The following is a 59,576-nucleotide window of genomic DNA, read 5'->3' on the forward strand; positions in this document are numbered from 1 at the left end:
AGTTGGGAACATATACAGGAGAAGAGTTTAACTTGATATAGTGGAGTTGCTGCCAATCAAGAAGGAAATCTTGCCCTTCACTGATTTCAGGTCAGTCAGAAAGTAAAACTATGTTGGGAGTTATTAGAAAAGGAATAAAGAATAAGGGAGACAGTATTGTTATATCTCACTATAAATCCACACCGCTGCTCTAGACCGTATCTTCCATTTCCAAAATGTTACTCTCGCGTACAAAAAGGTACCAGAAGGGGAAGACAACCATGATCAATTATTCTAGATGAAGAAATTAAATACATTTTGAGTGTTTGGCTTGTGAAAGAGACTTTTCATGAGGGTAGTAGAGTTCTATAAGCTCTTGAATGGCCTGAGGAAGGTGACCAGGGAATACACTTTTCTTATAGAATCATCAGATTGTTTATGTTTGAAGAGTCCTTAAAGGTGATTGAGTCCAACCGTTCACCTAATACTGCCACCACTAAATCATGTCTCCAAGCACTACATCTACATGCCCTTCACATACCTCCAGGGATGGTGATCCAATCAATTCCCTGGGCAGCCTGTTAACGTTATGTTAGATTAGAACAAGATCTATCAGAGAGAAACTTTAAAATAGAGACAAGCAGATAACAACATGAGTAGTGGGGTTCATTGCCATGAGATGTAGGGGAGGACCAAAACACAAAAAAGAGATATTTTTCATTTTAAAAATTGACAAATTCACACAAATAACAGTTTATCCAAAAGAAATGAGTGAGAAATAACTTGTTCCTAGTTCCAATGCCACTCTATAGTCTTTACTAAGACTAATTTTTAAAAGTATTAAGTTTTGATAAATCAGAGTACTAGAAGAGAAAAAAAAGAGTTCTGGAGAGTGCACTAAGGAATAGTGAACAGCAGAGAAAGTCAGGCTTTAAGCTTCAGGTACAGTGCCTGAATGGTGAAATAATAAAATAAGCTTATTCATACAGCCAGATGGGTCCCATCCCTTTTCATGTGGTTTTTATACTGACATCAAGAACAGAATTTATCTGAATGAGAAGAAATGAGCTATCAGAATTTGCTCTTTTGACATAGATGAGGATGGGATTAAGCCCTCATGTTATAGAATTGAGATCATAATTCTAGCAGAACTGGCACATCATTACCATCTAGAAAGAGTTTTTAAAGTTTGAATCATACATTTGCATGCTGAAGATTTATTTACCTGCAGGTCAGAAGCAAAACCCTTGAGTCGTTTCTGAATTGGAGAACAGGTAGAAATGCTGTGAGTCTGGCACTGAAGATTTTTATTCGGGTTCTAATTTGCCCTTGGATAAATGGGACACAACCAAAGGGATTTTATTCGGTGACAAAGGGTTGGTAGGGAGTACTGTACTAAAACTTGTAAGCTGCAAGGCTGAGGTTATGGTCTGTTAGTGAGCTATGCAAATATGGGCAGCTGAACCCCACAGGCCCAAGGAGTCACCTTCTGCTGGAACAGCCTGCGGAGGTCACTCTGAGCAGCCTTGACCCTCCTGGGAGACCGACTAGGTAAGAGTCCTTACATCAGGCTCCTCCTCATCTCTCCCCTATAGTTGTGTAAAGCATAAGAAACTTTCCCCAGGCAGCCCTCTGTATCTTTCTTCTTGACTTGCCATCTGTTCAGCTCTCTCACAACACTCTCCATCAAGAATGTTACGATCAAGATTTTAAATGGCCTGCCTAACTGTTTATGACTTGAGACCATTTATGAGGTCCTGAACCAAAACTGCCTTGAGAAACAGGAACTTACACTTTCTAACAGTCCTTTGGAAACACTTTTTAACACTAAATATACATTCTTTAAAAAACCCACAAAATTATTTCCTACCCTTGTCCAATTCCCTGGCTCATCCACGGAAGAATAAGTCTCTGTTTTCTCAGACCTCTCAGAAAGGGAAGCGGAAAGGACTGGGCATTGTTCTGAAATGAGAACCCCTAGTCAGAATGACTCAGTGTGCAGAAATGAACTATAATTATATCTGTGGGTTTTCACTCACTGATTTAGCTATTCCATGTTTATAAAGTTTGCCCAGAAAGCTTCTTTTCTGTCAAGCCTGCTAAGGATATTTACAACACCCATATTCTGACATTCTTCTACTGTGCTGAAGGAGAAATAACAAAAAATATCTTTGTGTTGTCCAGGACTGACATTTTTCCTGCCTTTCATTGTGTATGCTCTACAAGTTTAGTTTCTAGTGTCCTGTCAAACTATGTGGCGATCATACCCCCTACAAAACATTAGGGTTTTTTTAGCATTTCCACCAAAACTTGAAAGTTTCAGGTTATTTTGATGGAAAGGGGGTGCCTTATACAAAGCTCATGATGGAGCCTTGCTCCCTCTCCACATGCCATGGGTAATTGGGATTGATCCGCTGGAGAGCAGCTCTTCGGAGAGAGACCTGGGAGTCTTGGTTGACAATAAACTAAACATGAGCCAGCAATGTGCCCTCGTGGCCAAGAAGGCCAATGGCAATTTCACAGAATCAGAGAATCTTAAGAGTTGGAAGGGACTTCAAAAGATCATCTAGTCCAACCCCCCTGCCAGAGCAGGACCACCTAGAGTAGGTCACACAGGAACTCATCCAAATGGGTTTTGAATGTCTTCAGAGAAGGAGACTCCACAACCCATCTGGGCAGCCTGTTCCAGTGCTATGTCACCCTCACAGTGGAGAACTTCTTCCTTGTGTTTCTTTGGAACCTCTTGTGTTCCAGCTTATACCCATTGCCTCTTGTCCTATCATTGGCCATCATTGAGAAGAGCCTGGCTCCATCCTCCTGACACCCACCTTTCACATATTTGTCAACATTAATGAGGTCAGCCCTCAGTCTCCTCTTCTCCAAGCTGAAGAGCCCCAGCTCCCTCAGTCTTTCATCATAGGGGAGATGTTCCACTCCATCATCTTGGTGGCCCTGCGCTGAACTCTCTCCAGCAGGTCCCTGTCCTTCTTGAACTGAGGGGCCCATAACTGGACACAATATCCCATTTTGGAATGCATCAAGAAGAATGTGGCCAGCAGGTTGAGGGAAGTTCTCCTCCCCCTCTGCCCTGTTGAGGCCTCATCTGGAGTACTGTGTCCAGTTCTGGGCTCTCCAGCTCAAGAGGGACAGGGAAGTGCTGGAGAGAGTCCAGCACAGGGCCACCCAGATGATCAGGGGCCTGGAATATCTTTCATAGGAGGAAAGGCTGTGGGAACTGGGGCTGTTTAGTCTAGAAAAGGGAAGACTGAGGGGTGACCTCATTAATATTTATAAATATCTAAATGATGGGTATCAGGAGGTTGGGGCATCCTTTTTTTCTATTGTATCTATCAACAGGACAAGGGGCAATGGGATGAAGCTGGAACACAAAAAGTTCCATTTAAACAGAAGACAAAACTATTTCACTGTTCAGGTGAGGAAGCCCTGGCACAGGCTGCCCAGGGAGAGTGTGGAGTCTCCTTCCTTGGAGGTCTTCAAGACCCACCTGGACATGTTCCTGTGTGACCTGATCTAGGTGAACCTGCTTCTGCAGTGGGGTTGGACTAGATGATCTCTGGGGGTCCCTTCCAACCCTACCATTCTATGATCCTGTGAACCCTGCAGCCATATATTTATTGCAGCAGAGGAAGCTTACGTAGTTCCAAAATAACACAGATTGCCTTCTACAGCTGTCTAGCTGTGCACCTAAGATCAGGTTCGACAAGCCACCTTTTCAGAAAATTATTTTGCCTGTTACTGAAGCAGAGTTTGAAGTTCAAACTATGACGTTCTACTTTAGGTGTCGTGAATGCTGATGGGGGAGAAAATAGCTGTTAAATTTTGTTTCCTACACAAAAAACAGTACTTTGCTATGTTTGTATAAAACATGCTGTTCTAAATGCATTTCAGTGCTTGCAGTGATGTACTTCCCATTGGTCATAGAAAACTCGGTGTTTTTAAGATTCTTATTAATAGGAGAAAATTCACTTTCTCATAGTGAATTCACTTTTCCCATCATAATGGCTAAGCCTGGATGAGGCAGGAAATGGAAGAAATGTCTTGAGCGTGGTATGCTCTTTATTAATAATGAGCAGAATAAAAGTGCCTGAAAGTATTTTAGTATTCTAGGCAATTAAAATTAGATGGGAACCTAGAGCTCATTAAGAAACATCAGATTGATTATACTGCTCTGTACCTCTGCCCCCAAAGAGCATCATTTCATTAAATCTTGCTTTTTATAAACCTTTCTCTCAGCCCCTTGTCACATAAACCAAACATATATGAACAGAAGAAAACATACTTTCTCCTTCTTCTTCTCATATTTCACATTTTATAATGGAGACATCAGCTCAAATTAATGTCTATGTACACAGCAGACCAGCAAAATCTCTAGACTAAATGGATCCATTAAGGATGACCCTGTAAGGATGAGATGTTCTGTGTCCCCAGACAGTCCATGTCATCATAGATGTAAAATATCTGCTTGCAGGCTACAGTTGTACCAGAACAAAAAGTTGCATTATATCCCATGGATAGCTGATGAGTAGTGGCCTTACAATCAACTGCACTATTTCACTGTTTTAATTCAAGAATTATCACATTACCTTTCATTAATCTCACCATGTACCAGAAGCTACCTGTAAAATCTTATGTTGGCAGAAGCGTATTGCATTCATCTATTGGACATAAAAGTTTCAGTTGTCAATCTAGGATGTCGGTAACAAATGACAACCATTGCAATGTGATGATGTGAAGGTCCAGCTTCACGTTGCACTTAATCCAATTTCACTGCGGTCTGCTGCCAAAGTGCTGATCCTGCTCTTCCTTTCTCCCAAGCTCTGGCTCCTGTACTTGCATTAACAGTCACATGCCTGCATGGTGATTTGGATCAGTTTGCTGATCCCATGGGAAATGCATCCATATCCTGCTGGATTAGTCTCCTGTGGCAGCAGTGCCTGCGTGTCACACAGCAGGGACTCTGTGTGTGTGTGTGTGTGTGTGTGTGTGAGGAAGGAAGGCCAGCACATCCCATTCACTGGTAGCCCGCAGTTAGCTCAGATGAGGTAGAAGGTGAAACTCAATCCAGAATGTTCTGCATGGCTTGAGATGGTGGCTTCAGTACTTTCATATCACAAAATCCACCTTCTCACCTTGCAGCAATGAACACTCCTGCTCATGGGTTAAGCCCAGAGCTGTGGGTCCAGAGTGGTTGGTCTTTGCAGAGCATAAACAGAAACAGTGGAGGAATGATTTTTATCTCACTAAACCTCTTTGCTAGGTAATCAGAGACCCTCAGTACTTAGGAACACCTTCCTGCAGCCTTCCCAAACACCAAAATTTAACTCTCAAGAGTGAAAAGCCTGACATCACACATAGTCCCAAAACTGTGGGTTTGTTATTTCAGGAGGGTTTCTAATAGGGAAATAAATGACAGGTTAGAAGCTGTTTTCTAACATTTGAACCTACCATCATCCTCACTAAGTATGTGTGTGGGACAGTCACAGCCTGTAATAACTGTGCCCCCACAAAACTGCTGATCTTGTGCATGTGCCTTCCCACCCTCTCCATATTCCCATCCCACAGCCTTCTAAAAGTAGTTACCCAGTAAGTTCTTGTAGTGCTTATGGTGCTCTAACATGTTCCAGGCATCTTCCACCTCCTCCTGCAGACCTCTTTTCATTCACAAAAAATTGCTGCAAGCTCCCACTTGCACCAGGCCTTTGGCAAGATCCCAAAGCCTCGCACTCTTTTGGCATCTATAGTTGCCGGCTCAGTTTTCTTTCCGCCTTTCTCATGAGAGCAGCCTTGCTGAGGATTTTGGACTGACCATATCTCGTCCAGCTGATATAGTGTGTACCTGATGCTTTACTTGCAAAGGAGAACAGGTTTTGCTGCTCCATGTTAGCACTGGTGTTCTTCCTTGCTCAGAAGTAAATTTTCAGGGGAAGTTATGGGTGATGGGCTCATATTAACATGCAATGGAGTTAGCAGAGCTGTATGGACTCCCCATCCTTCTGTCTCCTGTTCGTAGAGGGATTTGCCTCAGCAATGTAGCTGCTTGTAGAAGTGATCAGAGAGAATTGCAGAAGGCCACAAATCTACATTTATATTTTTGAGAGGCTTAAACGAGAAACACACAGGTAAGCCCCCAAATCTGCTACCAAGAATTATCTCTAGTGACTTTGTCTTCTGAAAACAGCAAGAAATACAGACACAACCCTGCTAGACACGTTGTATACAGACTTACTTGGGCCAAATGCAGATTTCTGCTACACTCAGTGTGCAAAATTCATCTAGACAGTCTGTCCTTCCTGGATCAGGGTCTAGTTTCATATCTTAATGTGTCTTATCTTGCACATTTACTCTCAGTTCTGTTCATTCTGCTTCTTGCACCTAGAGTATATCCTGTTCCCTAACTGCACCTTCCTCTCAAACTCACTTGGTGCAAACCATGACCTTACCTGCCCTTCCCTGGAGGAGCTTCCTGGTGCCAACACGTCACTCGCCTGGATTAAAGCGTTTCAATTCACCTTTAAAATTAAATTCCAGGCTTCCAAGAAGTTCATGTGAGCATGAGGGTGCAGCACCCTTAGGGCTTTTAACTACTCAAAGACTGCCCCTCCCAGTGACCACCTTCTTCTTCAGCACTGGTATTGTTTCATATTAACTTGACCTGAGCTGGAAACCACACCTCTACCCTAGAGCAATCCTGAGCTGAAGTTTCCTCTGGTTTCTATAGGGCAAGCACAGAGGAGGACAGAGCAGGGAGGAGCAGCTCTAGGGAGAGGGATCAGAGTGCAGCAGTCCTTGCACACAGGTCCTTGGCCTCAACCTGAAGACTTAGTCGGAAGTGCCTTCAGAGTTGCCATCCAGTGACTCTCCTGACTCCTCCCAGTCCAAAGCTTTGTTACCTGGCATCTCAAACTCCTCCTCGTCAGCCCATCCCAAACTATTTCACCATGCAATGCCAAGATAATCCAAATCATTCCTCCTAGCAGTCTTGGCAGCCAAAGCCCATCCCAGTCAAAACTCACTGCAAATCTTTTCTGCTTTGAAGACTTTTTCAAGACCATTTGCCAAAAGGGTCATCCAGACCCTGCTTACAATCCTCTCAGCCCCTGCAGCAGCAGCATCCATAGCCCCACAGGCTGTGGAGGTTCCTCATTGCTTTCTCAAGGACTGTAACAATCCTATATCCATAGCTCTTTCCTAAGCATTTCTCAGTTTGACAATAAAGTTTCCAGGATAGCTCAAAAATCTGCATCCTCATACCCTTGAAAAGATGCCAGTATGAAAAGAGCAGTGTTTTGGAGAGGTCTAATCCTGAATGTCATTCAGGAATGAGATGCTCTTCCAGCAAGCTTACTTAATGGACTGGCATGGCCTCACCAAGTGCCATCTTAGAGAGCTAGGGTCCCCACCAAAATGTGATTGTGGCTTTTGTTTTTTTTTTAAAGACAGGGGCTGGGCAGAGTGGTTACACGACAGATCATTGGTTTGGAAAGTCACCCAGGAGGCAGGAGCCTGAGATCAGTGCACTCCTAGAGTGTCAGGCCCAACTGTAGATTCAGTTCAGATTCTGTATCTACTTAAAAATAACCTTTTTATGGAGCATCTATACATGCCTGTATTTAACGTGGTGCTGTTTTCTCTAGGTATGAGTCTGCTATGCCCAGAGGAGCCAATTTTGCTTGGTCTAAATGACGTTTTGCTGAGTTACAAAAACTCCCCCAAGCCTGCTTGTGGCTTTGCTTCTTAGGGCAGGCTTTCATGCCCGGGGTTTATATCCTGCAGTTAAGTTGTACTGAGCAAAACATGAAGCTGTACCCAGCGATTTTATCATCTTTTTTATGTAGTATCTTTTAGCTTTATTCCTATTCTTTACTATTCTTCAGTATCAAAGGCTATTTTTATAATGCTAAGTAGGATTTTGTCGGCTTTAACAAGTTTTTCAACGTTTTAAGGAGAAACGTCTTCCACCGGCCCCGCCAGCGACCACCTCTTGCTTAAATCAACCCAAGATGTTTCCATTTTCCTAAGCACACTGCGGCCCCACGGTCTTCAGACAAAAACGGTACTGATCTACTCACGAAGCGTTTTCGTAGGATAACCTGAAGCTTGTGATAACCCCAAGTGAAAAATCACTCAGGCGAGGACTGCAGAGGGTTTTCTCGGAGCCTTCCCACCCCTCCCCCGCTCACCTCAACCGTCCCCCCGCTCCGCCTCAGGTCGCCTCATGTTTTCCCGCGTCTGTGATGTGTTTTTCTGCCACCTGGCGGTGGGAAACAACCCCCCGGTGACGGGGACGGCGCGGGATTAGCTGAGGGCCGCGGGCTGAGCCTGAGGGAGGCTTTGCCTGAGCGGCCATCCTGGAGATGAAGAAAAAAGGTTAAAGAAAGATAGGAGGAGAGCATCGTATAATTTTATCCCTGTTAATATTACCTAGAATCTGTAGTCACAGGCTGGCGCTTCATTGTGAAAAAGATGGACCTGGGCAAAGCAAATAAATCCCTCACGTTCTGCAAGTTGCTTCAACTCACGTCGGAGGTGGCTTATTTGGCTCCTCCTGGTTCTGCCAGGCTCCCTGAGCTGGAAACAAGTGACACAGAGCAGCACCTTGGATCTGCCTCTCACAACTGGGGTGGCAGCAAGTTAGGAGAGGAAGCAAGTTCAACAGCTGTGTGCTACATTACTCAGGCAGCCGTCTGCTCTGACGCTGATGTAGTGGAGAAATGATGAGTCACACTTGCAATGAATGCATGAAATAAAAAGCCAAAACAACAAAAAAAAGAAACCCAAACAAACAGAAAAAAACCAAACCTCAGCATGAGTTTACCTAGCTCAGTCGGTAATGTGATGGTGAATGACCGCAGCCTGGTACCAGAGGGAAGAGGTGGTCGGTGACAGCAACTTCTTGCACCACTGTGACAGAGAATAGCATGAGCCTTGTATTCCTGCAGAGCAACAGAACTTCGGTGTTTAAATACAGAGGTCCCTTTAGCCCCTCTCGTTTTCACGCTTAGTTTCTCAAGTGCAGTCCACCCCTTTCCCACATTCCCTCGGGTTCAGCACTCAGTCAAGCCATGCCAGTATGGGACATCCATATCTCTAACTTTAGTAAACTCATGCAGTTGTGTTACCTCCCTGCGTTCCTGTGTTTGGGATCAGATATCAGTAAAAATGCATTCAATATCATTAATTCAGTTAAGCGGTTACAGAACTGATCTTAGCCACTCTGTTGAAGTAAAGTATCGGCCTGAAGGAGCAAAACCAATTGAATTAACCTTTACTTGAAACACTTTTTTGTAAAATAAGACCTTTAGGAAATAGAACTCCCATCTAAGTAGAAGACATTTCCAATTTTTATTACTAAGGAGGCATGACATGGCTCCAGGAACATTGATTTTTTTATTTAAAGAAAAAAAAAAGTTTATCAGATTTGAATGAAGTATTTTTCCCAGCTTTAAGGACTGGATGTTTGATTTGGAGTAAAAGCAGCCCTATATGGTCTTTGATAGAAAGAAGCTCTGACAGGGACATACATTGCAGTCAGCTGAACCTCACAGGAGGAGTTCAAACACAATTTCATGTAAACTGACAGCTGAGATTTCATCTTAATTTCATGATGGTTTTATTTGCCGCAAGCAGCAGAAGCAGGTCAAATGAGGGTCTGCAGTATCAGCTTGAGAGCAAGTGCAGTGAAATTGCCTTGCTGTATTACATGCCTAGCTCTTTTTCATTTCTATTCATTTTTATTTAGCTATAGAGCTTCTACAGCTTCACTTTTTATTTCACCCTCACTCCCAAACATACAGCAACAGTGTTAGGGAGACAGACCCACTTTCACCACAGATAGATAATCTCCTTATGAGTGTTTCAGAAGGTCTTACAGCCATTTTGGCTTTGCAAGGAAAGTCAGCTTTTTCTTTCATCTACTGGCAAAGGCAAACCTATCTGAGCAGCCTCTGCAATAATTAAGATCCCTTTAGTATGCTGTCAGTGGCAGTTGCAACACTGCTTAAGATCATCAAATCCATGTTTGGTATATTAGCATAAAGAAAATAGCAACATATGTAGTTTCTATGGGTTCTTCCATTGCCAAAAGGCTTTGGGCTCTGCTTCTCATTCAGAAATGGCCTTTTACAAAAGCACAAAAGGCTTGGCTATGTCCAGCCCAGCTGCTACCCAAGAAAGCAGTTGTGGAGGCTAGACAAGGAAGAACTGTGCCTACTGCAGCATGAGCTTTACCCATGCTGTGCACTGCCTGTGCCCCACCTTTTGTCCAGCTTAGGCCCTGCTACAAGAGACCTTCTCCCGTCTCTCCGTTGAACTCTCTACACTTATCAAGCACATGCCCCAGCCTATCCTGTCCAAAAACACGACAAACTCATTCTCACACCTTGCCCCTTTTTTCCCTAACTGCTCTCCTTCACCCTCCCATAGAGTCATTGCACCAGGATGCTGCTGAGAGCTTCCAAGCAATGGGGTAGGTGCCAGCAACAAATGGGCCACTGATCTTCACATAAGCCCGTTGTGATTTGAATGAATGCAGGTAGCTACTCTCTGGAAAACACAGGTCCTGTTTTGCTCATCTTCTTCTCCTTTCCCCCATAGGCAGTCAGATCAGCTGTTAAAATACCTGGGACATAGAGTTGTTATCCACCTCCTGGGTGTTAGATGTCTTACGCATTAGGTTAAGAATGAGCATGAGAAAGTGATAAAATTTAACAGCAATAATGGAGAGTCTATTGAATTATGGGCTCTTATGTTACCTTTGTACTGTGCTAAACTCCACAAAATCCTGTCCTCCAGTGGTGTCTTGAGGAGGACCATCAGTGATTGAATTAGGCAGGAAATGGGGCATCCTTGATTTGTCCTCAACAACCACTTGGTAGAATAAGGTGATTTCAGGAGTTGTTACTTCCCCTTTGATAATTTGTACCTCTTTCACTCTTTAAGGCATGATCCAGTTGTGTTATTATCAATATTCTAACCTCTGCAAGACAGTCAGTGAGATCCTAAAGCAAGGTATGAACAAAAAATGTAAAAGTAATTTTTTTAGAGTAACATTACCTAGAAGTGGCTTGCAATTATCTCCAGGAATCTAGTTCCAGGAATTTCATAAAACCCAACAACTTTGTATAGACATTAGCCTAGACTGTGCTGGTTCTAGGTCCATTTTCAAGAACAGGAAAAAGCAGGGACTGGATTTGTGTAGTTCAGAGTCTGATTTTGAAGAGTTTTAAGACAAGTGTCATTAGATTGAGCTAAAAAGGAAAAGTATGAAATCTGTACATTATAGCTGTAATATTAGTAGACATAGGGGCATACACTTTCCTTTATCTACCTGGCCGGATAGATTTGATTGCTCAAACAGGCTTTCATAACTCACCACTCTTGCATTTTTTTAAAGCTTTTTGGTTTTTTTAAACATAATCCAGAGTTAGAATGATCAACTGTTAGTTCAATTGATACCACTCAACAGTCTGGTAGTCTAGACAGCAGCATCCAAAACTAAACACTGTCCAGTTTAGAGGTTAACTTTACGGGCTGGGTTTGTGTGGAGCCATTTCTGGTAACAGGGAAGGGACTGTAATAGTGGCTTCTTTAAGAAGCTGCTCAAAACTTTCCCCAGCTCTGAGTCAGACCCATCTTTGTGATCACTTTTTAAAAAGAGGACGGTTGTTCTTCTCTGGGAGGCAGTGGAAGGAGTGGGATGAGAGAGATGTGACCATGTAGGCGCCAAGGTCAGTGAGGGAAGAGACAAGGAGGTGTGCTAGAGCAAAGACCCTCCCCATGCACTCCTTTGTGAGACAGCAGCTGTTCCCTTGACACCCATGGAGGGCGATGGTGAAGCTGAGATCTGCTGGCAGCTTGTGGAGGACCCCAGGGCAGAGGGAGTGGCTGTGCCTGGAGGACCTGGGACTCTGTGTTGGAGCAGAACGTGCCTGGAGTTGTGCTGCCGTGGAGGAGACCTGCGCTGGAGGAGTCTGTGAGGAGCTGCAGCCCCAGGGAAGGACTCACACCAGAGAGGTTCGTTAGGGACTGTATCTCGTCGGAGGGACCTGCATTGGAGCAGGGGGGAGAATGGGAGGAATCTTCCTCTGAGGAGGAGGAAGTGGTCAAAACCATCTGTGAGTGACCACATCCTCCATTCTCTGTCCCCTACACTGCAGAGAAGGGGGAGGTAGAGATATCAGGAACAGCGAGCTGAACCTGGGAAGAGGGGAGGCAGGAGGGAAAGAGGCGTTAAAGGCCTGGTTATATATTTTTCCTCACCTTACTACTTTTTTGCTTTCTAGTTGGTAGTGGATTAAACTGTTCTTGTTTTCTTCCCTAAGTCAAGCCTGTTTTGTCTGGAATCACAATTGGCAGTGAGCTCCCCCATCCTTGTCTCAAACCTCAAGGCTCTTGGTTATCTTTTCTCCTCCCATCTCCCTGGGGCCTCCACCATCATATAGAAATTGGAGGATTGTGTGGGGGAATGAGCAAGTGGGTGTATGGTGCTTCATTCCCAGCTGGACTGGAACCATGACACCATACCTCTTTTAATTTTGAAGACTAGAAACTAAAGACTCGCAACCAAATACCAATTCCCTGCACAGAGCTTCTAGACACAGTCACAGCAATGCTGCCAAGAGCTGCCTAGATGTCTGTATAAAGTTCCCTGATTTCCCCCTCCTCCCCCCCCCAAAAAAGAGAAAGCACACAAATATTTTAATTTCAATTACTTCAATCCCTCTCGAAAAGATGATAAAATCTTGTCACCTGCAACTGTTTCCATACCACCTTGCAGGGCTGAAGGGATGGAGGAAGTTTTCTTATCCCTGTTAGAAAGCTTTCCTGTCTAATTTTACAGTGTTTGTGGCTTTCTACCCATAAAACACATCCATCCATGTGGTAGACAAGTTAGTGGGTTTGCTAAAGGACTATCTTCCACCAGCTTATGGTATAAAAAGTATGCACGTGAGCTGCATTTCAAAGGAAAAATAAAAAGAAGTTAAATGCTAAACAACTATTTTACCTGGTGGGGACAAAAGAGCAGTCAGAAGATTCCATTCTATAGGGATGGAGTTGAGAGACAATTTCTTTTGTTTAACTTGCCTGGCGAAGGAAGACTTGTGCTGACTAGTATGCCACAGGTAAAGCTGATGCAAAACCCTCTTAGTTGTTCTGAGGATAGCAGGGAGCCAGCTCCTCTTGGGGCTGTCCCAGGAGACCCTCAGGCCCATGAGCTGGGGAGACTTTAATGGGATACAGGGGAAAGTGCCCTTGGACTTATCAAACTCCTTTTCTAACTGCTTTCAAGGGTGGAGGACTGTTCTCTGTACACACATTGAGGCCTAAGTGGCAGCAGCCAGGGGTCAGAGAGGCCTGTTTATCTACAGTGCCAGCAACATGCCTGTGCCTTGAATATATATGTCTGATCACTTATCCTCTTTTACAGCACATCCAGATTGATAAGAGTATTGAGAGACTGGTACCTAAGCAGCTATAAGTCTGGCCAGGCTACTAGAGAGACCTAAGCCTAAGCCAACTGCTGGAGAAAACATAGGATGTGGATCTAAATCCACGAGTTCTCCAAAAAACATGCAGACCACTAGCACTCTGTAGCCTGCTCCACGAGGCTACAAAATCCTGTCAAGCAGCAAAATTTAGCCTTCTATACTAGAAATTTTATAGATGTTGCAAATATATTAAGGTAGAAAAGACTGACACAGGTCTATTAACTTAGAGATGGAGCACATAAGAAGAGGCGAGAGAGAGGTAGTGTGAAGTTTTGTTTACACGCAACCCTAAGTCGTACCTCTTACACCACTACTGTTTTGTTACAACACAAGTTTTATTGCTGTTGCTTATTCCAAATGTCATTTGCCATTGTCTGTTTACCTGAGTGGACACCTCATCAATATATTAATTAAAAACATAACAGGAGTTAAATGGGTAGTTAAGAGACAGAGAAGGCATTATACTGCAGCGCATGTCTAAGTTATTGCCATGTGGAACACAGACAGCATTTTAATCTGAGCAATGGCAGAGCTTTGCTCCCATTATCTGTAAGGAAGTACAAAAGAATTTAAGGCACATGTGACCTGCTGATTTCAAGTAACAGTGAGGCTAGAGGGGACACGCAGACAGCTTGGCTTCAATTAGAATTCCTTGGCAATACTTGTTTCTTTCACAACATAAAATTGAAATGCAGTATAAAAATACATCTTTGCACAAGGCCTAATAGTGCTGAGTGCAACTTCAATATTTTAAGGCTGTGGTATTTAAAGTTGAGGTACATTAAGAGTGCAAATTCTGCTGGAGTTTCTTCAGGATACCATGTTCAGAAGAAGAGAGACTAATCTTTCCCTCTTGCTTCCCAAGAGAAGCTGCATTTTAGGTTATAACAGTTTTTTTTAACCTCTTCCACGAGACACATTATCCAGAGGTGTTACTGATACCCTAATTGCTCTTACTGCAGGGATAGTTACTGGGATACCATAATTTACAAACACTCCTTGAACACATCTTCTACATCCGAGAGACAACTTCGCCTTGCTTTTCATAGTTATCTTGATCCTTTTTGACTTTTTCCTTTTCTTCCTTATCCATTTGGGCTTCAATCTCACTTGGATCAACATAGGTGTAAAAATAAGCCATGACAGCAAAAATGATGCAAACTGCCAACAGCAAGCCAGCAAACAGCACGTATTCTGCCCACTGTAAAGAAAAAAAGTATCATTTATCTATCAATATTTGTCCCTCAAAAGAATTAAATCATGTTTGCACAAAATGAAGTTACTTCAGGGTGTGAAACTGGGTTTACATTACAAATATCACATGACTTGAAGGACTAAGATATTAGATGTATATAATACATATTAAAGCAGCTCCACTTGAGGCCATTTCATCAGTTCTGTCTTCAGAAGACAAATGGTCTGTGAATGATGAAAAGTTCTACAATACGCTTTTCCCGGAGGCATGGAAATGGACCAAAAGACTGAAAAATGAAACTGAGTCCCTCCTTTTGCTCAAGTAACCTCATTTTAAATCAAACTGGCATTGATCCCGCTTTTATTGATGGCAAATCTGAGTGAACTCTGGTTTCCAAGTGCTACATCTACCTGAAAAGCCTCAACAGTTCAGTTTAAAGCTCTTTCAAGCTAACTTAAGCTGAAATCTGGACTGTCAGACCTGTTTCATAAAGCCTGGCTCTTCCCATTCCGATCTCTTTTTTGAGTCATTAGAGATTGCCACTAGTTGCCTGAGAAAGTCCTGTCTAAACACTCTTCTGCATGTGCCCCAAAGACTGACGTTCAAAACCAATGGAGCCAGAAGAAGGTATTTGGAAAAGCTGAGGTATGCAGGTGAAGGTTCATTAGCATTGAACAGAACTTTGGTAGGTTTTAAATCTCATCAGTCTAGAATTTCAGCCCAAAAGTTCACAACCTTCCCACACCAGGAGAAATAATTTATTGTAGCGATGTTAGAAACTGCCACTTCCCAAGCAAATGAGCCTGACAGAGCACTAGTTACAACAGGTAACAGTAAGAACAGATAAAAGAAGTAGAAACCTTTCTTGATGAAGTATTTGTTAAAGTTGTTTCAAGTCTTTTGTGTGTGTACATGTATATACACATGCTGGGGGAAAAGCCCAACAGAAACTTTAGAAGATACCCCAGGAAACTAGTTACGACCCTGTCTTCACAGCCTTCAACAGTAGTTCTAATACAAATAGGTTATAAAGGTTCATAACTCTATTCCTTATACACTCTGATAAGATTATTCAGTCAAGCACTAGATCTATGACTCATACACTAAATTCCAATTATAGATGCAAATCCACTATAGAGCCACAGAACGGCAGGGGTTGGAAAGGACCTCTAGAGATCATCTAGTCCACTCCTCTGCTAAAGCAGGTCCACCTAGATCAGGTTACACAGAGATGTGTCCAGGCAGGTTTTGAAGACCTCCAGGGCAAGGAGACTTCACACCCTCCCTGGGAAACCTGTGCTAGAGCTCCCTCACAGGAAAGTTTTCTTTGTGTTTAAATGGAACTTTTTTCCATTACCCCTTGTCCTGTCACTGGAGACAACAGAAAAACGTGCCACCCCATCCTCTTGATGTGCGCTTTTAGATACTTGTAATGCTGATGTTCCAAAATTATGTTTGAGGATTATCAACCGCAAGTCTCCCCTGGATTAAAACCTCTCTCATTAGTGCAACGGAATGGCACACTGATGGCTTATGTACTTACCTGCTCACTCAGTTTGGATGCTCCAGCCACAATAAGGACAATTATGTTACCGACAGCCACTGTCAGCAACCATCCTGCTTGCAGTACTGACTTCATATTAGATGGGGCCTACAGAAGGAAGACAGTTAAGTTTTAGTCAAACACTGCTATCACGGCTTTCTGATATTTACTGCATACTTGCCATGGTAACAAACATCAGTTCTCTAGAGGAGGAAAGAGAGTTTCTTGGGTTTCGCGTTGTGCTTTGTTTTGTGAGAGAACTAAGCAGCACCGGAGAAGGTTCTGAGATGCAAGATGCTACTATTACTAACTGAAACACCTTTTACTTGGTGCATACAAAGTAACTAACAGGCATCTTTTACATGTTAGTCATACGTGGCACGTATTAAACAAAGAAATTGAGGGCACCATAGTCTAGTAAGCCACATCTTACATTCCCATCACTGTAGTTTATAGACTCAGAATTAAGGGAAGAAATGCACACAACTAATAACAAACTGGAGTTGGAAGATGAAGGAACTGAGAGTGTATAAATTGCTGCTAAAGACTGTATGGAAGAAATTGGCGTGGAGTTAAGGTGTCAGTACTTGTTCATGTTCTATTTGAGGGCTCTCCAGTTTGGCTTTAATCAGCAGTACAGTTTGACTTCTTTTCAATGGAAAGCCACAAGTGAGAAGGAGATTTGAGGACTAGTGCTCAACACTTTAAATTATATAATTCAGCATAGTTTCATGGAAAACACTGAATGCTGGTGAAAGGGCCAGCTTGCACCAGCTTATAGTCCTGCTAGGGAGCTCTGAAGGACATAATTGTTCAAACAAAGCAGCAATATAGAGCCACTACTTAAAAGCAATAGATCACAGAAGACCTGCGTTTGTACTAGGATTCTTAACACAAAGAGAGCTCTGAAGAGCAAAGCCTACCTGTGAGTATGAAAACTCCAGCCCAGTGACAGAGAAGACTACTTCTGCACATGTGAGAATAAAATACTGAGGGATCTGCCAAGCCATGTGGACTGTATTTGGTGGGATATCTTCAGAATATGTTACATTAAGAGTACCTCCAGTACACTGGAAATTAAAATAGCACGTTAGGTACAGTGATAAAGAGTCTGTATGCTAAAGGAAGCTCTATATCATCTCTATAATCATATATACACAAAGTCCTGGGTTAATAAAAAATATTTTATGTGAAGCACTCCATGCCTTGTTATAAAGTAGCAGGTACTTTACAGCAGTAGATATTTTACTTGATGCAAATCCTTAGTGTCTAACAGGGATAGAGATTTAAGACCATTAGTGATGACTATGAATTCTTATGTCATTACCATACTAATTTCTTTTTAGTTAACAGTAGCTTTATGTTCTCTTTAACGTACCAGAATTCTATCATATGTACAATTAAGGGCAAGAGGTACAATTCTACAATTGCTTTTTTAATGAAAAGAAATATTGACGTGGAAAGTAATTCTGTCTTGTCCATCCAACAACACTGGCAACTCACCTGGTTAATTAGAATTGTATAGGCACTGCCAAATCCAAGTGACTCTGACTTAACTGAACAAGAGGTTGAATTTCCAATAACCGTAATACTATCTGTTCTGAAAAAAAACCCAAACCACACAGTTCAGACTATAGATATATACAAAATAAAAGAGTTCTACGTCCTTTTCCCAAGGACAAGTAGGCCTTTATCTGGTTAGATTAAGTGAAAGGAATATCAGAGAATCACAGAATGGTAGGGTTGGAAGGGACCTTTAGAGGTTATCTAGTCCAACCCCCCTGCAGCAGGTTCACCTAGATCAGGATCACACAGGAACGTGTCCAGACAGGTTTTGAAGACCTCTAGAGAAGGAGACTCCACATCCTCCCTGGGCAGCCTGTGCCAGGGCTCCCTCACCTGAACAGTGAAATAGGTTTTTTTTATGTTTAACTGGAAGTTTTTGTGTTCCAGCTTCATCCCATTACTCCTTGTCCTGTTGCTAGATACCATAGAAAAAAGGGATGTCCCAACCTCCTGACACCCATCATTTATATACTTATAAATACGAATGAGATCCCCCCTCAGTCAGAAGGCCTACCTTCCTCCTGTAAAGAGTGTGTAATTACTGGCAGCAAGAGATGACAGCCTTCCAAAGGAAGTTTCACCCATAGTGACATTGATATCCTCACCGAAATTGTTTATGAACCTTTAAAAAGCAAGAGTGATGAAATACAAAACAAAATACGCATAAGTCAAAGAAGATAAGTTTGCTTTTAATTACATACTGGCAGCCCAACAAGCACAAAGTCTTCCCCTTTCATTCTTGGAAAATTTCTGGAAAATCTTTAAATCTCTGAAAGTGTGGCAAACACAAAAAGCAAGCTAGACCCACAACAGCTCACTCCCTGCTTAGGAGAATGTTAAAGGCAAGCCTTTACTACAAGCAATAACTAATGCATCTGCAAACCGATGACGGAGAAGAAAAGCAGAGACATAGCAGGATACTTCTTACCCAAGATTAAGGAGGAGGTATAAACATGCAATCTGTGCTGGTTGTTATAAAAAAAAAAGTCTAGACAATGGAGCAAGACAAACAGATCTGATTTTAGCTGAATTGTACCCAAAGTAGATGCGTAAGACAGTTTAGATGAATGGTGCCCCAGGAGTTCCTATACCCTCTACACATCGACTGATGTGTTCAGCAAGGGGACAGTTCTTGCAGAACAGAAAACTATGTTAAGTGAGAAGAGTCCAGCCAAGAAGAAGATTGAAGAGACAGACACACAACTGCCAAAATTTAGGAGCAAAACAAACTCTACCTGATGAGATTATTTCCTTCTTCTGGTTTTGATGTGACATTGTCTGAGAGCTGGTGGAAGACACCGTTAGCGAGTTACTTTGTTGGCTTCAGTGAACAGCTTAAACATGCACTATTGCATAGCAGTGAGAATTAACAGAGGCTTCAGAGCAACCTTCCCTTTTAGGACCCTACTAGGACACATATCTATGAGAAAATGCTGTATGACCCCACATTTATGTTTGGGTGAAAGAGTAATCGCCCAGTTAAATATTAAGTTGGCCATTTTTAACCTGCATCTATTTATTTTTAAAGCAGCATCCCACCCCGCTCTCTACAGTTCACCAGTCTCTAAAGTACAGAAAAGTGGGACAGAAAACAAGACAAATGGAAAAACTACCCAGAGCTCATCTCCTCAGCTTCACACATTCCATGTAGAGAGCTGTTAAGACATTGATGTACACCTTGTGAATGAAACAGGCTTACCCATTCAGCAATGACGCCTGTTCCGTTATTTTTAACTTCAAGAGTGTGACGGTTTCCATGTGGGAACCCAAAATCTTTAGTTGTAGAGTAGCCTCCAGAAATCACGTTTACTTGCAACTGAGAAGTCTCAAAAGTCATGTAGCCCGTCTACAAAGAAATGGTAATTACTATGAATTTCCACGCAAATGCATGTTTGCCTGCAACTTTAAGGGATTGTTACAGACTCTGGGAGGCCAGAAATTTACACGTGTTCATTTTGAAGTGCCAGAGATCATGAGCATCTCCTAATTTTCATTTTTGTTAAATTTTCTACATCAAGCACTAATTTAATTTGATTAATATTTTTTATTCCTTTCTTTCATTACACAAGCTTCAAAGTAACATGAGCTTCCCACAAGCATTATGGCATAGCTACATTTTTCTGTGTATTTCTCACTCCAGATAAATCAGGCTTACCACCACCACCACCAAATAAAAGTCTGTTTAGTTACAAAGACAGCACTGGCATAAGTTAAGATGCAGCATTTCCCAAATAGCAACACCTCCTAAGAGATGCAAATGCAAGCTGCATCTTCATGGTTGTAGCGTAACAGGAGTGAGGAATACCAGGACATGTTTTAAATAATCTAAATACTTTTCATCAGGATAAAATACTTCAAACACTAACAAATATGTTTATGTAGTTGAAGTGGGTTTGTGTGGCCAGGTTTTGGCAGCAAAGGGGCTATAGGGCAGCTTTTGTACAGTTTACCAGTATCTAAAGTACAGAAGCTAGAAGCTTCTCCTTTAACTGATAGGGCCAGTGCCAGTCAGCTCTGAGATGGCCCTGCCACTGACCAAGGCTGAGCCAATTAGCAATGAACGTAATGCCTCTGTGAGTAACACAGTGGAGAAGAGAAAGAAGTTGCTGCACTGAGTCAAAACTGTAGCAGAAGTATGTGAGAACAGTATCCCCACAGGCACTAAGGTCAGTGAAGGAGGAGGAGGAGGAGGTGCGCAGGCACTAGAAATTCCCCTGTGGCCTGTCATGAGGACCATGGTGAGGCAGGCCCTGCCCCTGCAGCCATGGAGACCACAGGGGAGCAGAGCTCCACCTGCAGTCTGAGAGGACCCCACGCTGGAGCAGGTGGATGCCTGAGGGAGGCTGAGACCCTGTGGGAAGCCCATACTGGTGCAAGTTCCTGGCAAGACTGGGGAATCCATGGCGAGAGGAGCCCACATTAGATCGGTGTTGCTGTAAGGATTTGTGAACTTGTAGGGGACCCATGCTGGGGCAGTTAATTCCTGAGAGACTGTTTCCCCCATGGATAAGACATTCACTGGGGCCGTTTGTGAAGAACTCACATTGGAGTAGTTCATGAAGGACTGTTTCCTGCAGGAGGGACCTCACACTGTAGCAGAGGGAAGTGTGATGAGGCCTCCCCTTAAGAAGCAACAGTGGCAAGGTCTATCTGTGATGAACTGACCGCAACCCCCATCCCCCATCACCTGCATCACTTGCAGGGAGGAGGTAGACACCCGGGAAGGAGGGGTGTGGGAAGGTGTTACAAGATTTGGGTTTTGTTTCTCATCTCCCTATTCTGTTTTGACTGTTAATTGAAAAAAAAAAAAAAATCAAACCAGTTCTCCTCAAGCTAAGTCTGTTTTGTCTGTGAAGGTAATTGCTGAGTGATCTCCCTGTTCTTATCTCTAACCATGAACCTTTCATTAAGTTTCTCTTTCCCCTGTCCGACTGAGGAGAAGGAGTGATAGAATGGGCACCTGGCACCCAGCCACAGTTAAACCACCACAGTACTACTAAAATAACCCTTTTGTTTTATATGATTATGAAAAGCAATTTGTAATTGGATTATAAGATACCTATAGAAGGGAGTGGAGCATTTTACATCCTTCATTTTCAGGTATGGGCCATAAGGACACCATTTTCATATCAGTATACAAATTGACTGCCCTTATCTTCTCCTCACAGCCCAGCTTCCATGGGAGGTGAATTTGGAGAAGGAAAGAATAGAGTTTGTCCTCTTACATAGAAACAGGTCTGAAGGCTATTAGAGAACACACTTCCTAACATCCATTGTTAAAGACATCTGTCACCTTCACCACATTTTGCTGTCAATAGGGCCATCAAGATTGTACTGTAATAGAACAAGAAAAGGTTCTTTGACAGCAAAATATGAGGCTTCATGTATGTGATTCAGCCACAGAAAAAGCTCCCTGTTCAAGTAAGTGATCACTCACAGTAAGGAGCAGTGTCTTACTTTTATTGAAGGAAGAAATGTTCTTGCAGTTAAGAAATGGCATCTTTTCAGCATGAGAGAAATTTTCAGTTAGGCTAAAAATTACTATTTGGTTTCTTAAAGTTTCTTGAAAAAAAAACCACTCTTATCAGAAAAAAATAGTACTATTTGTAATTCTGAAATAGCTACCATTTCTTCATTCCCAGTGTTTTCAGTAACAATTCAGTCCACAAAACAGAGACAAATCTTTGAAATGAATAGACAAAAAAACTAGAGAACCAATTTTGAACTGTTAGTTAAGAACCACTCAGATTTACTCCATTACATTTCTTTTTCAACTTGCTATTCCTCATCTCCCTTTACTTACCGACCCCAGAGGTCCAACAGTCACATCCTGAAGTTGAGGTTCAAAGTGAACTGTTGCACTCGCATTACCTAGATTTATTATTTTGATTTGGGATTGCCCAGCTGTAGGGAAAACTGGAAGCGTTTTCTGTAGGCCAGAAAAAAAATACAGTCAGTGCCCTGTCCCAAGTTATATAGAAAAAGTACTAGAATTACTGTGATTTTCATTATCTCCTGAGGAAGATTAGCGCTTGCCTGGTGATCTGTGATAGTCAGAGGGGTGCAGCTTCAGTAATGGGGTTTGTTACTAGTCTCACAAGCTGCCTTGCTGCTGCCACAGAGCAGAAGTCTCTCATCCACAACAGTGCACCCATCGCCAGATGCGATTCCTCTGTGCTCACATCCTGCAGCATGCTACCACCACCAAGGCCACCCTGCAGTTCAAGGAATGGCCTTTGCCCACATCCTGTGGCTGCCTGGCTTCCTGAGTGTCTTTTTACCACGTTCTTACTCATTTTCCCCCAGCACTGGTGCTGCTGAACTGGACAGAAGCATGGAGGGATATTACCTAGTGTGACAGCCCAGAGACACTGAATACCTGGAGACTCTACTTCCCACCAGAACTAATAGTAAACAGCTCTGCTCTTGCAGAGCATCAAGAGCTGCAAGAGTTTTGTCTACTTCAGTTCTACCCCAGTTTTTATTCCTTCCCATTCTTTTGTCCATTTCAGTTACTCAGGAATATCACACAACAAAAACAGGCTCTTTGTTATCTTTCTTGAGGATATTCTTCTGCAACAGTTTGAGAAGTGATCGGCTTTGGTGACACTTCTACCCAATGCCAGTATGTGTGTGTGCACAGCTCTGGCCTTCTGAACAGGGCATTCAGGAAGACAACCTGTCTGAAGGCCAGGCTTTCCAACTTCAAGACTCAGTAGAATATAAAACTTGTTTCACTGCTGGACCCAGGTGTTAAGGAGAGAATTCCTCATTCTTAACTAAAGCTACTTAAGAGCTGAGCATGGTACCCTGAAGTACATGAGGACAGGCAAGAACCCTCAGAGGTGTTACCAACACAACAGGAGAAACGATTTTGTTCAGGCATGATACCTGCATTTGGTGCAAGGAAAGCTAGGTATAACAAATCCTGCCTTAAACAAGTATCATCTTTGCCCATGCTGCAATGATGCTTCTCAGATTATCATGCTTCACCTCCAGTCTAAACATCAGAAGACACTGGAGAAAAAAAAAGCAGTCCCCTGGTAGGTCAAACAAATCTCTTGTTTTATAGTCTGTTTAAAGACTCGAGGTAGCCTTAATGCATGACTTAGGTTAATGGCAGAAGATATTTTGAAGGATGTTGTTCATAGCTAGTTAATTTTATCATGCTAATCACACCACTGTGATATACTTACATATTTTCCCTCCTTCTACTTCTGTGCCCAAATGCTTGGTCCCAAATTTAAGAGTCTTTGCTCATTTTTCCCCTTAAAAACACACTTTGTATTAACATCTAAATGGCAAATACTTGCACGTGGCTGAACTTACGTCTATTTGCACTTGCACAAGAGCAGCAGCAACAAAAGCCAAAGATGCAAGGAACATGCCAACAGTGATCTTCCTCAGGGGCCTAGTACAACGACAAAGCACATATGTGACTTAAGATGAGTGTCAATTCCAAGGTTTGCCTGTTAGTTGTTTTCTTTCTGTGGTGGGAAACTCGAGTGTCAATAAGTAGCATGTTATCATCATTTGAAGGGCCAATGTTGCTACAGAAATTATTCTGCCAAGCTGGGTACCTCCCAGTTCATAGTTACACTATCAGGGAGTGTATATTTCCTGCAGCATCTTAATAACCTGTTACTCTGCATCTGCTGGGCTCAAACCTTGGCTGAACATAATTGTTAGGTTTCTGGAAATGTCTGATCTGCAGGAAGAAAAAAAATCCCACCCAATTCAGTACAGTTTCTTGCTACAAGATAATAAAAAGCCAAAAAGTTTTGCCTTTTCTAAAAGGGTAACAACTTGTGCCTACATTGCTACGTTTAAATTGATATAATACTCAACAAAATAGTTCAGGGAAATATGTTGAGTTAGGAGACATCTACCGACATTCAGGTAAGCTGTAAGGGTAAATTTAAGGTACATATTTTATTTATGGCATCATTTATGAGATGCAGAGTGTCCACACATGAATGACAGTGCCTCCAGCAGAGTGCATGCCCTCAATTTTCCATAACTAGACAGAAAACCAACAATGCATCTTAGCCCTATAAAAGTTGTTTTAGGAACTATATTCTCTTCTACCAGCCACTTCATTACCAACACTCAAAATCGTGTGCAGTGCTCTCTGAAGCTACACCCAGCAGTATCCAGTGAGCCAGGCCCCTCACTGGGACTGAAGAACCACATCTTGTCTCAGGTAGTTTTAAGCCCCTAAAAATAACACATTATTCTAAGGATATATGTTGTATCTCTACTTCTTGTTCTTTGGGAGGAAAGGGTGGTAGACATGAGGGAAGTGAAAAAAACCAAACAGTATCCCTCCTGCAATCAAAAGATTCTGCCCCTAAATGGAAGATATAGTTACTTTAGTATTAGATTCTCTTCCTCTAGTCTGTGATGCCCGCACTTGCAGTGTTCTAGATTTCTTTAAGTTTCCATTTCTTTAAAACATTTACCTAATTTAAAATACACAGCTATTTCCTCCTCAGATGAATGTTTGCTTTTATATCTTTGAGGTGGGAAAAGCAGTTTGAAGAAATCAGTAAAATAAGCCTCTGATGGAGTCAGGTGAGTACATCAACTTACGTAAAGTTGATCCCGCATTTCTTGATTAAAGGATAGATCACAACATCTACAACTGGGACCATTATAATAATCAGGATTGGATTCACAGTCTGTTGAACATAAGGGGGGAAAAATGTTAAGTATTCTTCAAAGCCTTTGTTAAAGAAGGGCAATCAAAAGAAAAAAAAATAGATATAATCTTTGGAAAGCACTTAGCTGGAGCAGACAGAGGATTACTGTACCTGCATTTGGTCTGGCTGAATCTGAACAGATCCCTGGTGAAGAAAAGATAAATAGGTTTTGATATGATGTCAAAACTGATCTGAAATTAAATGTTAGTTGGGAAGGGGGGAAAAAAAAAAGCAATAAAAAGTAACCTACAAAATCGCCATCCATTGTTGTGGCTTGCAGTGTCCATCTTGACCCCTTAACAAAAGAGAAGAAACTTAAATAAAGCTCCCCTTGAATTGTTTTCATAGGTAAAGCGTTGCCACCTACCCGAGCCATGGGGCAGCCTCCCTCACATGGCCCTGCAGCCATATCAAGGCTGGGCCTACCTCTCTGCCCTTCAGCCCAGGGTGAGACAGGAAGGTGCATCTCACCACATACCAGTGTCTCGGTTAGGAGTTACTCATGTAATGAGTCTTTAGTTCTGAAATTCATGGTAGGGTTGCCTGTTCGTAACAGGTCACACCATTATAGCTCACTGGCACTTAGACTAAAGCAGCAAGATCTAGGTAGTCTAGACAGAACTTCTTACAGTCTGCCTTGGATAAAGCTTTCAGTCCCAGGTTATCTCAGACACCCTCCTCCTAAATTCATACTTCAATACTTAGGTCTACCAAGATCACAAGGGGACTGGAACATCTCTGAGGAACAGCTGTAAGATTTGGGGCTGTTTAGCCTGGAAAAGACTGAGAGGGGATCTTATCAACATTTATAGGTACCTAAATGGTGGTGTCAAGAGGATGAGGCTGATCTTTTTTCTGTGGTGCCCAGTGACAGGACAAGGGGTAATGAGCACAAGCTATAACACAGTAAATTCCACTTGAACATGAGGAGAAACATTCCTGTGAGGGTGAGGGAGCCCTGGCACAGGCTGCTCCCAGAAAGAGTGGGGAGTCTCCTTCTCTGGAAGCTTTCAAAACTTGCCTGGATGCGTTCCTGTGTGACCTGATCGAGGGGAATCTGCTTTAGCAGGGGGTTAGACTAGATGATCTCTAGAGGTCCTTTCCAACCCCTACCATTTTATGAGCCTGTGATACTTAACTACAAAAGCAGGCTTGAGCACTCAGCTCAACACATGAATGGGAATTATAGGCTTATGCTTCTGCTTGAAGGTGTGAAAGGTTTATAACAAGTCTGAGTGATTAAACAAACCGGCATCCAGGTATTTCAGCCCTAATTCTGCCCAGTGTTTACACTAGAAGCCTACATTTCTTCTCAAAACTGACAGTGGAAGAAGTGTTAGAACTAAGCAAGCTTTAAATTGCTGTTTTATTCTCTGAGTCCTGGCTGATACAAGGTTTGGAGAGTCACTGAATCAGTCCCAGGCATGTCCAGATTTACTGAGTTTCTGCTGGCTGCAGAACATTCTGTACTAACACCACATCAGTAATTACTCCTTTGTATTAGAACCAGGTTGAAGAATTTGCAAAGAACTATTTTCCACCCTTCCAAAGGCACTTTTAATGTCTGGTGACCCCAGAGTACATAGAGTGACATGGTACAGCTCTGATTGAAAAGCTAAACAATTTCTACTTTACCTGTTGGTCAAAAAGTGCCCAGAACATGGGCAGAGGGATGTAAAGGAAAAGCACCTTCAACACCATCTTAGCCTGAGTAATCAGTCGTTTCTGCAGCAAACAAGAATTACACGAGAGGATTTGATTAAAAACACAAACAAACAGCCAAGTGCAGGCTTCTATTTGCAGCAGAGCAGCAGGCAAAGACACACTGTGTAAAGTTTACCCACATCCTAAACTTTGCATGTTGTGGACACTTTTGCTCATTTCTGTTAAAATGCACAAGGTCAGCTTGTGGGTGTGGGGAGGGCTGCTGGTTAAAGGTGACGCTAAGACCAGAGAGATCTGTGCCTCTTGATTGTCCTAGGAAGGAGGCATTTGAGCAACAGGTGACTGAGGAATGACTTCACACGTGAAAAATGCACACAGGCAAAAAGGAAAATAAAGAGAATGGGTCAAGGTTTGTGCTGCTTACAACATAGCAGGGTGGAGAGGAAGCTAAAGGTCTATGGGACACAAAGCTTTGAGAGTCATAGTAAGGAGTTTGTACTGATGCAGTATTTATCTACTTAGGCTGAGATTCCTCAACATAATTCTGCAGTATGATCTCAAGACAAGATTTATGGCCCTGCTCATTAACTATGACAATCAATACCATGTCCATTTTTTCCCTTCTGCAGGCATCAAACCAGTACAAGTTTGTTCAAAGTCAGTTTACTGAGAGAAAGAAAAAATAGACAAGGATAACACTTGCTATTTTACCAACTCAGAAACTAACAGGTGCTTGTATCAGTTCAGCAAAGGAACTAATCTTTTCTCCATCTCTCTTGAATTTCTCTGGGCACTCTATGATTAAACAGAGCACCAACTAACACAGCTCTGCTTTTTCCCAGAGGACTTTGGGACCTTCAGTCCCAGGGGAGTGCTGAGTTTTGGCCATATCATTAGCTTCTAAGTGATTGGGTGGCCCAAAACTCTTTGCCCAGCACTTGAGGCAAAGGATCAGAGCAGACAGAAGGGAGGCTGAGTGTCAGGGGATGTCACAATGTAGGAGTGCTGGCACAGTACTTACATCATACTTCTCACTCGCCCAGTCCAACCAGTGCTCTCTCTTGGGGAACTGCTTGCTACGATGCCGAAACCTGTTTTTGAGGGCAAACTGAGGAGAGAGAATTTTGCTTAATGGCATTACAAATATTCATGAATGCTCTAAGCTGTTTTGTGATTAGAGATGACACTGCTTAATATTCAGATGGTTCTGTTGACTGCTCTAAGCCTCTGCGGGAATATTGCATTTCAGGCCTCACACTGCATATCCAGTGGAGTGTGCACCCAGGATTAGGTGAACCAAACAGCTCAGAGTAGTCTCTCTTGGTATGGAATGCTGTTAGAAACTTGAAGGAGACCTGCCTACTGAAATACACCAATAAATAGACTAATGTCCTATGCATAAGTTTTCAGAGACAAATGGCTGTAAGAGTTCATTTCACTATGAGAAATCTTGTAGATACTCCATCTTGTTGATAATCCTCATACCTTGGACACTGAATATACACAAATGTAGTCCTGAGAAACTGGTAAGACTTTCTAGCATGAAATAGCACACAAGGCTGAGCTGGGCCTTAGAGGCAGCAAGGGCCAAAGACATCTATAGAGATATGGTTTTGATGGTGCTTACAAGTCAAGCAATGGTCTGGGCTATAACAAGCTGGTAGATATGCACAGAGAATCAAGAAACTCAGAAATTAAAAAATCCCCTGATCTCAAAGTGGAGGCACTGCAAAATTGGGATGTTCAAATCAATATACCTCTGCATTGGAAATAACATGTTTTTAATAAGCAATACATTCTTGGTGATAAGATAGACTAGTAGCTCTTCTCTTGGCTTGGGTTGAGGCAAGTTTTGTCTCTTACTACGTGGCTGCATAAAGAGGTGCATGAATGAGAATGGAATGATTTCCAGAAGTTGGGAAAAACTTTAGACATTGCTGACATCTTTCTTTGTTTCCTTCATGTATAAATTCACATATTAACCAAAATATAGGTAAATAAAAAGGCAGTCTAAATGTGGAGATGTCAGTAAGAAGCCTTGCGTAAGGAAAAACAAAAAGGGTAAAAAACCCTTCAGAACCTTTCCTGATGACAGATCTAGGCAAGTTTACCAAACAGTTTTTGAAACTGCTGCCAAGGTTTTGGGGAAATACAAGTAGTACTTACTCCAATGCATTTGGAAACTTCAATCATTATATTTCCTTGAGGTTTAACTTTCTTGTACATTCTGCTTCCAACTAGAAACACAACTACAATACACAAACAGAAACCAAAAGCAACTCAAGGTTAATTGAAAATAGTGGCAGTTTGATCTGGAAACAGTAACAGTCAAGAAGTTGCATCAGAGTGGGAATAAGCCTTCTAAGGAGCAATGTAATTGCTTATTGGCATGTTAAACTGTAAAAGAAGTCAAATGAATACCAGAAGATTGCTTCTATTTAAGATAAATGACTAAGTCTGGAAACTCTTAGGGCAGGTCCTCAGTGGGACATTAACTTAAATGAGGGTTGGGCAAAACAAGGATCACTTAAGGACCTTGGCTCTCGCCTTGCTGCACTCATTGAAGACAGCTTTATGGGCTTCTTTTCAGGATTGCAGGACACTGCAGGTTGTGTCATGTGGGGACACGTGAGGCTCTGCTTGAGCCACAGGACTGGCCGAGGTGTCCCCAGCTCCCACACCCAGGCACATTCCATAGCTTCACTCTCCATGTGCGGGGCAGGACACAGGCAAACTCCCACAGACACCCTGTGCCCTGGGGCAAGATGGGAGCACTCGTAGCTGGAGATTCACCCTATGTGGTCTCAGTCAGGGCCATGAAGAACCAGGATCAGGCCCATGAGGGATTCTGTGGTACTTGCTGATACTCCCACCCTGCTCTAGTATCTTGGTCTTTGTGCTGCTTGTGAAAGGCTTAGGGAGTGACCTGTAGCACAGCTAGTAAAAATGCAGGTGTTTGAGAAATAGCGACATATTAGATGTCATTTCTCCAGCACAGAACTAGCTTTAACAGTTTGCTAGCCCAGATTACACATTGTTTCCAAAGCCCACATTTTCCCCCCTCAGAATTCCCACACTATGTTTAGAAGATCTTAATTATACACCCCAGTAGTGCAAGAAATATAGACAGTAAATTATATAATGTACAGAAGTCAGTGGTATATTCATGTCTCTCCCCAGCACCATCAGTCTCTTCTGTTAGAGTGAGTGTTTCAGATTAATCCCCCTCCCTCAAGAAAAAAAGTTAAGTAAAAAATTGCAGAAACAATCAGGCATTTCTAGAGGTTGACACCTGGAGGAGTTCTACCATTTGCTTGTTGTTATGAGATCATTGCCATTTAATCATGTCTAGAACTGAAGCGGCAAGATGGAAGCAGCTTCACTTACCCAAGGAAGTAGCCATGAGCACAGCAGGAACTCCAAAAGCTAGTGGGTAGCATCGCTGTTTGCTATGAATGCCACATTCTTGAGCTGAAGTACAAAGTAACATTAGATAAAAGTCTCAGTGAGCACTGTCAGTGTTTTATATAGGGTTTCTTATTCTTTGCATTCACTGTCTACTCAAGGAAAACAAAACAATTAAAATCTCTGCTGAGGTTATTGACAGAGTGGATAATCAGTATCCAACTTACGTTTCATTATTGAGAAGGGGAATTACGTATCACTGTCATGGATTTGTGTAGAGCTGCTTCTTGCTCGGTAAAGAGGGAGGGAGCTGCAGTGCTGTCTCAGTAAGGAGTTCTCAAAACACCCCCCAGCTCTGAGGTGGACCTGCCTTTGACCTGGCCTGATCAATCTGGCACCTCTACGAGAGGGAAATCTGCCATGGAAGAGGAGGTGAAGGAGTGGTACAAGATGGAGGTGACCACGCGAACCCCACAGTCAGAGAAGGAGGAAGGAAGAAGTGACAGACTGGACACCCCTCTGCAACCTGTGGTGAGAATGCAGGTTGTACCCCCGCAACCCATGGAGGGCAATGGCAGGACTGAGAGCCACCAGCAGCTCCATGTGAGTGCATCCAGACTGGTGAGAGGCTGTGTGAGGAGGCGGCCATGGCGCAGGCCGTGTTGGAGAGCCTGCAGGCCCCGAGAGACACACACAGGAGGCAGAGAGGAGCTGCAGCCCTTGGGATGAGCATGTGGAGAGGCCCTTGCAGGGCTGCCCAGCCTGTGAGGGATCCTGTGCTGGAGCAGGAAGGACAGGGGAGGACTTCACCTGCCCTGAGGAAAAGGACTGACTGAATCCTCCCTTCGGCTGGCAGGGTGGAGGGGAAGGAAGTAAAGACACTGGGATCAGGGCTCTGAGCCTGGTAATAGGGTAGGGGTGGGGGAAAGGTGGTCTTAAAGGACTAATTGTGCTCTTCTTCATTGTACCATGCTGTTTTCTGTTTGTTATGGTTTTTAGTTTTTCTGGGTTTGTTTGTTGGTGGATTAAATTAATCTGTTTTCTTCCCAGCAGTAGTCACAGATGTGACTTTATAAACTTCATGTATGCATCCTGAAATGATACTCAACGTGTGGACATAGCTATTAACAAGGAAAAGTAAAAGACTAAATAAAATTGGTACCTTTTTCATCATAATTCTAACAGGAGAATTACAGTTTGATTTTTTTTTAATCTAATTAATGTTTTGATTTAGTTGTTTTGGCCTTTTGATTAAACCTTTACTGGACATAAAGGTGTCACTTTCTCAGCTGAATTTGTCTATTTTACCAAGGTATTTTTCACCCTGTATCAGCATAAAAACAAACTACATGTTGTGCCTTATGCATATCTTCTTCTATGTTGTGAAAGGATAGAACTTGCATTAAGCAAACATCCAAAATGCTTCTACATAATCTGTTGCAAAGAAATCCAAAGGCCAGGATTTCAGTCTAGTGTTTTACAGTTATTCCAGAGCTCACATGTTTTTTTCCTCTCTTTTGAGAAAAATAGCTTTCCTCAAACTCCTGCCAAGCACATCCATACTGCACCATCTGTGTAAGCTTGCAGATCCATACATATATGGGTAAGTGAATTGTTTACTTTTTTTCTCCTTTAGCTGTATGACAAACATGACTTACTTTGTCACATGGATAAATGTAGCTATGCACATGGAAACACTTCCACACTTTGCATGGGCATACTTTAGCACAGTTTCCACTTGCAGACTGGAAGGCTCTCTCTCTCTCATCTTCCCTTCTTAGCAAACACTACAACTCTTACTCGTGTGATGGTTTCAAAGGCACTGGAAGAGGTGCCACATTTGCACTTCTGTGGAATTAAAACATACATTGGGCTTCTGCGTGTCTCTTTAGATCTAGTACTGCTGATCCTAATGGCAATTCAGATCTCAAACTGGCTTGTTTTTGACAGTACCTTACCTGTAAGAAGTTGGATGATGTACACAAAAACTCAAAGACTATTTGCCAAATAACTCCACAATGTGTCAAGAGCAAATCTCTTATTTAAACACGACTGGACTGCAATTCAACACTCATCCTTTACTGTTTAAGTATCTTATAAACAAATGCGTGGCCTTACCTCTGAGAATTGGGGTGATTATAGTAGATATGAGACTTCCAGCATTAATGGACAAGTAAAAGATAGAGAAGAACCTAGTTCTTTGTTTTTCCTGCAGTAAAAAACAAAAAGATGTTTGGAAAGGCTTGGCCACCATGTTGATCAGTCTAGATTGAGCAAGCAGCGGTTTTGTTCACACAATTCAAGACAAATAGTTATCTGTCTCCTCCTCCAGCTACTCAGGAAACACTGCAGTAATAGCCATGCCTAAATGTGTGTATAATAGTAAAATATTGGTAAGTATATCTACAATTGAAAATCTGAAAGGCATTCATAGAATCATTATGGTTGGAAAAGTGCCTTGAGATGGAGTCCAACATTAACCTCACATGACTAGACCCATCACTAAACTGTATCCTTCAGCACTTCATTTATGTATCTTTTGATTATCTCTAGGGATAGTGACCCCACCACCTCTCTGGGCAGCCTGTTCCAATGCTTAATAACCCTCTCAGTGAAAAAGTTCTTCCTAATCTTCAATCATGCAACCTCCCCGCACACAGCTTTGGCCCATGTCCTCTTGTCCTTGTCCTCGTTGTTACCTGATGATCTTCAAACTGATCTCCACCAAATGCTGACACACAAGGTTTGATTCCACCAGTACCAAGTGCAATGAGGATCAAGCCAATCATGGCTAAAGCACTGGAACAAAGGAGAAAAGAGAAAGAAGAAAAGACAAAAAAAAGACATTTGAAATTCAAGCAGCATAAATTTACAGTGTAAGTTGTCCCACTTTTCATCAACCTACAAAAAACCCACCTACAAGGCAACTCACATGTGTACTGATATGCTATCGGGAGAGCCATCCCTGTTGTGATCTGTCAGGTCGTTGATGGAGCTCACAGATATGACTGCCTGCCCAATCGTATAGACAATAGACAGGGAGATAATGGTCCTGATGTAAAGAAAGGAGACACATTTTTAGGTATGTTAACATAGTTATATACACTCAAGCAGGGATGATACAGCTTTTTTGCTCATTTCGAAGATGCTTAATAAAGAGGTGTAGTTAACAGATACAGACTCAACTTACCACAAGCTACTGCAAAAATCTGTCCACCATACCTCTGTCACAGGTCTTCTGGGTTATTATTACCATTGTTATTGTTATAGATAGCCTTGTTTTGTTAGGCAAGGGAAGATGATAAACGGATTCTGTAGATATCACCAGGTTAGAAGACATATTTAAATATCTTCAGTGGTTGCCCTCTTAATAACCAACTTGAGAATGCCATTATCATATTTCATGTCTGGTGTAGTTCAAGTGATCTACTCTGCAATATTGGAAAACGCAATTCACATTGATTTTAACATTGTTTGAATACTCTCTATGTTCTTTCATCTTTTAGCTGCCAGGAGTACCAAAAAAACCAAAAAAAGAAATCTACTTTAAACATGGAAACTGCCCCAAAAAAGACTGTAGTGAACCTCTACTATCCCACTCTCAGTTCTAAGTGTACCAACATCATAGAATTGTTTTGGTTGGAAAAGACCTTGAAAATGACCAAGTCCAACCACTAGCCTCACACTGCCATGTTCACCACTAAACCATGTCCCTCAATGCCTCATCTACATGGCTTTTAAATATCTCCAGGGAAGGGGACTCCAGAGTTTCCTGGGCAGCCCATTCTGATGCTCGACAACCCTTTTGGTGAAGATTTTTTTCCTAATACTCAATCCAAACTGCTCCTGGCACAACTTGAGGCCATTTCCTAGCCAAGTGAGAGCAGCACTGAAGAGTACAGACTGACTCTTCTCTGTCAGGAGATGCTTAGGAAAATAATGCTACAGAATCATCAGTCTCCACCCCCATGCATTTAGCATTCATTCCTCTTTTGTGCACATTAAAAGCTTGCTCCATTTTAACTTTGCTGGAGTGTAAGTATGTGATAAGTTTAATCCACATTCATCCACTTCCTTGGTTGGGGCTCCATTCAATAGACTCAGACCCAGGTCTCCAGTTTTGAGGAAAACCAGGAAAATAGGATGCAATAATCCAAACTTTTAAACGTATAGTTTGCAGAAGAAGTCTCAAGCCCAGTGCAGCCTATGACATTGAAGGGCAAAGCTCAAAGACCCAGGGCAATCCAAATCTATTTGACAAAGGCAAGGTATCCTTGCAGCAAGCTTGGAGCACCCCAGTACCAGACGCTTGGAGGAGGAAACACACCATTGACCGAGTTCTTCTCAGAACAAGGTTTCTGTGACTTAAAAGTACTCTTCCCTGTAATAGGGTGGAAAAACAAAACAAAACAAACCCTATACAAAGTGGGGCAAGAGTAAATCTGCTATTTAGCAATATTCAGTGGATAAATTAGAACTTTTTTTTTTTAATAGCACTTTCATATAGTTACTTTAGCTTCTTAACAACTTGGAAGAAAGTTTCCAATTGAAGTTAAATGTGAGCTGACCAAGACAGAAACATTTTTACTTCAATTGTGAGGTTCATAAGCATCCTGGGAAAGACACTCCATAACATTTACATCATTGGCACTTCATAGATGATATCCAGTTAAAAATATCATCATGATTTCTGTACTATTCTCCTCCAGAACTTCACATCTAACAGTATGTGAGCACATCCCAGCATGCTCCTTGGCAGATATTGCACAAAGTGGACTGTGGAAGATTTGAATCTCTCCTATAACAATGCTTAACAGTGCTTGGGTAATACCTCTTCCTCTTGTCATTATAGATTTTAAAATGAATTCTTGTTTAAGTGTTCCTCATGGCACCTTGCTGTATTTTAGAGCATCTATGCATTAAATCAATGATTTTTCCAAAACCTTGGTTTTTCAGTTGCCAAGCTTATAGTCCACTTTTAAGCCCTGAATCATGGTATTGAGCTTCTGTTAAGGGTCTGGTGGTCAGGACCTTGCAGTTGTGGCACTAGTACACACAAGTACCAGAGGACAAGTTCTGCAAAGCTTCATCTTACTAAACAGGTAAAAGCCAAAATAGACTTTAAAAAGCCTCACAACTGAATAATTCCATCTAAACAAGTGAGTGCACAATATTTGTAGGCTGCAAGCTCCCAGAGTCTTCCAATATGGTGGCAGAAGATGGTGCAGCCCTGACTGCACAGCCAGCTTCATCGCTAATCTCTAGCAGACCTTTGACAAGTCAACTAACATTGCTGACTCATATTCCTCCATAAAATCTTTATTGTGCTTTTTTTCAGGCAAAGCAAACACTATTAGGTTCATGACATTGGTAAAGGACAGCGAGATTAGGCTGCTGGAAATAATTTGGTTATGTCTCCAAGCACTTGATTCAGCAGTACTTTGCTGAGCAACTAGAACACAGGTAAAAACCCAGAATTCACCATTGAAAGGTGAATTGTAACTCAATAAAATCCAGTAAAACCTCTCACTGAGCTGTCAAGCAATACAGAAACAACAGAATAGTTCAGAACATGTTGTAAGTCCCACTTCATACCAGATAACACCGTATTTGACTAATTAGTTGGCCACCTGCAACAGGTAAAGAGGCAGTTCAAAGTAATTATAACCTCCAATATCTATTTTCAGAGCTTGGTGAATACTTTCCTTAGTTTAGCTTACATTTTGTCCAAATGACAAAAAAACCCCCATGCAGTGTGTTTAGAAAGCAAGTTACTATCCTTAACTGTTAGCAGAATTGTAACATTTGTTAACTTTTAGTGCAGTTTCAGGTCTCAGATAAACCAACTAAAACATAAAACTCTGAAGAATAAAACAACCCCACAACCCTGGAACAGCCAACAGCAGCTCGGAAACCATTGTTCTGAGCTGCTGCTGCTTTAGGTGATGGTTTAAGTAACACCAATCTCCAGTGAGAATTCTTGATTGTTTTCTAAGGAAGCACTCACATAAACTTGCCCAGCCAAGAGTCTGCAATGATGGCTCCAAGGATGGGTGTCAAGTAGCACAGAGCAACAAAGGTGTGGTAGATGGCTGTAGACAAGTTATCATCCCATTGCAAGAAATATTTGAAATACAAAACGAGCACCGCTGTAGGAAGAACAACAAAACAATGGGTTACCAACAAAAGCCAGGGTTGGGTGAGTAATGGTCAACATGAGGAGACACAGTACCTACCTCGCATGCCATAGTAGGAGAACCGCTCGCAGAACTCATTGACAACGATGAAGAAGATGCTCAAGGGGTAGCCAAAGCAGCCTGGCTGGAGGCAAGAGAGACAGCATTGAGCCCAGGACTGTGCAACACTGACTAGCATCTCTGCCTGTGACCCACAACCTGGGCAGGCTCAGCACAGGGTCAGTGGGAGTGGGTAGGTATTCTGGGGTTAGGAGGCTGCATGGGCTCCTGTGGGATAACACTGGTTTACCTGAACCAAAGCTCACTTCCCACTTTCCCTCTTGGTCCCCAGAGCTCTACAGACTTCTCATCTGCTCTTTGCAAGAGACCTTTAGCCATTCTATATTTGACCTTCAAGCGCTGTTCTATGCACATATGAAGTCTTTGGCATCTAACCCTTAGAATACCTTGATTGGTATCCAAAAATATGCAAAAAGACAAAGTTTTTGTTAAAAATCAAAACCCAAACCCAACAAAAAGCCCACAGCACACCACAGTTAGAAGTCTGGAGCCATCTTTAAATATCTCTAGTTGAGACAAATAAAGATTTAAACATTTTATTCAAACAAATCTCTCAGGAATGCTCCTTATCCTTAGAAATATTCTGCTTGATGAAGAATCCTTCATTTCTTCAGCCTTGCTAATAGAACTGACTTCACTCCTAATGTAAAGTAGCATGACATTAACTGACAGATTTACTGAGCCTTCACCAGTGGTTACAGGCATCTCCACAGTCATCATCATCCAGCTCGTGACATGGCTCTTGCCATTGAGACAATGGAAAAAAAACCAACCCATACACCAGGAACAAATCTGACATAATCAGTAGAACTGGAAGTTTAACTTCTGATCTCCTACTTTTCTTAGTAGATAAATGCCTGATAACATTTCTATTAGAATTACTAGGAATGGAGGTCAAACATAATCATTCCCTTTAACCCTTTTTTATGGATTTAATTCTGCAAGTTGCAAAAATCAGGTTTTCACTAAGCCTTATAGAATCTCAGAGGTAAAAGCATTATTAAACTTAAGAAACATGGACAGGAGAGCAGTGGCACTGTTTGTCTTCATGTTGTGAAGGTTTAGGAATCAAATCAGCCTGCATTTCATGTGAAAAATGGCTTTGTAGACCAAAAGGAACAAAGCCTTACTAGGAAAATCCTGCCTGATTTGAGTAAATAGGGGAGCTTGAGTCTCTAGCAAAGGCTCTGGACAGAGCCTTAACAAACACCACAACACTCTGTGAGACCCAAGCGCTACAACAAGCTTTTTGTGAATACTGAAAGAGAAATGAGAATGGTGAGAATATTGCTGACTCTGACCCAGTTGTGAAGATGTCCAAACAGCCTGAACAGCACTGAACTTTGTTATCAGCTGAACCAAGTGTACAGTGCACATCTCACCCATGGTTTGATAAGCAGGTTTCACTGAAAGAATCTGGCTTTGGCTGTGATGAGTGACAGGTGGGACTCACCCAGCTTTAAACCAATGAAAATTAGAGGCCTAAATAAAAGCTTGTCACTCGTGATTTATCTCCACGGGCAGAAAGAGGTGGATCCAAAGGAAGACCATTCACCTATACCCCAAAATTAGGCATGAAGGTTCACATGAGGGTGCCTGTTTCCCTCAGTTGAAGAGGCCAAGAGGTCTAGATGACTAGCCCCGACTTGGACACAGCCTTTGGTAGACTGGAGTTAATACAGAATAATGCTATCCAGCACTGTCCATGTACCATCTCCTCAAGCCATGCAAGAGTTCATGCTCCTGAGGAGATGGATGGAGAACCACACCTTGAAGGTTTACTCTGTACCTAACAGATGTAACTAAAAAGGTTTGATTTCTGCAGCTGCTGGGTTAGGCCCTAAAACAGTAATCCACCTGGCATGACTAGTTTCTAGCAATGTAATTGTGTATCACTTAAACAGGGAGACGAGACTGTCCCTAACTAGAGCACAACAAAGCTTTCCCCATGTCTGGCCTGCCTGCAGAGAACAAAAAAAGAAGGGGGCACAGGGCAGTCTTGGCCCAGGGACTGGTGGGACCCAGCCCCACCAGAAATTCACAAAGCCTCACTGAAATCTTGTTGACTTTCTTGGGGATCTCACCAACTTCTCTAGTGTTACACCATCACACTGCCAATGGCTTATTGTTTAAGAGGGTGTTAAGTGCAGATCTGGGGATGTAACATGGCTCCTCCAAGGCTGAGGGGCTTGTGTTTTAAGTCCCTAGCACTGGTGTGCCTGGCAGAGACATCAAGTGCCAGCACAACAGCCGCTTGAAGGGGGTTTATTGGCTGCCCCTGGGCCAGCAGAGATCTGTGTGTCACAGCTGGGGCTGAGTGTGATCAGGGAACATAGGAGGAAGCCACAGGCTCTTTCTCAAGGTAACAGACATCCTCCCATTTTTCTAAGATGACACAAGTAGTAAGAGAATACACAGTTATGCTTTGATAATATACGACCTATACTGTTCTCAGTTTGCATTATACTGTCCCCTTAAGTCTCTGCTGCATTACACATGTGCGCACACACACATTTACTGAAACATCTTCCTTTGTGATCCTCATCAGGCAGGAAGCACCGGCTCTACCACCGAGGAGGTAACTTGAAGATCATATTTTATAGTGTGCTCTGCAACCTTCCCCTGCCCTGGAGATGCCAGGCACCACCCTACCTGCACAGCTTTGACTTTGGCTGCTGAGGAAGCTACTAAGCTGTGGGAGAGCTCTGGGGAAAGTCTACGGAGTAAAACCTTTGCAAGATAAGAAAAGCAAAGGCTGTTGAAACAGGTGTCATTAACAGTTCAAAGATCCAATAGGAAGAACTAACACTGAAAGGCAAGAGTCCCAAGGGAGAGTGGGTGGATAATGACAACTCAGCAGCACGAAGGATGGGCTCCAGGGACCCTTCTCCCCACCCAAGTCTGCTCACTCAGCAAACGCTCTTCAGACTAATGCTTAGCTGAGATCTAGTAAGATAGCAGGCTGCTTTGTGTGGGTTGGCCAAGAACTCATCATTTTATACTTTTAAAGTATGTTTCTAGGAGATTTTGTGTGTGCATGTGCCCACCCAAACAACATAACTGAAGAACAGGGAATATAGCATCTCTTATAAGGGAAAAGAATACTTACTGACTTGCTCTTACTCATACTTTTTGCAGCTGTGGAGGGAAAGAAATGTACATTAATGGAAACTAATAAGCAACATTCCTTTAAATCCACTGGAAGACACAGGAAGAGTTCAGCTTGAAACAAATCATCAAACAAACACAGTATTGTTCAGGATGAGTAAATTTTTGGTTCAAAAGGAACTTTTCATGGTACAAGACAGTTATCTGGAAAAACTTCACTTGATAGCCTTTTGCTTTTCAGGCTATGTGTAAGCTCATGTACACTCCCAGGGGAAAAGAAAAATCAAAAGGGATTGATAAAACAAAGCACCTCATCCTACTATGGCTGCTCACCATCCATCATTCAAGGTGGTGGTAGACCACCTTACCACCCATAGAAGATGAATCCTGTTTCAGTTCACTCTCGAGGAACTTAAAGACAAGCCAAGAGTAAGGGATAGACTCAAGATGCCCTGCCAGGGGTGGATGCCAAGTCCAAAAAGGGACAAACTTCCCATAGCTCTGCAGGGGGGTTGGACTACATTATCTCTAAAGGTCCCTTCCAACCCCTACCATTCTACGACAGCTCAGACTTCACGAGAGTTGAATACACAGCCCCATGGAGTGATCTATGTTAGCAGGTATTCCCATAACCCGGAGATTAACTGAGGAAGCCCTGGAAGAGCAGCAGGGATCCCACCGAGGTCAGCAAGCAGGCAGCTGCTTGCAGCCCTGAAGTGAGTTCCAGTTGCTCACAGCAGATTCTCTGCTCCTGGCAGCCTCCAAGCAGTGTACTGCATGATTTGCTCAGCTGAGGGGACAGGCTCAAAGGCTGACTTTGTATTGTTTCAGATAAAGACCCCGTGCCCACATAATGGATGTCAGCATTTCCTATAAAACCACGAATGAGTTCATTATCATTAAGATAAGACCAAGTACAAGATGTGAACTTTGAAATCCCTGCTTGCAAATGAAGTGTGCCTGTAATAGATCTCTATAAGAAAAATCTGTTTGCCAAGAACATCATTTAGTCCATAGTTCACAACAGATGAAAACAGCTGACAGCAATGCCATATTGATTGACACAACACTAAAGTCACTTTCAAAACTTATTAAAACAAACAAATCTGGTTCTTTCCTTCAGTGCCGTAGGCAACCACCTTCACAAAGGATACAGACAGTAGCATTATGCAGGTAATTCAAGGATACATTACCCCAGAAAACAAGTAACATTCAGAACGTGCTAACACACCAACTTCAGGGCATGTGCAGATACCAGAATCTTTGATAATGTCCCTTACATAACTCACAGGAGCAGATACACTGAAAGATACCAGGGCATTAGCAAAAGACTCTCTTCATAACAACACCTTGATTATTTCTGTTTGTTGATCTTTCCAGCACACACAGAATCACAGAATGCTGGGGGCTGAAAGGGACCTGTAAAGATCATCTAGTCCAACCCTCCTGCTCAAGCAGGTCTGCACATACATCATTCTGCCAGTTTTTCATAACATGTAGAGGGGACACCAGTTGGAGCAGCTCACCCCTGCCTTTTAGCTAAGCCTTGGGGGGAAATAAAAAATAATCAAGGAATTTGTAGTTGGTTGGTTTTTTTCCTTTTACCCTGAAGGAAATCCTACACAGGGTATATCACAGAGGTATTTTTTTTTCCAGACGACACTGATTGATGTCACTGTTAAAGAGACACACTTAATTCTCAATCATTTTGACCTGACCTCTCTATTCTCCTTTCACAGCCACAGTCAGGAAACTCCTGATGTCATTAAAGCCAACATCTCAGTGCAGGTACCTAAACTGTCTAAGCAACTAGCCTCTTGAGCAGTTTCAGGGTTATATATGCCAAAGCACAAAGCACTCAGCATTTTGCATTGATTTCAGAGGTAAAGCTGGGGTTTGCTAGGGGCACACTGGAGCAGTCCCTGTTTTGGACAACCCTCAGTATGTCACGTTCTCTCCACACAATGAATGACCTGCAGAACTGCTCATTTTCACCACGAAACACTGAAGAGCTTCTCATTTTTCAAAACAAAGCTCCAAACAGTTTTGCATGTTGTATTTGTTTAAGATATTCAATATTTTTAAGCAATACAAAGACTGAAGCCCTTCTTGCTTTAAAGATTGACTCTAAATATGTATTAGTGGGTGACCCTCTGTTTCCCACACTTGCAGGTAAGGTGGGGGACAGGCTTATGGCTCTGACCTCTTCCCCAGTAGATGCCACCAGCACAGTTCCCTGCAGTCACAGCAATGCTGTAGGATACTGCAACTCTTGCAGCTCACAGTCCACAAGATGTGAGCCCTTGCAGCTATCACAGCAACTTCACCTGGTTGAAATACTTTATGTTTGTGGCTAGACTAAGTCAGTACACAGCCATACATTCCCCCAGGATGCTCCTGGCTCCAGAGTAAGCCTGCTTTCCCACCACCTGACCCGTGGCACAGCCAAGCTTGTTGCCTCAGCTCGCTGGAGCAGCCTTACAGCACCTACACAAGGATGTTGCTGCTGTCAGGACAAGTGACTCCGGCAGTCCCTGCTTCATGCTTCACTCTTCCAGAAAGATAATGATGTGGAAATCATCAAAGCAAGCCTATGATGAGCAGACCCAGCTGCATCAGGTTTCTCTCTCTTCCCAGAGCCATCAGCATTTTCCCAGCTGTCTGCCCCAGCCAGCGAGAAGCTGGTGCCCCTCTGGGTAGCAGCACTGCCAAGCTCTGCCTGCTCAGCACTACGGTTGCCTGTCCCCAAAGCACAGATTTGCCTGATGAAGACACAGTGACACTTGTTCATTGTTTGGGGGAAACACCTCAGGTTCCTCCTCTATGTGAGACAAGTTTTCCCCAGCTCAGGAATTGCTTGCTAGGAGAGGCACACCAGCATGCTGACACGGCAGGACCAAGGGTCCAGCACAAGGTGATGGGAGAGCTACACCACACAAAAGCATCCTTTATGCCTTTGCTACACAGTGTTCCAGCTTAGAGAAGAATGAATCTTTGGGATTAACTAGCTAAAAGGGCCCTGCCCTTATCTCAATCTTCCAGTTGTCTTCCTCTGTATTTACACAACACTCATTAGGTCAAGCCTAGGTAAACAGCCTTGTGAAAAAGCACTATTTAACAGCTGTCAGAAACACCATATCTAACTTGTGCTGGGATTTTAAACTCCACATGTCTTAAAAGTTTAACATAAACTTTACCAGCTTAGAGGTTGAGTTTAAAGACGCTACAGAGGCTAAAGCAACATCACTTGGCTTTCCCCTGCGTTGCAAGGCAGCTTTGCACAATCTGGGCTATAGCATTGCCAGAACAAAAGGGCTGATAAGGAGGCAATAGCTGGGGACGGCCCAGAGGACCACAAGATACCCGAAGCAGCAGAACCAGCCCTGAGGTCCCGGTACCCCTCAACGGGCTGCTCACAGCTTAGCACAGGCACTCGGGTCAGAGGTGGGAGGCTCGGGGACCCTCCATCCAGCGCCCTGCCACCTCTCGGGCTGTCTCCCCACACCCCCTCCCGCCCCGCAGCACCTACCCGTGCCGCCGGCGCGGTCCTGGCGGGGTGCTCGGAGCGGGGGAGCTGGAGGGATGGAGGGAAGGAAGGAGGCGGCCGCGGGCGGACGGGCTTTAAGGGCGGCTCGGGGGCCCCGCCCGGCCGCGGGTGCTGCGGGGCGGTGCCGCCGGACGGGGCAGCGCGGGGCAGGCGGCCGGAGGGGAGCGGGACAACGGCGGGGCGGGAGAAGGCACCTGCGGGGAGGAGCGGGGCAGGGGCAGCGGGGTGCTTATCGCCGGGAGAGTCATTGCCGGGCTCACCCGCCCTTGACCCGCCGGCTTGGACCCGCGCCGGGGAGGGTTTGGCAGCCGGTCCCAGCCCTTCCCTCCCCCTCCGGAGTGTAACTCTCTGCTAGGGGCTTTTTGTCCTTTCCGTGGCTATGAGAGAGCGCAGAGGCCGTTAACGCTGTGAGCTCAGCTGAGCGCCGCGCAATGCTAACGCCACAGGTTGTCCCTTTGATGTCAACGGCACGATGCAAAACTTAGTGAGTAAGCGGACTACACGCTGTGTGGAGGACAGCGTTCCGCCTCGCCCCCTCCTTCCCAGCTAGGGAGACAGAGTTTCTCCCGAGTACCGCTGCCAAACGAGAGCAAAACCACAAATTTGCCGTGTGGTACCCGCTTTCTAACGACAGCTCACCTGCCGCTTCCCTCCCATGAAGTGGTGCTTCTGATGAGCTGCCCAGAGAGGCTGTGGATGCCCCATCCCTGGAGCTATTCAAGTCCAGGTTGGATGAGGCTCTGTGCAACCTGGTCTAGTGGCAGATGTCCCTGTCCGTGGCAGGGGAAGTGGAACTAGATGATCTTTAAGTTCCCTTCCAACCCAAACCACTCTGAGAGTCTATGTTTTCGTAACCCAGTTCACTGATCACTTCGGTCTGCCCGCAGCAGATGGCCATCCTGCATGTCATGTTATGTGTGCTGCCAAACTACAGGGAAAGCTGGGAGGATGCTGATCAACATGACATCATGTACATACACTTCATGCATCTACTTCACTGAACTACATACATGAAACAAATGGAAGTTTAGTATGAGACGAAAAGTCAGGGTGAGAGGCCAGCAAGGTTAGGGAAGAGAAGATTAGGGGAAAGTGCACAATCCCAAGACCTGAATGTACTCAGAATGCGGAAACAGAAAGGTCCTGCAGCGTGCACTTAATAATTACCTGGCTGCTGAACAGGTTGATTTCTTCTTAGGTACGAATCAAACAAGCATTGCAATATGTTGCAGTGTGGACTATCTACAGTCAGCACTTCAGGTGTTAAAGGAGGACTGCTCTGAGCTATGTAGAGCTATGGTTGAACCCAAGTTTCTTAAACCATGTCTATAGGGGGGTGATCTGCTCAAAAGAGCTCTGCCCTCTTAGCACTTACCTGCACTCTTGACTGTTAAAATCCATGGATAAATTCTTAAGGTAAAGGAAGAGTTAGTGTTTATAGCTGCATTTATAGCGTATACTCCTGTAAGAAACACCAATCTTGCTGTGTAAGCTCCACTATCACAGCTGATGCTAGTTACGTATCACAGTTCTTTGGTATATAGATATAGATAGATATGTCCCATAGCACAGGTAGTGTTGTGTTTCTCAATTATGGTTACTCTAGCAAAACCTATAGTGTAGCAACGAATGTTGAAATCACTAATAGCTCATTCACAGACACAAATAATTGAGATACCACCATTTTTGAGCTGATAAGGTGTCGTTTCTTTCCTGAACATGTGGTCTGTTCCCTTTGCATAAGCAGTGATGAATGGGAATTTTGGTTTGCTCCCAAGCACAATTTATATAACCCCATGCATTTGGTGGAAACAAAAAACAGGCCTTTACTTATTTCTAATAAGAGATATACAGAAAGGAGGCAGAAATTAAGCAATTAAGCAGGAAGATATCAAGAAATTAAGCAGAAATTAAGCAAGAACTACCCCCTTTTTTCTTCCTCAGCAATTTGAGATAAACAGGCTAGTTGGATCACCCTGGCTTCTGCTCATGTTATCTTGCATTATTCAAGGTCCCTCTTAAACTAAAAATGAAGAAAAAAGTACAGAAATCTAACAATACCAGCAAAGAATTCACCCTGATGAGTACAAGTGTTTTAAGTTGTCCCAAGAAGAGAAATAAAGGTCCATACAATTGCTTCACATCTGCTTCTGAGATATATTGGATTCTGTTTTCATCTAGCAAACTGATGCCACAAGTCTGGCCTCTGCAGGGCTATTTTGTGGTTGTACTCCTTCGAGGGACAGAGCTCAGAGGCTTTGAGTTTCCTAGCAAGGCTCACTTTCTAGGAGAGCTCAGAGGACAGCAGGGCTGTTAAACATCCAGGGAATAAAGATGAAGACATGATTCTGCTTCCTTCTGCCAGGCTCTGAACTCACAGGAGTGCATTTTCAAGCTACTAGAGAAAACCCAGGCAGTGTAACTTTGAACAATTGATTATAAACCACAGCTGGTGGTTAGAAAGTACAGTATGTGAGTTCTGTAAACTGTGCAGGTTAAAATGCCACGGTATTCCAAACCCATATCCTGGCACTAACTGCTTGGCCATATGGGTGGAAATTTTAATTGACAGATACTTTACTCTGTCAATAGTTCAATGCCACAAAATATCCCTCAACTAAAGGTTGTAGGCAAGTCAGTCAGGTTGTCTCCTCATGTGTTGTAGGCAGGAAGAACACGGTCATTTCAGAGAAGGTGGTGAGGTGAATCCATAACATGGAATAGTTGGTAATAACTATTGATCATTTAAGGACTAACAACATGAATTAAGACTGCAGTGTCTTAAAGAAAATGAAGACAAGTCACTATTTGTTTAGAATAACTATATTTCATAAATCTTAATGGATGTTCTTGACCTACTATTTTAGGTTGGAAAAAATGTTAACAAACAGAAAGAAATTGCAAGGGTGTGTAGCTCATCATGGGATAGCCAGTATTGGGCAGGATGCTGAAAACTGATTTAGGTAGTGCATTAATTCCATTATGAGCAAAGACTGGTGCATTTTGCTCTTTAACCACAATTTCTTTGGCTTTCGTGATGGTAGCTAAACACAAGTCACTTCCCAGCAAGTAGTCCTTCCAAGATAAGACCTAGACAAGTTTATCCTCACCTTCCAGGTAGGAATACAGAGGGGGGGGGAAAGAGATTAGTGAGTCAGCTGGTGCATACAAAAGCCTTCCACAGAGGACCTGTACTTTCTAATGAGGCATCACACTAAACCTGTGAACATACAGATAACAACAAAACCAGAATTTATTTGCTGTGACCTTTCTGAGAGCATTGTGTCTTGCTTGGTTTCTTGAAGACGTGGTTTGCTAGCAGAGCAAATAATTGATGGCATGGTCTGGAGGAGATGGGGAACTCAGAGAGAAAGGGCACCAGGGGACTCTGAGAAGAGGTCTGCAGCAGTTCACCTGCATTCAACCACCAGCAATACAGCTGCCAGGTGCTGTGTCCTTCCATAAGTGATACTAGGTTTGGTATTTGAGATGCTCACTGAAGTGCCATGCAAAGATCAGCTTGGTGCTTCAGAAGTTTGCTATACCAGACCAGGGACACACGGTGAAAGGGAAGTTTTCTAGCAACCCTGCCTGCCAGTCCAGCTCAGCAGCATTTATTTGGCAAGTATTCCTGCCCAGAAAGAGGAAAAGAGTTCATGCTTCATCGCCCAGAAGGGACTTGGCTTCTCTGGCAGGTCTGTCCGTGCACACTTGGAACACGTGGGTGGAGGGGGAAGCAGGGGAGCTGGAACTAGAACAGAGACCTGTACATAAATAAAGTGACTATGTAAGCTTTATTTACCTGGAGCTGTCTCAAACTGAAGCCAAACCCTCTTGTCTCACTAGCAGCTCTTTTGGCAACACACAAAGTTGACATAGCAGATGTAGCCAATTGAGTTAATGGTACACAAAACATCATAAAGTCACTTCTGCCAGAAAGTGGTTTTTTCATTTTTGCTGAAAACATAACTTGAGGTCAATAACTTAGAGTGGTTTGTTTTCAGTTTGTTTACTCTGATAGCACTGTCTTTTCTGTAGAGCCAGTTACATTCACTTGTATTTCACGGGTGAGGAGAGCGCAAGATGGATTGCCAATAAGGAAAAGAAGCCCCAAGCTGACATCTGTCAAAAGCAGATGCAATCCACTGGGAGAAGGAACATCCCCACTGAGCTGGATTTAACACTCGTCCACTTCCTCCTTATATCCATTGCCATCATGCTGCTCTTTCCCTCCACAGCTGATTCTTCAGGGAAAGTGAAAGGCTGATTTTTTTGTGTAAAGACTGGATTTAATAGGGAACTTCAGTTCTGGAAGTGTAGGTGTGCACGGAAACCAGCATTGGCTGACAGTTGCAAGGAGGTGTTGGTTTTGCACTTAGAGATGTGTCCATCCCTTCTAGCCTTGAAATACCTTGGTGGGTCCAGCCCTCAGCCTTAACCTTTGTACCACGTGCTGCAGGGAGCACACACCCTGAGTTCCGCCTGTGCAATGCATCAGGTGAGAGACCGGCAGAGGAGAAACACACGCTGTAATCCCGGTTTTGGTGCTGATTTACTGTCAGACCTTGTGCAATCCCTCTCCAAGGCTGGCAGATTCGTTCTCACCTGCCAAGCCAGGGCACTCCCAGCAGGTATGTGGGGTAGACAAATAGGAGTGTTAGCTTAAGTATTAAGGGCAGCTGGTAAGCGAAGTAGGGCAGGACAAAAGAGTTTCTGATTCAAAGTGTGTGCTCCTTTCTACTACAGAGAAACATGTGCCTTCAAAGCATGTAACCTGATTTAAGATAAAAAGATAACAACAAACATACAAGCATCCTGCACCCAGCTAGGATTCAAGCCTTTGATTGGCTGGTGAAAGCTCTTTTGATTCTGAATTATATACCTCTGTCTCTCTTCAGATTGGATTTGAATTTGCCTGACACACAGCATCACCCTCTCTCACTGAATGAAATGAATTTTGTGAGTGTTGCTCAGAGCATACAAGAACCACTCAACCATCTCTTCAATACTTATTTTCCTTGTACTTCCACAGTAGATATTCTTCTTCTGAAACTTCAGGCTTGTGCTGTGAGACTTGACATTTCCGAGTGAACCTTTTAGCTTTTCACTGCATTGTGTCTGCTGAAGTTTCATCGCTAGTGTGTTTTCAGACTGCTTTTTTTCTTAAGAGCAGAACATCAGAGTGTCAGCAGGACAAGCAGCTGTTAGGCCTGGCTGGATCATCCTGTCAGTTTACACAACCAGACCCACAAAATGAATCATGTTGTTGACCAGAAAACACAACTCTTGGCCAGTCTGTGTTTTAACTCAAGCACGCCTTAAAAGTTAAACTGACCCAATATTTAGGAACTACAGTGTGATTTGTGTTTAACTTGTGAGATACTTAGATAATTATTCATAAGTCATCCATACTTCACCCCCCAAATAATCATACTATAAGAAGGGATGCTTGTATTTTCTAGAGAAAACATCCTTTAACTCTGTACATCATTTTTGGGGTGGGAGAGGCAGTGCTGCTACACAAAACATTGGATGACATCAATGTCTGCAATGGAAATAACGTATTTTGAGTTCAGGTAATAGGACAAGACCATATAATTTTCTATAGATGCATTTCTGAATGAAGTTCTGCAACTGGAGACCAAGAGCTGACACCATCCAGCTGTTGCCATTAGATGTTTGCTGATTGGTCTCACCCCTCCTGAAATGGATTTTCATGATATTTTTCACTATAGGAAGCAAAGTTTCCTTCCTTCCATTATCTGTAGCTTTACTGTCTCTCAGATTTAAATGAAAGCTTTAGCAGCACTATTTGACAGAATTTAATATGTAACTAAATTTCAGTTGATTCCTTTATCTCAGTGCTCTCTCATGAAGTCCCTACAAAGCCAATTTTTCATTTCACCTTAGAAATCTTGGTCAGTTTTGTTGCTACTGTAAGATCCAAGGCCCCAGGGATAAATTCAGGGATTCATTAAATGGATTAATTCAGCCCCTTGTGTTCTGAGGAGTCAGTGAGAGGAGAGGTTGGGTGGAAAGAGTCTTGGAGGAAAGGACCTGAAGAGAGTTTCACGGTAGGGGGTTCCACACCAAAGAGGAGCAGGGTCTGAAGAGAGGGGGGGGAACATCTGTAGCTCACTAATCTGGGTAGGTGGCCAACAAGGTGCTTAAAAAAAGAGCAGCTCTTTTTGCCTACAGCCTCAATGAAACTCATTTGAGGCCTCCCAAGTCCTTCACTGGTTGTGAGTGTCCACCACAAACCCTTCCTGTCATCTTCGCTTGGGAAGCATCTCTCAGCCTCCAAACCCCTTTTCACCCCTCCTGCTCTCCCTTTTGCACCCTCAGGCTCTCACCTTGACCCTGACTCCTGCAAAATGGAGTTTGGTTAATGGCAGCAAGAAACACTGAACTGGCACTGAGCAACGTGGATTTACCTGGGAAGCAACAAACGCATCACCTGCACACTGCAGTATCACTGAGGGCTTCCCCATCCCTCTTTTGCAGTAGCACCTCTAACCATTCCCATTTTACCTCCTTATCTTTTTATTTAATACTTGTTTCAATTAGAAAAAAAAGTTACTACTGACCTATGCAGTTATATTCTTATTTTCTTTGCTGTTGACACTCTCTTGAGCAACTGGTTCCCAGTAAGCAGCACACTACAATTGAATTACTCTGTTCTTTTCAAACAGGGATGCTGCCTTACCTTCTTATGCTTGGAAAACCTGAGATTTGCTGTTACTTGGATTTGTTTATGCTTCCTGCTAATAGTTCAGCCCTTTTTCTCCTTAAGGAAGTGGGAGATTTTGAAAGACAAACAGAATTTTTTTCAACCCCAAAACCAAGAGAAAACTGACAAGTAACAGCTTTTGTTTCTTACAAAGCCACCTGAGTAAAATACACTCAATACAAAGAGAAGGTTACAATACAACAGTATATAAACCACTTAAAATTACATAATATATTTCATAAGATGAAACTGCAGGACATCAATAACCTCGTCCTGTCTCTCACCATAAAGTGTTACTAGGTTACTCACTGCTTCCCTCAAAGTAAAGAGTCTTCCAAGAAACAGGAGATTTTTTCTGAGAGGAGCCAGAGACAGACATAGGAAACAGGGAGAATATTATCTTTGAGGAAGGTATCACACAGATTTACATGGAATCTAACTAATGACAAGGAAAGAGTGTTTTAGGAAAACATTAATGATTTTACCATAAAGGTTAATAATTCTTCTAAAGATGAAATGAATTATAGTCATTTGAGGTATTTTAGCAATGGTTTTTTTCTCAGGGTCACGGTTGTCAGGGCCCAGAGAGGAGCTGCAGCTTCTACCTACAATAACTTCATAGGTTAATAATTCTTAACAGAGGTTTGTTGGAAACTTTGGAGTGTGAGTTTGGGAGGAAACCCCCAGATTATCAAGGCTGAAGGTGCATAGGGCATCTAGAACACTTTCAAAATGCCAAATGCAAAGCCTTGGGAGCTTAACAAGTGCTGCTCAAAATGTTAGGACTTCTTCCCACTCTGGATACACTCATTGTTGGAATACACTCTGCTGTTTCTTTCTTTTAAGCATATGTTGTTCATATGTGTTGTAACATCTTCCATTTGTCAGAAGCAGCTCTTGGAGATCCCAACAACCAAATGAAAGAAAACTGACAATCTAATCACAAAAGAAAAAGACTGTCTGTGGCCTCCTAGCACTGTCCTCATCAAAGCAGTAGCATTAGTAATACAGAGATCTTAATTCTGCAATTAAATCATCTGCAATTTCTGTTCCAAAAGCTATCCTGCAAGGAGTGAATGAAAACTCACTTTTTAGCAGCTCTGGAGAGCAAACGTCTTTGATACCTACATCTGAACTGATGTTTTAAGGAACAGTAATGCAAGGAGGCGGATCCTTTTCCTCCAGTGGGATGTTTCCCCTCCTGCTTTATTATCTCTGCCCCCTCCTTCTGTCACAAGAGCAGGAATCAAATGGCCATCTCTCAGTCTTCTACCTGAAATCCTGTTGGTGAGGGAAGGTTGTGATGGGAAGAAAAAATAAGGGTATAACATGTGGTTAAGCTCTTGCAGTCTTCCATTTCTTCTGACAATCATGGTTGATATGTGTGGAAAAGATAAGGATCACAATCCCTACATTTTGGGTTTATAGTTGTTTAAAAAAAACTCTGATAAATCTGATACTGGAAAGTAAACCAAGTTCTGCCACTTGTAATTCTCTGAGTCATGTGGTGGAGAACACGTCTGATTAAACAAACTGTAAACACCAAATATAACCATGGCAGCTCAGCGTCATATTTTTTGTTGTCACAGATGTCCTGGTTGATAATAAACTAAATATGAGCCAGCAATGTGCCCTCGTGGCCAAGAAGGCCACTGGCATCCTGGGATGCATCCAGAAGAGTGTGGCCAGCAGGTCAAGGGAGTTTCTGCTCCTCCTCTACTCTGCCCTGGTGAGGCCTCATCTGGAGTCCTGTGTCCAGTTCTGGGCTCCTCAGCTCAAGAGGGACAGGGAAGTGCTGGAGAGAGTCCAGTGCAGGGCCACCAAGATGATCAGGGGAATGGAACATCTTTCATATAATGAAAGGCTGTGGGAACTGGGGCTGTTTAGTCTGGAGGAGAGGGGACTGAGGGGGGATCTTATTAACATTTACAAATATCTAAATGGTGTGTGTCAGGAGGTTGAGGCATTCCTGTTTTTTCTATAGTAGCTAGCAACAGGACAAGGGGTAATGGGATGAAGCTGGAACATAAAAAGTTCCACTTAAACATATTTCACTGTTCAGGTGAGGGAGCCCTGGCACAGGCTGCCCAGAGGGGTTGTGGAGTCTCCTTCCTTGGAGGTCTTCCAGACCTGCCTGGACATGTTCCTATGCGACCTGATCTAGGTGACCCTGCTTCTGCAGCAGAGTTGGACTAGATGACCTCTTAAGGTCCCTTCCAACCCCCACCATTCTGTGATTCTATGATTTTGAGAATTCTGATTATCCAGTGCCAAAAAGGGCATTTGAAGATACAGTTGAAGTTTCAGGACATTTTGTAAGTTATTCAAACACCTTCAGTTAGCAGCACAAAAAAATGAAATTGTTTAAAAATAATACACTGCCTAATCAAAGGTTATATCGTGTCCAATATATTGATCAATAACCTAACTTTCACCACTCTCTTAACTGTCAAACTTTGCAGGTTTGTAGCTATTTTTCTACTGCAATTTTTCATAAATGAGCAAGTTTTACAGAAAGGGCTGTTATTAGTCAGAAGGTAACAGGCCTAATGGTTTGAAGATAAGGATTCAGAATTCACAGCTTTAATTCTTTCTTTGCAGTTGACCCACTGACACTTCAGTGAATAACCTGAATTTTTCTGTCTCTGAAAATGTCACAGTTATGAACCTTGATAGATATCAGGCAGATTTCCACACAGATTTTCTGCTTTTTTACCTTAAAAAATGCTATATGATACCTTGCATTCAAACTTGTCTTCTTACAATGAGATCATGGACTTAGCATATACACAAGAAACGTTTTCTACAATGGAAGCAGTCCCTCGTGATGCAAAACCAATCCAGAGCAAAGAGCAATGTTTCCCTGCAATCTCTGTTGAAAAGGGAGGGGAAAAAAGGAAAGGAAAGGGCACGCAAGCAGAATAAATTGCTCTATATTTTTGTTGTTTGTTTGGAAAGTGATGCGGAACAGATTAGCCTGCAGTGTAGTGCTTTCTTACATAAACACGCAGTTACATCTGGTTGAGAGCAAAGCTCTTTAAAACGCTCCTAGCTACTTATAGGCAAAAGCTCTAAAAAACAGTAGCCTAAAATGGAAAGGCTCGTTATTATGGAAAAGCCTTGAGACACTTGAGCATTTTAGTACCTCGCTATACAATGATCTTCCAGGGAACAAATATAGCATTAGCTACGCAAATCACTTGAACTGGAGTGGTTATGTGTATCAGAACGTAATCCAGGCTTAGCCCTCCAGAACTGCAGATGCTTCAGATGAAGCAAGTACTAGAACAGAGCCCACATTTATCTGTTTCAATACTGGAGATAAACTTACATGCTTTTAAGTTGTATATGTAAGTTAAGCTGGCATACTTCTAGTAGAAAACAGTTCTTTTTAATACCAGTTTCAAGTACATTGTCCCCTTCCTTTTTACAAATATTATAGTTCAGAAATGCTTTCTTTACCGAGTCCTGCTACTGCTTCAGTGTTCTGGTTTAGCAAGGAGCAGCTTTTGGCTTAGTAACAGGGGGAGCGGGTTGAAGTGAAGACCCGGTAAAGAGTTTGCGGACTCTCCCCCGGCTCCTGGGTTCAGACCCACCTCCGGCCCGGCTGGGCCAATCTGGCGCCTCTGCCATCACTATTTAGGGGACGGGAATTGGAATGCGAGTCAGGAGGTGTAAGAGTGATACAAGATGGAGGCGACCACGCGGACCCTTCAGCCAGAGAAGGAGGAAGGAAGGAGAAGCAGTAGACCAGAGACTGTAGCGAGAATGCAAGCTGTACCCCTGCAACCTGTGGAGATCCGTGGCAGGACCGAGAGTTACCAGCAGCTCCGTGTGAGTGAGCCCGGACGGGCGAGGGACTGTGTGGGGAGGCGGCCATGGCCCAGGCCGTGTTGGAGAGCCTGCGTGCTCGGAGCAGCCCGTGCAGGGCTGCCATGCGTGTGAGTTACCCCACGGACTTGCAGGGAGGACTGGTGTGGAGTTCACCCGTCCTGAGGAGGGACAAACGGCAGAAGCTATCGGGAACAGACTAACTGAAACCCCCACTGCCTGCCCCCCTGAACCGCTCAGGGGGGACAAGGTAAAAACCCCGAGATCAGGGCTCTGAGCCCGGGAAGAGGGGAGGGGTGGCAAGAAGGTGTTCTTAAAAAGGCTGGTAGGACTCTTCATTGATGTATTACTCTGTGTTGTTTCATTTTGGTTATGTTTTGGGTTTTTGGGGGTATGTTTTAGTTGATGTTGCATTAAATTGTTTCTCTGTTTTCTTCCCCAAGCCGAGTGGCCTGGTCTGTTTTGTCCTGAACCTTAAGCGGCAATTAAGCCCTCCCTGCCCTTGAGCAATTCTCAGCCTCTTCGGTACTGGAGGCTAATCGTGGCCTTTGTTCCCTGATGGGCCTAAACCACGACATTCAGTAATACCAGTCTTTTGCTTACAGCAAACTATCAAGTCTGTCCAAGCAGAAAAGGTTTATCTGCATCCTCTCTGTAGGAAACAGGAATACCCATTTCATTATTGTGTACATATCGAATAACTTTATGACCTTATTCTCATCAAATAAACTTGCTTATTTATTGCAACCTCTCTAATACTTAGTGCTGTGTCCCAAGAAGAGGTATCCACAGATATATTAATCTTCATGTTGAAAAAGATTAATGTAGTTCTCTTCCTGAGAACATTTTCTAAAAGTATTTGAGAAAACAGGGTCAAAGAACAAAGTATCACCCTCTTGCTCCCACATCCATTCACTTACAGTTCCTGGAGATGACCAGTTCCTGGGTTTGGATCCCCCCAGAAAGATTTCCCTTTCTTTCTGTTATGAGGTAACAGGAACTCCCGATGCTATAGCTGGTTTTGTTAATATTCACACTGAGCTTTCCTTTCTGGTTCACTTGGGAACAGCTGATGCCTGGCATCTGCCAGAGATTTGAAATACTCCAACCAGTAACCCTTGATGAGCTTCTCTGGAGCCGGGCAAAACCTTCCAGAAAAGGTGTCTGATTGCACTCAGCTGTGATCATGGATTTTTCATCAGGCAAACATTGCCTACTACAGAAAAATATCCGGTATGAAAGCTTGTAGAGACAGATCCTTCCCCACAAAGATCCTCAATAACACCTCACCTTGTTGCCTGAGGTCATTAGTGAGCAAGAAGACAGATTTCTGGTGCAAGATGGCTCTGGTAAGGATGGACTGAGATGGGATTTAGGACCCCATTTTAGTACACATACAAAGTTAAAAATATTTGTTTCTGACTCACCTTAAATGTGGTGAGTTGAACCATGACAAAGGACCAGTGGTCAAAAAGATATTCTATCTGATGCTTACTATGACTGTTTTCTGAGCTTGAATGCTGCTGACGTGCTATGACAGAGGAGATGAACATAGTGAAGGACTGTGGCTAAATAGCTTATTTGCAGGGAAGACAACTCATTCTTTTGGCCAGAACAAGGCCATAGGATGTGAAGAGAATGGAGAGTGGCCAAAGAGGAGTATTCAGAGACTGAGCCTTGCAGATGGACTGGCAAGGAGGAACATCAGTGAGCAGTCTCTCAAAGGAGAGATCTTGTCTAAATGAAGCTATGGCACAGACAGAACCAACCACCAACAGCACCTCAGCTGACAAAAGTCAGGTTGAAAGGTTGATCCTGGCAGAAGGGATATGCTGCACCTGACTTACCTTTTCCCTTCTCACAATCCAACATGTGTTTTTCACTCCTGCTGTTAAGCAATGCAGTTGTACATTATGAAACCATTGCCACATTCTCCTAACAGGTGTTGCTGCATTTTGTATCAGGGTGAAGTTGGAATCGGATGGATTGTTGTTTAAATTAGTTGGAATAGAGAGGTACTATTTAACTTGGTATTTAAGTTTCATTGCAGTAACTCCTTTCTTTTGTTTTGTTTTGTTACAGCAGTCTGACACATTTTCTAATAAGGACAGAAAGAAGGACTAGAGACAATAAAATTCCGACATTTTTTCATTTAGTGGCTCAGTTCTCCTAGTGAAGAGATTCTCAACAACCAAGGTATCAGTAAGAAAAAAGCTAGGCCTCAGGCAAGGTGATGAAGCTTGATGACACTGTAATTTAACCCAAGCTTTTCCCTTCTTATGTCACCAAATAAATAAATACACATCTCTTATTGATAAATACAGGATCTAAAAAATGGTTCTGCTGATAACTGCACATATAAAATGCATACAATACATACAAAAAGGGAATAGACAACTTAGTCCAGGTTTTGGGCAAGAATTTGTAAGCTTCAGTGGCAATGTAACACAGCCTGTTAGGAAAAGAAGTTCGTGTCTTAATTAACACATAGTAATATAATTAGCTAAGGATAGAGCCAAGCTTTGTCTTAACCAAAAATAATTAAAATAGACAAACAGAACAAGTAGATTAAGCTGAAACAGGCCAAATTGAAATGCCTTCTATCAAACATTTAACTCTTTGGCCAATGACTCCAATGTAATTTAATCAAAACGTAGATGATTTGCAATTTGGTAAAAGGAAAAAAAACTATAATGAAGGACTTGACGATCTCCAGGAGGACCACAGCTCAATAAATGACTTTTACACTTAAAGAGGACAACTAAGGATATGGTGGGTTTTTTTCCTGTGCTTTTTTTACTTAAATTAATTCAGTTTTCAGTACAGTCCCGGTCATATTTCTCCAACTTCAGCAAGAACAGAAATCAGCCAAGAAAGAGGAAGGGGATTAAGCTTGTAGCTGTTCCCAGTGCATCATCAAATGGCTATATGAAGCTAGAACGGATTAAAAATAACAAATTAGGACATAAGTCACCTTGTGTATGAAATTGGATTAAGGAACTCCATGTCTTAAGAATTTCAACCCAAGACCTTGTTTCTTTTCATAGGATTAGACAAAATCCAGCTTTCGTGCCGCATGGACCAAATAGTTTAACTGTCTTGCAGGAGCTGATATGTACCACCCAAACCCATTCATAGGTAGGTCATTCATACAAGACACCATTCTCTCAAACAGGCATCCCAGGCTTTTCTTACAAGTATTTTAAATCACTTCAAATATTAGAAATCTTAGCATATAATTGCTTGTCAACTGCTTCACTACTGCTTGCAGGACAAACTTCTGTTGTGACTAACAACTGACTGAGTTTTGGCAACTGAACACGAGTCTTTTGATAAGTGACAAAATGCTGTCCTGAACAAATTTCCAGTCAACAATAAGACCACTTCCTAAAATTATCTTGTTAGAGACCGCACATGTGTTTCTTGATGATGTTATTATAAAACAGCCATAGAATCATAGAATGGTAGAGGCTGAAAAGGACCTTTAGAGATCATCCAGTCCAACCCCTCTGCAGAGGAAAGTTCACCTAGATCAGGTCGCATAGGAACATGTCCAGGCGAGTCTTGAAGACCTCCAAGGAAGGAGCCTCCACAACCCCTCTGGGCAGCCTGTGCCAGGGCTCCCTCACCCTTACTGTGAAATAGTTTTTTCTTAAATATAAGTGGAATGTTTTGTGTTCCAGCTTCATCCCATTACCCCTTGTCCTGTTGCTAGCTACTATAGAAAAAAGGGATGTCCCAACCTCCTGACACCCACCCTTTAGATATTTGTAAATGTTAATAAGATCTCCCCTCAATCTCCTCTTCTCCAGACTAAACAGCCCCAGTTCCTGCAGCCTTTCCTCACATGAAAGATGTTCCAGTCCCCTGATTGGGGACTGGGTATTTATTGGATGAGAGAGAAGGGACCATGCAGGCCCCAAGGTCAGTGAGGGAAGAGAGGAGGAGGTGTGCTGGAGCAGAGACTCCCTCTGCACCCCTTTGTGAGACAGCAGCTGTGGGTGTCTCCCTGACACCCACAGAGGGCAGTGGTGCAGCTGAAATCTTAAGGCAACTCGTAGAGGACCCCGGGGCAGAGGGGGTGGCTGTGCACAGAGCAACCAGGACTCTGTGGGGAGGCAGCGTTGGAGCAGAATATGCCTGGAGTTGTGCTGCTGTGGAGGAGACCTGCGCTGGAGGAGTTTGTGAGGAGTTGCAGCCCCAGGGAAGGACTCACACCTACGAGGTTCATTAAGGACTCAGTCCCATGGGAAAGACCCCACTTTGGAGCAGGGGAAGAATGTGAGGAGTCCCCCTCCTCTGAGAAGAAAGAAGCAGCAGAGACTGTCTGTGAGTGACAGACCACAACCCTCATTCCCTGTCTCACTCCGCTGCTGATGGGGAGGAGGTAGAGATATTGGGAGCAGGGAGCTGAGCCCGGGAAGAAGGGAGGGGTAGGGGAAGGAGACTTTAAAGTCCTAATTGTATTTTTCTCATAATCCTGCTCTGTTCTTGCTTTCTGTCTGTTGTTTCAAGGTGGTGGTGGATTCATCTGTTCTTGTTTCTTCCCTAAGTTGAGTAGTCGAGCCTGTTTTGCCCTGAATCATAACTGGCAGCAAGTTCTCTCTGCACTTGGCTTGATCCACAAAGCCCTTGGTTACCTTCTCCCATTTCACTGGGTTCTCCACCATCCTATGGGGCATATGTGTGTGGGGTGAAAGAGCAGTTGCCTGCTGCTTCGTTATCAGCTGGACTTGAACCACGCTTGTTCCTAGAAGCATGACTTTGCAGGTAGCATACTACATTCAAAGGGCCTAGTGCAGAGAAATTCGAATCAGCAAGAGTGTTTTAATGCAACTAAAATTGTTAGAGTTTTTAAACATTTATTTCTGGAATACCTGTGAAAATGTTCAACAGCACCACTGTGACACCAATACTTTTGGGAAGCCTTCTAAAAAACATCTCCATTTGATTGTCCATCGATGGTGTCTAAATGCATTCAGTGACCAGGTGCTGAAGAGCAATCTGTTCTAATGGCCCACTCCTATAGAACTGTCATGTGGTGCTGCAGGGAGATGAAACAGAAACGTGAGATTGGTGTGAATGAAATAGGAGTAGGAATTATGTATGGGAAACAGCACCTGCTGAAAGAACAGCATGAATTGATAACCGAAGATGCGATTAACAGCAATTAAACTGGTCAACACTGAGGAATGTGCTGTTTACATCAAAACCAGGAGGGCTGAGCTCTGATAAGGCCACAAGCAGGATGACTTGTCATCAGAAGAGCTGGTAAGAGAATTGCAGCAGGACTGCAGCACACCCCATGTGCCAGTCCGCTGCTGGTTACCCCAGCGGGAAGTAAGGCTGTAGCCATCAAGATACTCAAACGAGGAAACACAAACAACAGGTAGCAACCTTCCCTGCTGTTTATAGGAGATGAGGTAAGCAAGATTATGATAGAATGGCACATTGTAATAGCTGAAGGATATAAATACCTGATAACTAATGTGGTTTAACACCATCCAGCAGCTCAGACCCACACAATCAGTTGCTGATCCCCCACTCAGTGGGATGAAGGAGAAAAATCAGAAGGGTAAAAATGCAATAACTTGTTGGTTGAGATAAAAATAGATTAACAATTAAAGTAAAAACCAAAAGACAAAACCTCTACCCCCCAAAGAAACCCTCCCAACAACCCCCCCACATACAAAAAAAAGGAGAAAAATAAGACAAATATTTAAAAAACACCCAAACCAAGAAAACAAGTGCTGCCAAAAGCCTAATTGCTTGCCAACAACTGACTAATTGCCAGCCAGTCTCCAAGCAACTGCTGTCTCAGCCAACCTCTCTCCCCCCATAAATATGACATTTATTGCTGAGTACAAGGTCATACGATGTGGGATATACCTTGGTCAGTGGGGGTCAGCTATCCTGGCTGTGTCCTCTCCTGGATCTCTGGGCACTCACTTGTTGATGGGACACAGTGTGAAAGGCAGAAAAGGCTTTGACTCTGTGCAAGCACTGCTCAGCAGCAACCAAAACATCCCTGTGTTATCAA

General features: G+C 43.1%; 1 protein-coding gene across 1 annotated transcript; it reads right to left on the reverse strand.

The window, feature by feature from the left end:
* Positions 1 to 14,499: 14,499 nt before the first annotated feature.
* On the reverse strand, positions 14,500 to 43,873 carry SLC15A1 (solute carrier family 15 member 1). The gene is made up of 24 exons (XM_061997387.1): positions 43,804 to 43,873; positions 42,792 to 43,169; positions 40,108 to 40,298; positions 36,300 to 36,384; positions 36,071 to 36,212; positions 32,996 to 33,115; positions 32,763 to 32,862; positions 32,182 to 32,272; positions 30,046 to 30,129; positions 28,825 to 28,907; positions 27,680 to 27,766; positions 26,629 to 26,718; positions 25,244 to 25,288; positions 25,105 to 25,137; positions 24,884 to 24,972; positions 23,621 to 23,702; positions 22,095 to 22,220; positions 19,491 to 19,637; positions 19,027 to 19,076; positions 18,306 to 18,413; positions 17,729 to 17,825; positions 17,149 to 17,295; positions 16,226 to 16,333; positions 14,500 to 14,688 (listed from the first exon to the last, which is right to left on the reverse strand). The coding sequence occupies exons 1-24, from the start codon at positions 43,871 to 43,873 to the stop codon at positions 14,500 to 14,502; spliced, it is 2,742 nt and encodes a 913-aa protein (XP_061853371.1).
* Between the last annotated feature and the right edge of the window lie 15,703 nt (positions 43,874 to 59,576).

This window comes from Colius striatus, chromosome 1 (genome assembly GCF_028858725.1).
Source record: "Colius striatus isolate bColStr4 chromosome 1, bColStr4.1.hap1, whole genome shotgun sequence".
Taxonomy (NCBI): domain Eukaryota; kingdom Metazoa; phylum Chordata; class Aves; order Coliiformes; family Coliidae; genus Colius; species Colius striatus.

Coding starts and splice junctions, on each gene's coding strand:
- SLC15A1 (XM_061997387.1), bottom strand. CDS start 43,873: ATGGCCATCTGCTGCGGGCAGACCGAAGTGATCAGTGAACTGGGTTAC. Junction 36,213..36,299: donor CTCCTACTATGGCATGCGAG/GTAGGTACTGTG, acceptor TTCTTCCTACAG/CGGTGCTCGTTTTGTATTTC. Junction 33,116..36,070: donor TCTTGGCTGGGCAAGTTTAT/GTGAGTGCTTCC, acceptor TCTTTACATCAG/GACCATTATCTCCCTGTCTA.